The sequence below is a fragment of the Melozone crissalis genome, unplaced genomic scaffold (assembly GCF_028551555.1).
Source record: "Melozone crissalis strain CALT ecotype California unplaced genomic scaffold, PUWL_Pcris_2 ptg000027l_1, whole genome shotgun sequence".
NCBI classification, from domain to species: domain Eukaryota; kingdom Metazoa; phylum Chordata; class Aves; order Passeriformes; family Passerellidae; genus Melozone; species Melozone crissalis.
The window spans coordinates 83,177,977-83,250,065 of record NW_026535805.1 but is presented as its reverse complement, the minus strand read 5'-3'; the positions used below and the strand labels follow the sequence as shown (position 1 = coordinate 83,250,065).

Here is a 72,089-nt window from a genome sequence, read left to right as displayed (position 1 = left end):
GATGCTGACTTCTTCAGAATGGCAGAAAAATTAGTAGCTCACAAATTTTCCCAAGGAAAATTGTTGCTGATTCTCTACCTGATCTAATAGACTATTCTGTGTGAAGATTCTATACCCAAACACAGATAAAAACAGGAATCAAAATAGAGAACTGGCCAAGATGACATAATTTATTCATAAATTAAAAGATTATTCATAAATCATAGATTAGATTACATATGATATGATGAGTTAATCTGACTTTCCCCCACAGAACTTTAGCAGCAGATTCCTATATCAAGTCTATAATGTCTCTGTGAGCTATAGCCTGTATCTGAGAATCAGATTTCAAAGACTCAGGCAGCTGAAAAGATCATATTCCAAGTTAAGTCGATTTATGGACTAATTATCCTCAAAACTTAAACAACACATCATATTTGTTAGTCTTATCTTCTGACTGTTGGATCCCATAATGCCTTTCCACTGCATTAAAGACCTATCTCTACAAACACCTTCCTTACATAAGTGTAAATAATAATGAATTCACTCTTAATATCCTCTTTGGAGAATCAAAATGCATGCAGTTTCTTGCACCTCTAAATTTAAGACTTGGAACTTTTTTGTTAAATCTTGGTGAAAGATTTGTGACAAGGGCCCTAAGATTTCCATGGTTTTCAGTATCCTCCTTGAAGGTATTCCAGCCTGATTTATTAGTAGTCCCATAAAGATGTCCCCAACCCTGAACAATGTGGGACACCAGTTTCCTGTTTGTGCTTGATATTTCTTCCTTTCACAACTAAATACTGTGTTTGCCCTCTGTCCTTAGCACTGCCCAGTGAATTCCCCATTCAATGTCTAAGTATACCCCTACCCTTTGTTCAGCAACACATATTTTAGGATATAACTCTTGATTTTTTTTTTTTTGAATCGCAATTGGCCCAATTTTGCTAAAACATGAGTTGTTCTGATGAAACTCTGCTATTAAAGAGGCACAACTCAAAGAGCCATATTCCAACCAGCATCAATGTACAGAGCTCCTTACCGATTTGTGGTGTGACATCAGCTGACACAAATGAAAAATCTGGCCTCCTGCATTCAACACAAGACATTCTTAAAGCCATTTCTCCCACAATCCTTCACATCATTTTCTACCAAATAGGACAGAAAGAGAGCAAGAGTTCCACTGGTTTCCCCCCAAACACCTCTGGAATGTAGGCAGATGACCTGCTTGTCATGTTGACAATAATCATGGAGACCTGACCTGCTGAAATGGAGGCTCAGTTAATTGCTAGGAAAGAAGGATACTGCAGATTTTTGTCCTTCAGTGGAGCAAAACTTATTGATTCTGCCTAGCACTTCATCCATTGTGCTGAAAAAATACTAAGAAAAAAAATCTAAACTTATGTCATACTTATATTTGTGCACCCCAGTGCACAATAACAAGGTTTTGGTTTTTTTTATCCTGACAGTTACTTTAAGTTTTAACAAAAACACAGTTTTGTAACATGCCCCTTTCTAACCTGGAAAGCTTTTCAGCTCTAGAAATCCTTTTGGTTAATAAGGGTCATCACCAGGGACTAAAAGGGACAAAGAGGGATTTTAATGTGAAATCAGAGACAGCAATGAGAAGCATGACACTTGAGAAATCCGCCAATGTTCATGCCATAGAAAATAGTGGACCTAAATTATAGGCCTATTAAAGCACAGAGATATTGCACTCAAGGTGTTAAAATAACCAATTAAACATGCAGTTTTACTCCTGCAAAAATACAGAGCATTTCTGTGGAAGAAAATACCACTGTCAAGAATTCACCATGACTGCTAGAAATCAAAATAAATAAATAGCTTTAATTGGAAAAAGAATATTTGAAACCACAGTGCAGTTTTGTGGACAAAGCAAATCTGTTAGCCAGTCTTTTAATAAGTCCACATTGTACTGGATTCAATTTAGGTTTTCTGTGAACATGGACATAACCTGTTAATAATTTAACACACCTCTGGTAAAGTAGGAATGCAGTAAATAAAAGGTAAACTAATAAAACAAAAGCAGCGCTTTGTTTTTGCAACTAGATGGTAAATTAATGGAAAATATTGCTATCACAGCACAATTCTGAAAATGTTATACACACAGAAATCATGAGATCAAAAATTTATTATTCTAAGAGAGGGATTAGCTTTATCATGTAGCATACTGCAAATGACATGCTTTTCTTCTGGAAGGGTTTTTATGTATAGTATGTCCTCTCAGTCCAGCTCAGCAGCGTTGCTGTGGGAATTTAATTTTTTTTTTAATTCTTCACTGCATTTCTCTATAATTCTTTCTCTACATTTACTTTTTTCTCCAGACAAGAGTAGTGCATACATGATACATGTTCTGAACAAATGATTAAGGAACATGAATACAAGGTCAAACCAGAGCTTTCATACACTCTAAGTACTGCATATTAGTGCAACAAAATTTAATGTATTTATTTGAACGAAGAATGAGAGATAGCTCATAATTGCATCAGAGGTGAAAAAGCACTTTGCATTAGTTAATCTACCTTGGTGTGTTACACCTGCTGATTGTTCCAAGCTTTGCACTGAGTGAAGGTGACGGAGGCTATGGAGCACCAGACCACAGAGGCATGAACAGCCAGCTGCCAGGGTCACCCACTGCTCCCCTAAATTCCTGTCTGAGCAGGCTCCTAGGGCTAGCCCAGGCCACAGCACTGGCAACCTGCACTGAATTCATTTGCTGCATGAGCAAGAGCAGCATAGCCCTGCTGGGCCAATGCCAGCTGGTGAGGGACACACAGTGTGTCTGCACACCTTCCCTTCCAAAGGCTCCTGAGGGCTCTCCCTGAAGGCAGCAGGACACCAAATCTGCTCCCTCCTGACCCCTCAGGGCACCAGGTCCCATCTGAATCAGCCCAACAAGCCTAGACACTGACTGGCCCCTTTCCTGGAGATGGGATAGCCTCCCTGGGCTTCATCTGTTCCCAGCATTCAGGGTCCAGACAGCCTGGGCACCTTTTTCACCTGAAGTTTATTCTTTATTTATTTATTTACTATTTCCATTATTTCCTTTGCCCTTCAATCTCACTCTTCTCTGCCTAGAAGCAGCTTACAGGCCCAGGGAGGTTCCAGCTGCCAGCACATTTCTGGCTGCATTTGTCACACTCACAGCACTGTGGGTCTGCAGACAGACCCCTTTTGAACAACCCTGGAGGCCAGTGCTGCTCCAGCTCAAAGGAAAGGCACTTTGAGGAGCACAGCCATCCTCTGTGGGATAATTCTCCTATTTGTCAAGCTCTCGTTACCTTCCTCCCATAAATCTTTCCAGTTTCCTTTCCACACACAGTGGAAACTTAAACTGGGCCTGCCTCCACTGTTAAATTTCCACTGAAGGCAAAACTTTGAGTTTAATATATTCTGCCACTTGGGAAAACCAAGGATTTGAATATTAAATAGAGCTCCATAATCCATAGCCATGTAATTGTATGTTACGCCAGGAACTTCTGCTAACAACGGAATTCAGGCAGAGGCACCAAGCTGACATGGAGACAGGGGCTGCTGCTGGGAAAATCCGGAGAAAGGGATGTTTAGGAGGAAAGGGGGAGGGAGGAGAGAGAAATGTCGCTGAGAAATACATGAGTGCTGGAAAAGCAGTAACAGAGAGCTGCTGGGAATGTAAGTGGCGAAGACAGACTGGTCAAGGAGGCTTTGTGGCAATATTGTTATGGGAATCCTGGAAGAGCATGCTGGAGTAGGTGGCTGATGGCACCCAAAGGGACCTCAGGAGGGAAACACAGACTGGAGCACTGTTTAGGTAGTGTATTCCCCTGAAAGTCTTACCTACCCTCAGAGGGAATCGGGAAGTTGAAAAAAATCACTCAAGTGTATCATATCTTTTTTGTGTAATGCACATCTCTAACAAATGTGGAAGAGTTTTAGACAAGTGGTAGTGCAGGGGCACATGGCAGGAGAAAGGCAGATGAAGCCTTCCATGAGGAACTTGAACAGAGGCAGAAATAAGCTTGAGAGCTGCTGCCCTCTAATCTGTCCAGCATGGAGTACCCACACAGGGCTGTGATATGTTCCCTTACACCAGGAGGATGCAGGTGCTGTGGGAAGATGGTGGGGCCAGATGTGGCCAGACCCAGCAGAAAAGGCAGGATTTTCTTGCAGAGCCTTGCCAGGCATTTGGGCTGAGCTTTGCTAGAGGGTTGCAGATTCTGTATTTTCCATATGGTGATAAGCTCACACAAACTGCAGTGAAGACACTGGAACATGTCTGCTTTTCTTATTTCCCTTATACTATATGTCCCTTCTCATTAGACATGAGAGGATCACATTTCCAGTTTAGGATGCATGAGTGAGAACAAGGACAGAAAGATAAGAGAATTGTGCAAAGCCTCATCCCTCTGCTTTTTATTACCCTTGTCATCTATCAAGAGACTGACTGCTTCTCTTGCTTTTTATTTTTTTTCTTTTTTTTTCCTCCAGCATATTTGTAAATGTTATTTACTTATTGTCACTAGCTCCTCCAGGCTGTCTACTTTAATTTTATATCACAAATTGTGACCGGCAGCATTTTGTTGCTGCTGCTTTCTTTATTAATTTGTATCTTACTACTCCAGCAACAATAAACAGTCTTCAGCCCTCACATAATTTGTGCTCCATTTTGGATCCAAATGTCACAGGAATAGTGATAGAATTCCAAGCCTAGCAGGGATGGGATGGTACTGTAGGCATTGCTATGGCATAGCCATACCTTTGATTCAAGTTCTGGGCCCTTTAACACAGAGGAAAAGGTTATCATTACCAGCAACAGTATCATTACCAGCACTATCACATTTCTCTTCACATCACTAAGCATCATCATCAGCAAAAAAAAAATTTTGAAAATTTTTTCTAGCATTTAGAGTTTCCATAGTTCAAGTTATATAGACCTAAAAATAATGCCTTACCCTTTAAGCACTTTGGACAGAAAATTTTTTCTGAGTCTTGAGCAGCTCAGAAAATCTTCCTTGAGCCAATTCACCATGCAGGGTTTATGCCATTAGAATTATTCTACTCGTGTGATTGGCCTTGCCAAGTTTCTCTAGAGTCAACATGTCTATGTTTGTGTACCACTGAATTGACTACTTTTTATCTGGAAATACGGTAATGGGATTAGAAGCTTGACTCTTTCCCTATTTATTACTGTGTTTCTGACAGTTCTCATTCCTAATTCTCTTAATTTGGACCATCACATTATCTACAACCAGCCTGTAAACCTGAATGCAATGGTCTGATTATTAAAAATTACTGAAATCATCTTCCCTTTCCACACTTGATCTTCTTTAAATACCCACGTCTCACCACAAATAAAATTTGTAAGAGCAATTCTTAGTCCTGTCTCTGTGCAGTAGTGCTAATAAAAGCAATAAAAACCATAGGTTTTGTCATTAAAAACTTTCTGTGTGTGCAGAGTAGGTATTTATACTATTGGATGTTTATTCATGGCTCTTACCAGCAATAATGAATAAGCTATATTCTATGAAGGGAAGTTCTCCAGACACATTTGCTACAGGGATCCCCAGAAGGCACACAGTAGTGCAACAGCTCTGGATTTCTATTCTTTCTCACTACCATGAATTGAAACTACAGTCTCTACTGTACAATATATTAAATTAAAACATAAAACAGATATAGCTTAGGGGAATAAGAGGAAGGAAGAAAGGCCAGAAATCTGTGATATTAACCCAAAAGAATTAACTTGTTTTCAAATGTGTTTAATTCCTATAGGCTTGAGTTACCATGTTTTAAAGAACCACTCTTTTTCTCAAAGGTATTAGTCAGGGTACAAGAGCTGCAAGATAAAAATAAGATTGGATAAATGTGCCTGTGGCTCAGATCAACACCCGATAAGCAAAAATCTGCCTGTCATTATGGCTGCTTTGTATGCCATCATTGCTGATCCCTGAGTGCAAGGATTCATGGCATTATCACAGCTTCTTTCTCTAGACCTAAATGCTGGCTTCACCACCATTTGTTTTTTTATTATTATACAGCAGGAAAATTGAAAGGCTCACACTGCCCACACACACTGGCTGATGCATTTGTACTCAGCAGTCAGAGCCAAAGGTTGTCTAAATGATACACAGAGTGATGCTTTGAAAATTCATGGCAAAATGAGATCTCCCTCTCATTTCTAAATTACTGTTCTTCCTACTTGCAAATGTTTAAGAGGCATCCACACTAGGAAACAATCTTTTTTGCTATTCAAGGCTGACCATTCAAATTAGGACTTTTTTTTCCCATCACATCATCAATTCAAAAAGAAAAAAACCCTCTCTATAGGATTTGTTGTACTAGAAATATATAGTGAAAATATCATAAAAAGGCCATCAATGACTATTAATTCTTTGGGGTTTTAAAGTAATTTCTGTAAAACACTATTATATTTTTACTGAACTTGTTCAGGTTTTTTAATAGGCTTTAAGGCTAGAAGGGGACTACCAAATCATTTATTCTGACCTCCTGTATTCCTGATGAAAGAGCATCCAGTTAGTCCTGTCTTGAGCCCATTGCATTTGTGTAAGTCACACACACCTCCCAGCTTCAGCTCATTAATTCTGAGGGATCCCTGGGTAGAATTGCTTTTTCAAAATATGGATGGAAGTTACATTTGAATTGGAAAGAAAGGAATCCTGTCACTGCTTTTTTCTAGAGAAAAAAAGGACAGAAATTATGAGAAATACAATTCCTGTAAAGCATTTGAAAACATGGAAGTATTGATTACCAGGATTCCTCTTAACAAGTAAAGCTATAAATTGTTATCTGTTGTTCCCTAAGCCTCAACAGTCTGTCCCATGGCCTGAACTAATTATAGTGATCTAATTAGGTCACAATTTTTGAAATTAGCAAGTCATAAGACCTCTTGTATTTTTTGAGGTGTCTCCTCTGATATGAAACAAATTGCATCCCAGAAGTGCCTAGTTTTCTTCAGTAATTAATAAAGAAAGACAATTAGCTCAGTTACAGACAGCTGTGCTCGGGCAGATGAGTTTTATTCACAATGACTCGGTATTTAGCTGTCAAAAGGAACAAAAAGTTAGAAGACCATTACGTAGCATTTCTCTGCTTCACATAAAGCTCAGGGGATCCTCAATACAGTGCATATGAGAACCTGGGATGAACTGCAAATTTAGCCTCTTAAAAGATCTGGCAGGTATTGCTGTCCTGCCTAGAAGAAAAAGTCATGAGGAACAGGCTAAAACGTTGTCTATTCAGGGTTAGAATCACCTAACAAGTACCAATGAGGAAAATGCTTACCCTTCAAAGGAATTCTTAAAAGACAGGGCTCTGCAGGAAATAATTCTCTCTCAAGACTTTGTGAGCATCTTTGTGCACCCATGAAATGGCTGGACCAGACAATACAGGCAATAATCGAGCAGTGACACGCAGCACAGTGCAGCCCTCACTATCCACCACTCTTGCTCAAATCATGGCTGCACCTCTGTGGTGGCTGCGCCCACTGACAGCAACCCCAAACTGCTAATGGACCACACACCACTGAAAAGGGGAAAAGGTGCCACAAGTGGCCATACCTCTACTATTGTTGTGGGAAATGCTGGGGAATGGGAGAAGGCAAATATAGGGGCCTTTCAACCCCAGAAGACAAAAATAGCTTGTGTTTGAAAAGTGACTGGACAACCTGAAGCCTGTGAGATACAGAGGATTATGTTGGAGGCTCTGCAGCAGACTTCAAAAAGTTTTAGTTACAATGCAATAACCTTCTTTTGACACTGCATGCCCACAGTATTTCATTTAGGTTTGGATTTCTCACTCACACCAAGCTCCCAAGGAGCCATATCCATCAATAATGCTTTCTTTTATCTCTGATTGGTTTAAAAACTCCATCCTAAGCAAGTTCAGATTAGTTATATATGCCATCATCAACTCCCATCTGGATTGTACCAGTGCATTTTATTTGAACATGAAGTAATCAGACCTTCAGAGATACCTACTAGCTGATTACAGTGAACAAATTATATTACTTTCTCCACTGACTCCACAAAATATTGAATTAAGCTCAAGATTGCAGTGTTTATATTCAAAGTACTCCCAGGGCCTTACAAAGTTCCGTCACAATGAGGCCTTATGGAGTAAGAAGAAAAAGTTATTTGCCTGAAAAAGAACTGCTTTGTGGTCTAATTTGCAGCTCCTGAATTTCACCAAGCATCCCACAACTTCCTCCAAAGCGTGTTTTATACTTACCTAAAAAAATTAAGATTCTACAAAAAACAAAGCTCATGAACATTAACCCCTTCTCCCCAGGGGTGAACTGGGAGAACAAATGTTATTTGTGGCAGCAAATACGTCAGGATTTTAATGACAGTAAAACTGCTACCACAGTGAACACGTTCTAGATGTTGCCATCTCTGACAAAAATTGTCATCTTCAGATGGATTAATAATCATAGAAATTACTCTAATTCTTCTTCCTTTGCTACTTATTATTCAGCTACTCTTTTCCTGGCTTATTGCAGTTAGAGTTCTGGAATGGACCATAGAAAGTACATGCAAATAATCTCTTGCATTTACAATGAAATAAAATAGCAATATATACTGTGAATAACTTGCTTCTATCAGAAGTTACAATTTCTCAGGCAGACACACGAAGGACAGATTTTCCCCAGTTTACTTCTGCTTAGGAAAGACTCACTTGTCCCCCTTCTCCACCAGACCACTCCTGAGGTTTATTACTAGCTGAAAGATTGTATCTGTAATAATATTATTTTCCTACAAGGTAGTGCCCACCAGGAATAACAGATTAAATCGTGTTTGAGCTTAGACAACTGTTAGCACACACCACAAGAATTCGTTCCTGCCAGTTTTAATGATTCTGTCTGAGTGTTTACAGAGCCTGTTTCACAAAAGTGCTAACTTGCTTTGCAAACCTTTCACACATAAGAAACTGGGGAAGGAGGGAAAGAGAGAGAAAGAGAAAAAAACAATTTTCCACACAGAGAACAAAGATGCAAAAATTTTGCTGTCAGTAAGGGAAATACTGGAACTAGTTGCCCACGGGGATTTGGGAAATTTTCAAGGATCATCTCCCCCAAAACAGACTCCACGCTTTCCTCTTGTTGTTCAATCACCTTTAGGAGATTGTTAGTTCCAAAGGCTGGATTTCAAATTGTCCAGTGATGAGGGGCAAGGCAGAGTGACTCTCTGGTGGGGAGGGCTGTAAGAGGGGACCTGGCAGCCATCAGAGCACAACAGCCACTAACAGCTCTTCCTGAAGAGCCAAGGCAGGGGAACAGCAAGCATTGCTCCTGAAAACAAATTCATCAATGTCACTGTCGTCCTTGCTAGCTCAGATGCACAGCTTTCAGCTGGCATATTTATTATTAATTATTATTAAATTTATTTATTTAAGTGTGCTTTGCATAGATAGACACATTGTCAGTCACCAAGGACTTAATATCTAAATTAGTTAGGACAAACAAACACGAGATGAAACAACACTGTAACAAAGAGCATGTGAGGGGATTACTAATGAAGAGAGAAAGAGAAAACTGAAGTGGTGAGTTGAGTCTTTAAAGAAGAATCCACAGATTTTAAAACCAGTGATTATGATCATTAGAATAATCTAGGACAACCATTTTATATGATGCTGAAAACAGTCTGTAATGTCAAAATGGACATTCACTGAAATATTTCAACGTAGGTCTTGAACCCACCTCACAGGAGCAATTCAATTCCATGTCTATTCACCTCTTTCTGGGATTATTGTGCTTCCTGAAGAATAGGAAAAATACTCAGAAGCTGAGGACAAAAATATTTTCCTCATATTGGAAAAAGGATCCAAATTCTAAAGAGCAACAAGAACAAAAAAGGCAAGGAAATAAATGGAGCAAGTGGATTTAGAGGGAACCAGAGGATGCCTGCTCAGGTGAGAAACACACAGAGTGATCATAGGATAATTGGCCTTATAGGGTTTTAAAGAGCTAACTGTTAAAAGGGCTGGAGGTAGAAAGACAGTGCAGAATTAATATTATATGTTTAGAGTAGCTGAGAGAGAAGCATAATAACTGTATCAGCAAAGCACCACTAGATAAAACAACGAGGAATGACTAGGGCATGAAGGCCAAATGAGATCTAAAGTGTCTCTGGCTCCTTAATAAAGAAAGGCTTTTATCTGAGGTCTTTTCCATTTCCAGATAGACCAGGCCAGCAATTTTTATCATTTATTAGATAAACCAGAATCCATTCTTCAGTGGTTGACTAGATAAATGTTTGAATTCTTCCAAAAATGATAAAAGCAGAAGAGGAAAGTACAAGGACTCCCAAGCTTTGAAGGCCAGCTACTTCACCCTGGAGCATCCTGTAGAGTTGGAGAATAAGAGACTTTTGAAAGGTCATTTTATTGGATCTATTCCCTCTTAAGTACATTATTAAAAGATTTCTTCTCATCTGGATCCTGTTGTCCCCTTCATGGTCATCTCCAATTGGCAACCTTTCAATTTCTTTCCATAATATGAAAGCTGTGCTTTAGTAGAGGTTCTCTAAAGCCAAAATGGCTCATAAAACATGGGGTTTCTGGTTGCTTTACATCAGTCTGCAGATGTTTCAGAGTGCATGTGAGTTGAGTCCGGCTTGTGCAGGTGTGAGTCCAGCTTAATAGTTTTCTTAGGCTTCAGAAACGGACCATTTAGGAATAGAAACCAAAACTGGAAGCCAGAGGGCAAATATTTTCAACATCTGCTACTCTTTGTGTGATATTCCTCTGCTTTCAGAAGTAGGATTCTTAGAATTGTTTTGTATGGCTTTGATTCAATCTCTGAAGTGCATTTCTGTAACAAAGAAATACTGTTACTGGGATCTAGTGTCATGGGAAACAAGATTCTCAGATTATAGGGCATAGCACGCCTCCCTTTCCTGCTCCTAGCTATGTAGCTCACTTTTCCCCCTGCAAAGATGACTTGTGGCACTGACAGCAAATTCTGACATAGAAAAATGATGTCGGAGAAGCATTTAATCTCTTTTCACCTGTTCTTTATGAACTCTAAGTCCTGGAAACAAGAACCATACCCATGTTATTAAATATCCCTACCAGCAATCCTGTCTATGTACTACTGGCGAACCACTTCAGTGCGATTCCTTCAAGCGTATTTTTCCCATCCTGCAGTCTCAAGAGCCTGGCTGAGACACATGCTTATTCTTGTTAGATCTCATTCAAGCACATTTGAGACATTGCTACCAGGTCCAGAACACTTTTCCCAGGGCACTGGATATATTTTTCTCTCCATCAAGAAAAAAAAATGAAAATCTAAAAAAAGCCCATAGAAAGTGTAATTTTAAGCATTCACATTTGCAGGAAAGTCCCAGAATTCAGGGAACTTCTTTGTGATAAGGGAAAATAGTAGGAAGAAAGAAGCCTTTATCAACAATAATACATGGAGATTGTTCAAAAGCAGAGCCAAAAGCTGAAAATGCTGATAGGTCATTTTTCAAGTAGGGTGTGCAGACATTTAATAGACCATAACTTCATGCTTTGAGAAGATATAATCATAGAGAAATTCTTTGCTTGGGATCTGATGCCTAAAGAAAGGGTGCCAATTTGGAAATATACAGAATGTCTGAGCAGAAGTGCTTTGTGTATCTCTTCCTATCTTGCTCTCATGTTACCCCTGGCACCATAACACTACCACAATACTGGTAACAGATCCCACAGATCTGTTTTGCAAGCACTACTTGCCAGGAGACCAAGGTCCTTTCAGTTCTTTTAGCCCCTATCTTGTCTCCCCTTATCCATGTCTCCCACACCCTCATCTCAGTGTGAGAAAGCCATATATTCCAAAAAGAGGAGTATCTCCTGCTGTGTTTCCACCCTAGCAGGATCAGTTCTATCCTCTGACCTAGACGCCATGAAGGGCAAGCTGTTAACATTGACAAGTCCTGTTTGTGGATTCAAGGCATTCACTCTGTCTCCAGACAGGTAGTATTGTGACACATGTGGCACCCCCTTATTTTGGGACTTTCTTGAGGTCTCTCACTTTTCTGATCTACGTTGTCGTCCCTGGCCTTCAATGGAGCACAAGAACTTAGAGTGGGATGCAGTTTGAAAGGAAGGTTTGAAAGGTAATAGCAACACTCAGCTCTCCAATTTCTTCCACTCATGAAGAGTCTGAAACAACGTAATTTTTTTTAATGTAATAAAAGGTGAAAAAGTCTAAACAAAAATAATGGAGATTTTTCTGACAATTACAACTTGCAATAAAATTTATTTGTAATGAGAAAAAAGTTGGGAAAAAGCACATTTTAAAAAGAGTCTTAAGAACATTGTGCAATGACATTTGATTTTAACACTGAAGCTTTCTTCTTTGCAAACAAAAATCCGTCTTTAAAACGTGCAGAAAGGGGTACAAATATAAATCAACTAGAGCCAAAACAAGAGCTATATAGTCAGTACCACAGTACCACCTTGTGGGGAAATAAAAATGGCTTCAGCATTGACTTCTTCCACTGCACAGTTTCAGGAAACACTCATCATATAAACATAAAATTATAACTAAGACAAATGAAAGAGACCCAGACATCAGCAATGTATGTGATGCATGATTTCTCCCAGGGTCAAATTACTCTTTTTGAAGAATCCATGTTCCAGATGAAATCTTTCAGAAGTCTACTGTAAAAACTTCCTGGAAGAAAAATGTATCCTTTTACATTTGCCTGCATTCTTTACTTGGCTTCCATTTGTTTCAAATTTATTTCTCTAGTTACACTGAATCAAGAGAACAATTGCATCAGGCATGTCAAATTCCACCCACACAAAATGCTTCATAAAGTTAAAGGCTATGACACAAATAAACTAATGCCAGGATCTTTGAGATGACTTTTTTTATTGCTTTTCTGCAACTGATGTAGATATTAGAGACAGTAATATTCCTGACTACATCTGAAGAAATAAGGTTATCAAATCCTTAGATCCCCAAAGGGAATTTTCATCTGCCTTTCTCCATTTCTTTCACATAGTGAAAGAAATTTGTATGATTAAGTAATTGCTGGTTGTCAGAAGACGTAGTTGCCCAGCCATCATATTTTAAGAGCTGTATTAAATGCAATTTTCACCCTTTCAAATATAACTTCTTATAGGCATCTCTGAATTTAATGAATCCCTAATAAAGCAGAACAACTAGTTCTTTCTTTCTCAAGTTGTTTGAATGTTGACCAATGGGGCAGGGGGGAGATGGGGAGAAGAGTATTCTTCAGGGGATTTTGTTGGGCTACTTTATATTTTCCTCCAATATATAAACAAAGTTTCAACTTGCTTTTCTTCTTGCTGTGGAGAACATGCCATTGATGGGAATAGCGCAGAAACAAACTCACAAGAAATTAACAAAATTGTATTCAGGTTTACTCTTCACACAGAACTAGGTTGTGACATTTAGACTTCTAGAGTTTGAGGACTCATCCACAGCTATTCTACTAAGACTGATACTGGCTTTACCTGGGCTGGGGTGAGATCCCAATAGTGGGATTTCCTTCACCTTACTTTCATTAAGAAATTGGGTGAGCAGCCCAATAGCCCACACATACCTACCTAACATCATCTCAGATTCCCCAGAACATGGGCCCTGGACCTTCAGCTCATGACCTGCATCACATTTACCAGCCCCATGCAGAGGTCACAGAATCCCTGGGGATCTTTAAAGTCACCAAATGACTATTAGTAGGAAGCTGAACCAAGCCCTAGAAGTCTAACTGAAGTTTGTCACAGGGGCTTGCAGTAGAGAAAAAGACATCTCCAAAGAGTAATTTGGGAAGAAATGCCCTCTGAAGACACCTGTCTCTCCTTACTGATCAAAGAAGGAACTTTGAAACTAAGTGGAAACTAACTTTCTCGGAATCATATTTTGATGAGATTAAACCGAAAGTTAATGTATAACAGTTTATAGACTTTTTCTCTCTTTTTGCATGCTGACAATATTGACATTGTTGGTTGTTGTTTGGGTTGCATGTCGTACATAGGATTTATACAATGTGATCTGGCCTATAATACATACATTATTCTAGGATACCAGTCAGCTCAGATGCCATTAGTGGTGGCAGTATCAGCAACTGGGGTCTGATTGCCAGGGATGGTTCATGTGCATGAACAGTCCCTCTGCATCCAGCTGCTCTTCTATGATCACATGCTCTCTTCCCAGCGAAGGCAGCACCCCTCTTTTCCAAATATGCATTTAATTTGCCAGAAAGACAGAAAAAAATATGCCTCCCTCTCAACAGGTTCTCCACAAACCAACACCCTAAAATCATGGCATCACACAAATTCCCCAAGTTCAATCTCCACATTCCCAGTCTCCATCACAGTGGATCTGGCACACATCCCAGAAGCAGATGATTTTCCAGAAGATGCCACCACCAGGCACATGGAACTTGGAGGGCCTGCCATGCCACTAGCCATGTATGCCCCACAGTCTGGGAGACCCACAGACATTCTCAGATAAAAAGTATGCAAGTCCTGAAGTTAACATTTCAGAGTAGCTTTGAAGTTTTGAGTTTTCCACCACAAAACCACGAGATCTATGTACATATTTTTTTCACTAATTTTCCTTCATCTTCATGAGTAGAGACCAACAGACACAGATTGAGATTCCCAAGAGGGCACATGCTGCTGGGTCTCATCAAGGTAAATGAATTAGACAATGAAATGTTGAGATTATGCCAAAAATTAGGTCTTAGCAAGCTAACTGGCTTATCACATCTATTGCATTGATCTGTTGAAGCAACAGCTACAGTAATGGCCTGAAGAAGGCTGCATTTATGAAACAGGACTAGAAGCTTCTAGTCTAGAAGAAGTTCTTTCCTTTCTAGAGGAAACACCAAAAAAAATTTGTGATTTATCACTTCCATATTTACTGTGACTTTTGACTTTGGTCTTATTTAATTGGGAGCATCGTGTATAAAGCAGAAGAAAATGACTGTATTTCATTACAAACAAGTGATACAATGATATACACTGTTTACTTCCTTCTCCTATAATTTTATTGGCTTTATTCTTCCATTGATAGAAATGTGTTGTCTTGATTACGGATTATTTTTACTGATCATTTTTTAAAGATACCTTCTAGAAAGAAATACTGTCCTAATGATGCATGGTAAAGCATGTTAACAAGTACCTCTTTAAAAGATCTTTTTGATTTTATTTTACATTACAGGACACTGACTTAGAGCACACATAACATGTGACTCACATATCAAGTAGAAATATGATTAGTGCCATCTTTCGGTCCTCCATGTGCATTCATAGGCTGCTTTCCAAACACATCCACAAGCAACAAGAAAGTAGAGCCACACAGAGGACAAGCCTGTGCACCCAACCAGGCTGGAGCTGCAGGTCCGTGTTCCACACTCGTTCCATTGGTTATTGCAAACCACACAAGAATCAGGGAGCCTTCTGTGAGATGTTTGCAGCCTGCTAGCATATCCTTAGGAACATAGTACAGCCAAGGTTGGAAGGAACCTTGAAAGATTATCTGGTCAAACCTTGTGCAGGAAAGGGAGGCTAGATGAGATTATCCAGCACCTTGTCCATTTGTGTCTTGAAAACATCCAGTGAAGGCAACTTCACCATGAACCTGGATACTGTTCTAGGCAATGGTTATTCTCACTGTAAAAAAACTCCCTTGTGCATCACTACTAAGCCTGTTCTTCTATCTGCGCCTCGCATACTGCACAGCCATCGCACTTCCCCCACACACTACAAACCACATAAAACAATGACGCACTTACAAGCCAACCAACATCACAATCGCTATCTTACTACAACTAGCACCCATTGTACCTTTTCTTCCCTATGAAGAGAGGGACTCCATCCTCTCTGGAGAAGCCCTTTAAGTACTAGAATACTTGTGATGACATCCTCTCTTGAGCCTCTTCTTCTCAGGGAGAAAAGGACTAACTGCTTCAGACTTTCCTCACACAAGTTCTCCATTTGACGAAAAGCTCTCTATGTTCTGTGTTTCTGCCAGCTCTAGCTGGTATGAAACCAGAAAGTAAGAGCATCTATTCCTGTTTCTTATTTAAATAGAAGAACAGATCTTCTAGAAGAAAAACTTTGAAGGTAAATTCCTCATACACAGGAGCCTTAGTGTATGAGCTCAGACTACATGTCTTACCCCATTTTGTGATGAAGATCATGAACAGCTTGCCCTCTTATTTCCCGTCTACTGCTCCCATGTTTTGTGATACTCCACCCACTTTCGTGTCTTGTATAAAACACGCAAGGCTGTAAACTCCCTTCCCCAATATTGTGTTAAAAATCACACCTGCACCAATTCCTTTCACATGCTCTGATTCATGAATTAGAAGCTTTAAAATGAAAAATAATGATATTACTTCCCCAAGAAATAAAATACCAAAAATTTCTCCTACTTCCAATTTCACTTTCTTCTTTAGAATACCACCTTACTCACACAATTCAATGCAATACTTCCTTAATCTTACGAACATGCAGTTCATTCCAATCTATATTCAGGTAAAGAAATACCACAGTAAGAATTTTTTACATCATTTACACTTTTAATAGCATGTTTTTATTCAACATATGATTAGAAGATGCCTCCTTAGGAAATTAATACAATACTTTGCTTTCACAGATAGTTATGACAAATAAATTATTTCATTAGTCAGGACCATCCAGTGAAGTGACTTGCCCTAGTTGCAAGGAATATTTATAGGTCTCCAATCTGCATGCATTAACAGGGTTCTTGTGCAAAAAGGAGTTTCCTTTTACTTGAATATCACTTTCCATCAGTACTGTTTACCTTCACAATATCTTTATCTTTCCAATCTCTTTAAACAGAGCCAAATATATCCTCTCTGTCTTTGCTTCGCAAGATTAAACATGCCAAGTTGTTTTATATTCCCTTCTGTGGTAAGCCCTCTCTTATCTTGACCATCTTTGTAGCTTTTTTCTGCAACTAGTTAGGTCTCAATTCATTTTTCTTGGAAAGCAGGTACCAACACAGTAGAGCCTTTCAGATGAGGTCTGCATAAACTTTTATAGCTTTATTGGATATGTCAAACGGGATATATAAGCTTTGCACATTTTCTAGATGCATTACCTACAACACTCACAGTCCTCCTAAAACCAGTTGTAAGCATGCAAGTTGTAATCTTCCTCACCTCGTCTTCGTAAACCTTTCACAGGATAACAAGATGTCATGAGTTCTCAAATTAATTTATGAACGTGCATTCTAATATTTTAAATACTAGCCACTTTATTTCTCTTATCCTTGGAGTCATCTAATTTCTCCCATTTGATATTCTTATCCTTCTCTCCATTAACTATGCTGTCTAAACTTGTGTCTTCAGAATCACTGTCATACTCCTAATTCTTTTATCAACACTGTTAATGAAATTACTAAGAAGCTTTCTCTCAAAATTCAATCCTGAAAAGAAGATTTTATTAGTAACTTCATTCCAATACTTCCCTTTTGATAGTCTCTACTGTCTCTTAACCACTCCCCTACTTTCTTTACCCATTTTCAGTTCTTCTAATGATTCTTATCATGTCCAGCTTAATTAACAATTTCCCACAAGACAATATATCAAATACATTCAAGATAGAATAGTTCTACCCATTCTCCTTGCCTAAAAATATCAGTGAATATATAAAAAATGATCTTTTGTTAATCCGAGATAATTGACCTTTGATTAAAAGGATGTGACATTTCATTCCATTTACCTCCATGCTCTTTATTATTCTCTCCATTACATTTTATTTTAAAGCCTACTGAGAGCAGAGCAAAAGACACTTAGATGTCTGGATCTGTTCTTGCATCTTTCTAAAATACCTTTGCTACTTTATAGCTGCCTACATTTACACCTCTGCCTAACACATCTTCTATCAGCAATTTCATGTACTATATCTTTCAGACCTCTCAGTTCAAGATCAGCCAGTCTACAGCCATCTGTCTCCTCCTTCTCCATGCTAAATTTGTTACTATCTTTCTCCCCCTGGCCACTTAGCCAAGCCCGGCTGCTGATAGCTGCACCAGAGAAAATGTGTTTGTTTGGTTATGGAACTGAATCTAGGTAGGCTCTCACCTTTGCTGAGCCCTTACTGCACAGTTGCTTCATTATTTGACTTTCCTAGCTCTCTTGGTGGTTTAGACTGCTGGAAAACTCTGGGAGATCTAACATGTCCCAGACTAGGAGGCAGAATAAAGTGCAGAAACAAATGGGATCATTTGAGTTTCTGTAATACTCATACAACAGAACTTTTCCTTTTACTAAAGTGAATACAATTCCTTGCATACAACTGAGTTTGCTATTTAGCAAAGCAGCTCATGCATTTATTTTGCAAGGCTTTTTTAGTTTGTTTTTTTAAATAGATGTATTTTATCACAAATAATAGGGAACGCCCCCACTGAAGGAATTAATAGCTATTTAGAAGATTTTACATACTATGGGGAAGTCTTGCCAGACTGCAAAAGAAGCAATAAAAATACATGAAGCATGCTGGGGGTGCTATCTCAGTGTATTTGGCAGAACACACACAAGGGTGTTCCCATCAAGGTTCCCAAGACTGCAACCATTAATGCAGGACATAATTGAAGAAATCATTGAGATTCAAAGTAGAATCTGACACACACACAATATTGCAACCTGCTCTTGGGAAATATTAATGTACAAGCCAAAGGAGTTGCATGAGAAGACTGAATTAGGCAACAGCTTGGCCATGCAGAGAAACAGAAGTCTCTCAATATCATCACAGTGATTTGTCCTCATGAGATATTTCCACTGTTCCTGCACTGGAAGGAGTGTTAGCGTTCAAAAACACATAATCACGGGGGATTATATGCGGTGCTTTTTATTAAGAGCTCTGGGAATCGGGGTATATTCAACCCAAATCTGATTCCGACCATACATCCGAAATGATCATGTTTTATACTCTAACTTTCACGTTAATTATTGAACTTATATTGTTCTATTGTATACATAAATTTAGCCCCTCTCAGAATTTCCAACATCGTTTCTCATTATTCTTCTTATGGTTATATAATAATTACATTTAATAACTAAACAATCATCACGTCTAACAATTATATAATTTATCATACTGCTTACGCAGGTGCAGTTGATCTAGGAAAGCACAAAGCCTAACATTTTAGATTCTATCTTAAACTTTTTCCAGGGTTCCACTATCAGGAGCAGTGGGCTCCTCTGGGGAACCTCCCAGCTGGGACATGACTTTGTGGGGCACATGTGTGTTTCATAGTGTTCTCCATACTACAGTCACCAGGAACCTGCTCTTTAATCACAGAGGGTTCCCACAAACTGAAATAACATAACTTCATATTTACAGGACAATATTTAACAGGGACAAAATAGAGTCAGATGTGGCAGAAACATATTCCTGCGCTTAATCTAGAAGGGAACCTTTTTTGTTGTAGGCATTCCAGTTATAGATACCATTCAATATGTTCCACCACTGTTTTCTAGTTTCAATCCTCAATCACCTAAAGTGAGACATTTAACCATTTTTTTAAATGCATATACTGAAAAAACAACACAAGTTAAAGTCTTTTGAAAGAAGAAATCGCTTAGTTTTTTTTCTAAATTAAGTCAGTGGAAAATAATTCAACCCTCTTTAAAAATTGTCAGAGTAATTTTAAGGCAAATGGATGAAGGGTAGTCAGGATAATGTATCTGTGCCTTTGTCTGTATTCATGAAAATGTGTCCAAATTCTAAGCTGTACAATTCCATATTATATTGGATAAATTTTCATTAGCATATGCAGACATTAGGGCTAAACCTCAGGTCTGTTAAGCTGTCCAGGTGGACTTTGTTTATATTTTGCATCAGACTTACTGCTCTCTCTTTTGTAAAAAAACACAGCCCTACACTCTAAGACAGGTGTGACAAAAAGCTCCACAGCAGCTACCTCAGATTGGAATATTTGTGCACACTCTGGCCATGGTACCCAGACCTTTCCAACAGTCTTTAAGCAACCTCCCAGGCAAGGCAACCACTTTTCAGTGTTAGAGAGAGGCTGAGACCCAGAATGTGAACTTCCCAGATTCTAGGTTTTTCTTCTAAACACAAGAACCATTTTTCTCCAAGACAAGCACAGCAGGTGCAGCTTTTCTTTTCCTTTTTCTCCTGTATCTGTTGAATAAATATTTTGGGACTGTACAAGCAATACCCAGTCCACAAAACAGCTAATCTTAACTAATTAAGACTGTGTCAGTCAGGAAAAAAGAAAAAAAAATATCAATATTACTACATACTTAAAACCCCTCTTGATCTTCACACCAGTGACATTTTGATAATGATGATGACTCTGCCTTCACAAAGAAAGAGCTCATTATTTTTGAGATACATATTTCCACATCAATTTCTGAGAGGAAATGAACCTTACAAGCAGCTATAATTGGAATGCTCTCTTCTGCTGTCTTAATACCCATCAACAAAATGTAACAAAGGTAACAGAAAAATCTCTCCACTGAAAAACAGAAGACTGCAACTGCCATCTGCCTGATACATACCCTCAAGAGAGGCCTGTGAAACATAACAAAAAGCCAAATATTCAGTTACATTTACCAGAGATCACCAACTGCCACCCCCTAAAGTACAACCACGCACTTGGCCACCTTTCTAAAAAAACTACTGATGTAGTTCACCTTTCCCAATGCATATGTACCCAAAAAAGAAATAAAATGTTAAGCTTTTGGCCTGAGATCGTGCTCATGATTGCAACTAAGTATCAGGATGATGGATTTCAAGTATCCAGTGATAGATTTTCACACCTCCCTTTCTTTTCATTCCCACTTTATCCTTGGCTTCAGTTGACTTCAGGTGTTTCCTGCCTTGATCTACAAGTTTTTAGAGAACTGAAGCATTTCATGCAGCAGTATGAAGCCAGTATGAACCAGACTGAAAGGAGTCTGGCTTTCATTGGACTTGCAGTTTGCTCAATACCTCAGAAATCCATTTTCCTAATCTTCCAATAATCAATATATTGCACACTCCAGCAGCTGAGACAGCAGCAGCTGCTTACACAAGTGATACACTTTCCTGTGACAAGTTGTGAGGTCCAGGTATAAACACGGTTCCTTATGACTGTGTCACAGCATGACTAAGATGAGCACTAAGTGGCTTTTGAGAAAATGAAAATCAAATGCTTCAGTCGGTATAAGGGAGTGCCAGGGTCAGTATGAACATCCAAACCTATAAACAAGCTGAGAAAGTAGGGGCTCTGGATAACGTCACTGCCGGATGAAGCAGGTATTAGCCAGATTTTGTGGCGCTTGGACTAACAGAAGATTCTTTAGATCTTTCTACACCAAACCATATCAGAAAATCAAAAAGCAACAGCACAAACAGCACATTCAGCATATGAGTCTGCTCCCCACGCACACACAGATTGCTTGGGCAATGTAATTGCACCAACCCCACCAGCCCTGCATACGAGTTTCATCTTGCATGCAACAGAGTCAACACATACTGTGACTGCTTGGCTGGGATCTCTGGATTGGTGTACATCTGAGAATCCTGGACAAATTACAAAAGCTGACAGAAAAATACAGGAGGGGAGCAAACAATCCTTAATAGCAACCTGTCACAAAGTGCAGTAGCTCAGATAGAGGTACTTTCACTTTGGATTTTCTGACAATAGCTGAGCCACCGTAAGATTAGGTCACTTCCCATATTCATCCTTGATCTTTTTTTCCTAGTTAACTGCTTAAGCAGCTTTCTCAGGCTAGCTCTGTGAACCAGATCTCTCTACATTTATGAGACTTCCTTGTGAGGCACAGACATTCACTAGCACGCTAGCAGAGGAGGATCTAGGAAAGCTTACTAGATCTACTAAAATTACATACTATTAATAGTATTGTACAATAACATAACTTTTTATATATAGCCCGAAGGCTAAACATATCAAAATGAAGCACAGCTGTTTCAGGGGAACACAGCAGCTCTATTCACTCATCTCAGCAGTGATTTCACACCATGGACTGCCCTGAAGCATCAGTCTGTCACATTTACCACCGAAGCACTAATGGGGTGGGTGCTGCAGCCAAAAGCAGAAGCAGGAGCAGCAGACAGCCCTGGCAAAGAGTGGGTCAAGACTCCCTTGGAGAGGGAGTGGTTAAGGTATACGTTCATTCCCTATCCCTTTATTACTATGTGCTTACATCAACCGCTCCATTCCCCTCCACTCCACAGCCACCCTCCTACACACAGGTTTCCCCTGAGAAAGCACCGCTGTGCTGAGAAAGCACAAGGCCTGCCCTCGTCCCAAGACCCTGTACAACACCTCCTGCCCTGAAGAAATACAAGCACATACACAGGGGAAGGGCCTGCGCCCGGCACTCGCATGGCGGTGACACGCAGCCCCGGGATGGGGCCGTGCCCGGCACTCGCACGGCGGTGACACGCAGCCCCGGGATGGGGCCGTGCCTAGCAGCGGCCCGGAGCGCGGGGAGCCCCGCCGGACTGAGCCCCGCAACCCCGTCTGGGACGGGCGGCCGGGACGCGCGGCCCCAGCGCTGCCCGCGGCTCCGGCTGGCGGCAGGAACAGGAAGTGGGGCCGGGCAGGGGCCGCGGCTGCTCCCCCTGGCGGCAGCGGGCGGCGTGGGGCGGGGCGGGGCGGGGGCGGTGTCGCCGCCAGGCCGTGGCCCCACCGCGGCCGCCCGAGAGGCCGCTGCTGCCGGCGCTTCCCCGCCCGCCCCCGCCTGGCGCTCCCTCCCTCCCTTCCTTACTCTCTCACTCTGTCCCTCCCTCCTCGGCCGAGGCAGCAGGAAGCGGCTCTGATGTCAGCGGCGGCGGCCGCGGCGCGGCTCTGAGCGGCTCCCCCACCCCCGCCGCGGCCCCCTCTCCCGCTGCCGCCGCTGGGGCTGGCGGCGGAGCCCGGCTGCGGCCCCGGGGGCGCCGCCTTCTCTCGCCCGGGGACGCGCGGCCGAGGCGGTCCCGAGCTGCGCAGAGGCCGCGGCCTAGGGCAGTCGGCGCGGCGCCCCGCGGGGGTGCGGGAGGGCGCGGGATGCGCTGCGGCGGCGCCGGGGCCTGTGCCCGCCGCCAGTGAGGCCCGAGGCCGCCGCGGATGCGGCCCCGGCGGCGCCTCGGCCAGGCCCGCCCCGACCTGCGCCCGGAACCGCCGCCGAGCCCCGCGTAGCCCCGGCTCCGGCCCTCGGCTGTCCGGTGCCGGACCCTCGCGTAGCCCCGGCCCCCTCTCCTCCCTGCGGTGAAAGAGGAGGCATGTCCGCTGCCGCCTCCGCTGAAATGATTGAAACCCCCCCGGTCCTCAACTTCGAAGAAATCGACTACAAAGAGATCGAGGTGGAAGAGGTGAGTGAGGGTCCGGCCGTCCCCCTGGCTCCCCGGGCGCGGCCAGCCTGGCCCCGCCGCGCAGAGCCCGCGGTTCTCCTGCCCGGCGCCGGCCCCGCGCTGCGGACGGGCCCGCGGGGGCTCCGCGGGGGCTCCGGGATGCCGCGGCCCCCGGTGTACCTGAGCGGGGGTTCTGTGCTCCCGCGGATGCTACGGCGGCTGGCACCAGCGAACAAAGGCGGTCTGGCTGGGAGCGGAGGTGCCAGCTTACTCCTGCCGGCCCTGCTGCTGGATGCCTTACTGTGGAGTTTTATTTAAATGGGATAGATTTGTTCAGGACTTCAAAAGTTTCGCCGCCCATTTTGCCTCTCACTTTAGTACGGGTGGCAAGCATAGTTTTCAAGAGAGAACTGTTAATTCTAAACTTTCTTTTAGATCTCTGTGCCCCTGCTTTCACCTTTTGCCACCAAACTGAGCCATTGTATATATGATGATCATACCACTCTTAATGATTTGCTAAATTTACAGCTCTGTGAGCTGTAAGGATAAACAGGGGTTTTTTTCTTAACATAGGCTATTGCTGTTGCACTCATCGATGTTTAACATTTCATTTGTGACCTGTGCCTGTTATGTAGAAAGTGACATTCAGTTATTGTATAATAAAATTGGAAGGAAGCTTTTCTTCTGTGAAATTCACATAGTGAAATTATTTCAGGTGTATCTTTCATCTGTCAGAGGTTCCTGTAAAAGTGAGGTGGGTGTCATCTAGGGTAGCTTGTGTGCGTTAATAACGGGCTCAGTAGTCTCTATATACTACAGTGTTGTTTGACTCTCAGAATTACACAAAAATATTGCTGCTGTTTTTTCCTGCTAAATTCTCTACAAGAATTAAGTTTCTTCATATAAATCCATAACAAATTTGATGAGGCCAGCCTGTAGAGTCTGGACCTAACAGGCATCCAAGACTGCTGAAACAGTCCCTGTGCTTTTATTTGTAGATTAACATCTTTCTTTTAGAGTAATAATTATCCTGTTTTCCTTAAAAAGTTTATGTGGAAGTGAAGTTTTATGTAGTAGCTTTTATAGGTAAAACCTATAAAAACCTGCATCGCACATTTTTACAGTACTTTGCTAGATACTGGTTTGTTCATAATTATCCTACTGGGCTTGGGTCACCTGGGGTTAATTCAGGGACCTTAAAATCTGCCATGGAGCACCAGGGCACCTTCTGCTGTATTCAGGTAGTATTCTGGTGACTTTGGTTTTCACCATAGCAAGCACTGGGCACTGGAAATTTTCAGAAGACAATATATTTCAAAAGATTGCCTCTATCTCTTTTTGTGAATTTGGCAACCATAAAGATTTTTGTTTCTGCAAGTCTAGTTGATCTGCCATCCTTTATGCACTTAACTCTTCTGAAGTGAAGGTATTTTTTGTTGTTTTTGCAACACTTACTAATAGCTGGGCATCAAATCACATGTTTTGGGAGAAATATAATTTCTCACCCAATGAAGAAAGTTTAAGTGGGTTGTCCATTGTAAAAAGGTGCCCAGTGATGCCTCATTGAAGTGAGTACCACATCTGCTATGTTAGACATAGACCTTTGAATTAATACAGTGCTATACAAATCTTTAATCCTCACAACACCCTCGGGGAGGTGTTAGCAAGGATTGTATTGCTGCTTTACATATGGGAGATGTGGAGCTGCATAGTGTGTAATTGGTGTAACTAGAGTCTGCCATTCTAAGGTTTGGTGCTCAGAGCTTGATTGTGTCCCACACATGTGCCTGGGGCTCACAGAAACAGAACTGTCAGTACAAAAATGTATCTCGAGACAAAGCTTAAGTAGAAATCTGTTTAATGCAGTTGTTGTTATTCTAAACACAATATCTTCGTAGAGATACAAAACTCACGTGATGTAAGCAAGACAACTTTGATAGTGTTGTCTCAATGAAAAAATCTGGTCACAGCTGGCATAGCATTTTGAGTGTACCTGTCTTCCCAGAAGTTCTTATAGGCAAAGGGAATACCCTAGTGTTGAACAAAGTCTAAATGTCATTGCACAGAGGAAGAAATAAGACCTACTTTACAAGAAAACAGATGGATTGGAGATCCTACTTAGGCCTTGCTTTTCTAAGCTGTGGGTGTTGACCTCTTACTCACGATGCAGTTTCAGCACAAATAGTCAACTTTGTAGTCATAACAAAACACACATCCTTACTGAGGATTTTCTGTGCTCTCACTTTAGGCTCAGAGATTTTCAAGGATTTTAAGTGGCTGTAATATCTCAAAATGGTCATATTTATGCTTGGCAAACTTCAAATGTTTCAAAATGGAGTGTTAAGAGATCTACATTGGAAACTCAACTGCTTTTATAATCATAGCTTTGCTGTTGTATTGTCAAGGCTGTCTTGTCAGCAGATAGCAGTCCCACTCTGCCACTGGTTTATTAATAGATATTGAAGTTCTGGAATACTTGCAGGCCCAGAGAACTTGCTAATAAATGTGAGATCTTTAAGTGCACTTTCGTCGGGTTTGTCTGAACTCTACTGAGATAAAAACAAGAATATACCATATTTTGGTTTAGCTACCATGCACATGACTAACTGTAGTGTTACTTCCCACCAGTCAAACACATCTTCAGTTTCAGAATGCCTTTTTGTTATTTCAAGTGCTTAAAATGAAGTAAACCATAGAGACAATTATTATGAAAGAGTTGGAGTCAAATCAAAATTGATGTGACACAGCAGGAGCATCTTCAAAACTAGAAGGGGAAAAACAACACAAAACTTTTGTTCAACAGAAGTGCTCTCTATTTCACTATGCAAGTTTTTGATTGTGAAAATGGCAATTTAGTTTTTAGTATTGTATAGAAAAATCATTAGAAACTGAAAAAATAAAATCTAATGTAGCTGAAATCAAGTCAACAATAAAAAGCCTAATAGCCTTGTTTTAAAATCTCATATTTGAATCTAGAACAACACTCTGGTTGTTGAAAACTCCTCTTCCCAGGGGAGTTTCCACATCTAAGCTAAAACAGTCTTTGGTTTTTAATTGTTCTGGCCGCCTACTCCCTGCCACTCTTTCCTGAAAATTCCACAGGCTTTCCTCCACCAGGTAACTGGGTAACAGTCCCATACATGACCAAAGCAGAGACCTCTCAGACCTCTCCATCACATGATGTGTGTGTGCTTGGATTGCACAGCCAAAGGTACATGTCTGGTCATGTATACTGCAGCCCTGCCCAGTCACTGCCTGATGCAGACAAGTTAAAGAACTAATGCCATATTTGCATAGGTGCAAGTTACTTTTGGATGGTCTGAAATGTAAATTATTTGAAAACTGTTGTTTAATGCTCTACTGGTATATTGCAGTTTACAATGAAGTTTCTTTTCAACAATCTATTTGAGCAGTAGTTAATTCTAAGAGAGTTAGGGTCATGTTTTCTTTGAGATGAAGAGGTAAGCTTTATAAATATCTATTTTAGAAAATTTACTTAAGGTCCCAGCAACTAAAGAGATGGAATTTATAGTATATCCACCTATCTTAGATATTTTTTAAATAGTTGATTAATTTCATTAACTGAGTAGTGTGCTGGAACTACATGTGTTCCTTCCAGTTCTGGAGCAAAGCAGTTCAGAAGCAAGAGAATGAGCAGTACAGCTCATTCAAGGCAACTGGGTTTTGCTCCCTTTTATATAGTTAACTTTTAAAAAATTAGTGAGATGCAGTGTCTGATTATGTTCATTACAATGTAAAGCAGATTTGTGTGAGCTGCTGTTGAACATGGAGCTGTTACTGCCTCCGTTGTTTCTGTGTCCTGGGGGATCGTCCCCACTTGTAGAATACCAGTCTGAAAACTTGGAAGAAATTTGGAGAAGAACCAGATGTGATTTGAGATCTGAACAGCATTATTGGATATCTGACATGAGTACAGAAGGATTGGTTCTCAAGAACCAAGGGTGATAGTTAGAAATCCATTTGAACTCAGTCAAATTTCTCAGCCTTTTTCAGTAAGACTTCAAGGTGCAAAGCTGGGTATTCAAAAAACAGGCAAAAATAAGTACATGGTGAAAACATATGCCAGTATTTTCTCCGATTTTAGTCTAAATACATTTCTGGATTAATTCAAATTACTACTTACATGTAGTTTAGTTGCACCAATAGAACGTTCTCTTCATTCATTTATATAAGAAAATAGCTGGAATGTCAGCTGGGGTGTGAATTTATAGCAAAAGTGATGCAACACCTATTCCATGTGGATGAAATTTACTAGTGAGTTAGCAGATAGCTAATAAGCTAGTTAAACTCTTAATGTGACACTTAACACTCATTTCTACAAATGCAGATACTTTGAGTGAATCAGTTTGTATCCTGTAAAAGAGACTCATACTTCACTTCATAAAGAACACATGGGAAAGAAACCTCACAGATCTTCCTGTTCCAGTGATGAAACAAGATCCATATTTATGAGATAATAAGAAAAAAAGAAAAAAAACTGAAACAACAGAGCAAGTTTCACATGTCCCTTATTTGTTCCACCCAGTGGATTGTTACCAGTATTTTACTAGTTGCAGAATACTTGTTTGTTTTCAGGTTTGTTTTTTTCCAAAGACCAGTAATTTTAGACAGCACCAGCCCAGAGAGCTCATGTTAGAGTCCTGTACCCTGAGTGCCTCATTATCCAACATCTTGTTTCTAAAACAATAATTCACTCTCTGGGCTGCTCTAACAGAATAAATTGATTCATACTAGAGCATCAGAAAGTAGTTTTGTTAATGTTTTTAAATTGCCACTAATTAAAATGAGTTCAGTTCTCGAGACAGATGTATAAAATCCTATCAGTGCATAAAAGCTTTTCAATATGTGATAAACCAGAATGAAAGTATAACCTGATAAACTGTTATCTTTGAGATGCATGCATTTCTTGGAATGGCTTGAGCTATCAAAATGCAGGGAGGGGTTGGTTGCATGTTCAGAGCCAAGGAAGAATTTGCAGAAACATAATTTTCGAGAGCAGGCTGGATGGAGTTCTGAGTAACCTGGTCTAGTGGAAGGTGTCCCTGCCCACGATGAGGGATTGGAACTAGAAGATGTTTGAGGCCCCTTCGAATCCTAACCATTCTGTGATTCTGTAGTTTCAGGAACATGTATGATGATACTTTGATTCTTCATAATTGTGTTCTAAAGAAGCTGAAAAGATAATTAGTTCTTTAAACAGAACTAAATTCAGATAGACCAGCCACTTAATGAAAACTGTACAGTGTTGTACAGCTCTAACAGATGAAACCCTAGATAGGGACCAACTGTATGAGTTTCTCAAGCAGAACTTTCCTATATTAAGAATCTAAGTTGATTTTTAATAACCACTTTCTCTCAGGAAGAAATATTTTTTCTACAGTGTTTTGCATAACTTCTAAGTTCATGCCTGGAAACTAAATCTAAACTAAATTACTTAGTTTACTTCAAATTAGTAGGATTGCTTCCAGGGGTTTTGGGGGTAGGGGAGTAGAGAGGATTTGGAGGTTCTTCGTTGCTGTATGAATCCCAGAAAGGAAAAGCAACATTTAGAGTTGTGCTGACACTAGTACAAATAAACTTAACCAGTCAAAGAACATAGCTGTAAGAATTGGCAGATAGATCTGAGCTCCTTCCTAAAAGTGCTGCTAGGGTATTGGCCACAGTCATTTGTGGCACAGGGCCGATTTGCTTCAACCTACTTAATAAAGCATAGCACACACAGAGGAACCGAAGCTGGAATTTGACGCTGGTTGAATGAATGACGGAAAGTGTAGGAATATAATTTTAGAAGCTCTAAACTGTTGTTCATGGCTTCTTTTAGCACTTTTTTAAAATTTAAGCTACATCTGCCATGCATTTCACATATGTGAAAAACTGAAAATATTAGTATACTTTATTGGTACTGCTGGAGCTCTGGTAGACAGAGAGAGTAGAAGCAACTGAATTTTAAAATGTGAATCTTTTTTGTGTTTTTTAGAACACATAATAGAACATTTTTTTCCACTGTCTCTCATGTAGTATCTGGAGTTTGAGAGATCCAAACATTCAGTTTGCATACATCCCATTTCATTAGCAAATATACCAGTAAACAAAGCAATATTAACTTAAAACCTGTTGTCATTTTGGAAGCACAGGTTTTGTTGGGTTTCTGGTTTTGGATTTTTGTAACTGCTGGTTCTGCTTTCCAAAATCGTAAATGAGCAGTCATACAGTAGATACAGCAAATTATGAAGTCAGTTCTCTAAAGAATACTACATCTGCTAACCAGGGAGCTATTATATTTTATTGCTGTCTTATATATCCAGCAAGGTTTTTTTTAGAAATAAAAGCACTAAGTATCCAGCATGCAGAACTACCTTATATGGAAACTTTATGGATAAAGAGAAAAACTTTGCATTTTTATGTTTTTGAGTTAATAGAAAGCTTGTGGAGTTAATGCAAAGTTGAAATTAATTTTTCCACAAAGTTTTAACATTTGTTAGGGAATTATAGTGCATCTGAATAAATAGAGATGCATTTTTCTTGTTTTACTGGGGGAGGGGAAATTTTTGGTCACATCCCTTAGGACAAAATACATCCTTAAGCTCTTAACATATCTGCAGTCTCTATTTCCTGCATGATTTCTAGTCTACATAACTTACCAGTCAGTATAGTCTACATACTTACAAGTCAGTATCATGTATCTTTGTTTATGTACAGCATTTGATACTATTTGTACACAGAGACAGAGGTAATGCTTGTTCCAGGGTTCTTGTATGGTTCATATTCTTTAAATAAGACTCTAAATACATTATCTGGAAAACATGCAAGTGGCACTGTCCTTCACCATGTCACTTGGTCACACAGTAAAATGTAACTTTTTACTGGTATATATTTTACAAGTAGAAGAATAAATTTTAATACACTTCTCAATCTTTGAACCTCTTTAAGTATTACTTCCAGTTTAAAATGGTTTTGTGTCATGTACCAAGTGGTTTTTGACAAAGTTAATTCTCTTCTGTGATAAAGGTAGAAGCAGACTTGTTCTTACTCCATTTCTAAATGTCTCATCTACCCTATATCTTCCTTTTTTCTCCTAGAAGATATTTAAAGAAACAGAATCTTTTACTAAAAGAATGTGTTTATTTTTAGATCATTTTCCAAATAAACACAGTGCTACAGATCAGCTGCTGTTTATTGATTTGTTGTGTCAATAATTCCATTAACTGTGCTTCGTATAATTCCGAATATGTGCTGTTGCCCAAGCATATGGTGTGGCACCAGCAGCAGGGGACAAGAAGGAATGAGCATGAAGAAACTAAAGTTCAGGCACTGCCTCCCTCCTGTGATATTAAGTTACCTAGTTCCAGCACGAGGTGCTGAAGGAAACTATATAGTGTTTAAACTGTTCTGATAATATCTAAGACTTACTCCTTTAAAGAATAAATTTAAGGGAAGAAAATTATATGTAAATGGACTCCACCACAAGCTGCATTCTGTCGATTATAAAGGGGTTTTTGCTATGAGTAATATACTTTTTCCAGATTAAGTAGGAAAAGCACACTGAATTTTCACATATGGGAAACCAATTTGTATTGGATCTGTCATTGTTTCTGATGGTTGCTCCTTTCATGTGCCATCCAAGAGCCTGAGCTGCTTTAATGGAGGATCAGCTCTTCTGTTTTCCCTGTATCCTAGGTAAATATTCACTGCATCCATGTCCTCTTCTCAAGTTTAACCTTCTGCCTAAGCAGGCAACAAGTCACTGATAAATTGTTATGAAACCTTGACTGCATAATCATCTATCAAACTATTTTCACCAGTAATAAAATTTACATACTTGGTGGTCTCACAGCTTTCCATTACATAATTGAGGTTTAAATTGCCTGGTAAACTCTTCCTCTTGGTGCACAACACTGATTTTATTTTTTTTTTTTATTTTTTTTTCCAGTCATCAGTGGGACTTCTTAAAGAACATCTAATTCTTGGAATTTATTCCACTTTTCAGCTAAAACCCAAATATTGTGACATTCATGGCTCAATATAAAACACTACACAGGGCAGTATACTTGTTTCTGTGAGTTTCTTCATTTATTAGAAATATTGTTTAAAAATACAACAACATTAAAAAATAATGATTTCTTTAGTGTATTAATTGGAAGTACATGTACCAGTTCTCAGGATGAAACATGCAAATAGTCATGAATTTTTCTGCAGGGGAGCAGTATGCGTTTATATTGACTTATGAGCTGAATTTACCATGTGGAATCAAATGGAAGAGATACATGGACTTTCTTTTTTTTTGTTATACATCTCAAAAATAAATATAAATAAAATGTATAAAAATATATGTAGTATATATTGCATATTGATGATATTAAAATAATATACATAATGTATATAGTGTATTTGTTTATATGGACATACACAAGGCTTTTCAACAGGGAAAGATACAACTAGCCAGAAAAAAAGTAAGCCTGACCCATCACAAACTGTTGTAGGTAATTCAGGCTAAGTGGAAAAAAAAGTCAAATTACTTCATTAAATTTTTAGACCAGTCTTTTAACTGACATATATGCACTGCTTTCAAATCACTCTTTTTGTTTCTGTCATTGGATTAAATGTAGCAGAGTTATAGTTGAAAATTCTGAAAGCATGTGAGAAAAGGTATATTAAGAAAAGAAACCTTCTAAAAGGTGTCTCACAGAGACTTGAACCATAAGGCCAATTGTATCCACCTAGGATAATTCATTTTATGCCCATCTCCTTTTCCCTAAGTGAAAGGGAGTGTTCTTCCCACTCACTTGGGTAACCCTGTTTGGATTTCTTCAGTGTAGGGGAGCAGCAGATGTGGAACTAACTGTATTGCTTCTGCCAATACATTTCATCCTTCACAAGCTGCTCTGTGGCATCCTTCTCTCATTAACTCTTCTTACTATTTCCCTGGTGCTTGCACTTATGTGCTCACTAATCACCATTTCTGTGAAATGCAGTCTTACAGCACACACACTGACTGATGAGATTTTCCTTATTCTGTAGGTCTGATCATGTGCTGTACAAGATGGGTAGGGGCTTTGTAATGGACAATTTTTGTGAAGGTGGGGCGCCTGCCAGCCCCTAGAAAGTGAGCAATTTTATTCAAAACATGGTCTGAGAGAAAAAGAAATAACAAGGAAGAGCATTCGGGACTTTTATGTCTTCCAGTGACTCATTGTTTCCAATTTGTTTATATGTACTATTTTTGTAGGCTGCTCATCTATCATTCATGGCTTGGTGTTTCCAACCTCACGTGTGGAATGCAAGAAAATAGTTAGTGTGTGTTACATCAGGACAAGATGTAAGAAGGCAACACAAAGTGCAAGGCACTTTGGCTGGGGGATGAGGTTACAATCAACAGGTTCTGTTCTTGAACAGAGCAGAATTGGGCATGTTCCGTGCATCTCCTGGGCATGTCTTACCGCAGACTCTGAACCACTGCTGTGGAAAGTAAACGAGAGATGGCAGCAACTCCTGGAAGGCAAAGTGCATGCTGTAATGTAAAAGAGAAAAATATTTCTTACAGTAATAAGGAAACCAGAAAAAGAAAGTGCCTTTGATCACCATGGCTGTCGGGGGCAGCTGTACCTTATATCCACATGAAATTTTTAAGAAATATTAAGCATAATTTCCCTCTTTCTATCTTTCTTAATGTAAGATCTTGATGGGGTTTTTTAATTTATATTTTTCATCTCTTCACATTGGGGCCTTGATTGCAGACTTTCTCATATCCATCATGACAGTTTAGCAGGTCTTGAGTTATGCATCTACAGCCCTTACCATCCCATTCCCAGGGGAAATCAGTTTCACTGTTTATTTATTTGGGAAGCACATAGTAAGAACCTAACCCAAGGATTACATAAATGGTAGTCAGCCCCTTGTTTCTCCTCCTCTCTCCTACTTCTCATCTTGCCTGCCCTGCATGTTTTGGATTTGGAGGAGCTCCTTTTCCTTCTGTGCCTATGAAGAGGTTTCCTCCTCTTCATCATTTTCTTTTGTTCATATGAGTAACAACGTACTTGTCTGTGCTTTCCTGTAGTGGCTGCAGTCACTGCTTTGGCAACACCTTCATTTCAATTTTACATCTCACATACATGTTTTGTCATTATTCCTGTATGTTGCCATTTTTCCTTTGAGGAACAATTAAAAGAAGTGGATTTTCAATTAAACATTATGTGTAATTCACCAGTAACTGAAAGTGACCTTCTTTCTATCCTGCTTTTTTTATTTCTATGCTTGGTTTCAAAGAGCTGCTCTAAATAATGGTGGTGTTGGAGCTTCTTCACAGCAAAGGTTAAGGATTACTTGAACACTATAATATGCAGTAGCAGCTACTACTGCTTTTGCAACTTTATAGTGAAGAGTTATGACTCTTGTCTGGGATTGTTTTTTTTCCATAATTTTAGGCAATGTTATTTCCAAATAAGCTAGAAAGCAGACTTCAACAGAAATAGGGATAACTTAGTTCATAGACACTTTTTTGGAGGACTTGCAGGATAATTTACTGCTATCACACTCTTGAGTCATCTATGAGAAAATGAACTGATAACTTAGCACATGGAACATCTTGTCCCAGTTTCATTATGGTCCTGTGCAGTTGTGTATACATTTAAATTTCAGAAGTCTTAATTCCTGTTTTTTTTAGCAAGAATGAACAAATACAGCAGATAGGTGTCATTTCAGGGGTGAAACCTGAAGAGAAAAAAAATAAGGTCTCATTCCTCTAATTTTCTTCTGAGCAAATCTTGTTCTAAATAATTGAGATTATACTTTTCTGAGACACTGTCACTGCACATTAGTAATAAAATTTTTTTGTATGTGTGTTTTCCAATTCTTGCCTAAATGATCTCTTGGGCAAGCTTAGCTAAGTCTAGTTATGCTTTAATGGCATAGTATTCAATTCCTACTGCAAAACTCCAGCCTGTGCATCTTCAGTTTTCTAAATTAAGTTTTTTTTTCTGTTTGTGAAGTCCTGCGCAGCGAATGAAACTGTTTCAAATTTTAACTCCAGTGTTTTATATTTTGTTCTAGGTTGTTGGAAGAGGAGCCTTTGGTGTAGTCTGCAAGGCAAAATGGCGAGCTAAAGATGTAGCCATTAAACAGATAGAAAGTGAATCTGAAAGAAAAGCCTTCATTGTAGAGGTACAGTATGTGTGATGGAAAATATAAGGTTTGGTAGAGCTTGTCTCCTGAAATTCGCGGGTGCACTCAGTGTACTAAAAGCTATGTCTTTATCACAAGAGAAATGCTGCCTGCAGTACCCAGTTCAGGCCTGGACCCTTGTCTTGCAGAGCAGGAGACCTGCCAAAGCACATTGCAGCTTCTTTAGTTTGCTTCTCATAAAAGCTGAAAAGCAAGAGTGTGGGAGAGACAGGGTACACAAGTAACACAAGTAGGGAAATAACAGTTTTTAGATTCTGTCCCAGTGTGAAGTCAGGGTGCAGCTGGAATACCCACCAAAGCCTTGAAGCTGATTAACACTTCCAGAGGCCACAGCATAGGTTCTCCAGTACAATCAGGTTGATATTTGAAACTGTTTCTGAGGTTTTTCAACAGTTCTAATAATTTGATAAATTTTTTTTCTTCTATGCAAGTACATTGCTACCTTAAAGGCAATTACTGTTTTCATTCAATGTCTGCTTATTAAAAACATCTTAAGTAGTTCAGATACACTGATAAACTTCCCAAGATACATAATATTTTCTAGAATCAAAAGCTTAGTTAAAATGACATATATTGTGACATGCTGCTTAGTATTTATTCAGTTATAGCTTAGAATGTTCAGGATACACAAGATATATTAAAAACAAAACTCTTAAATTTCGAACTAACTTTTACAAAATGTGACACTAAAAGGGCTGAAAAAAACATGTTTGTGGTAGGCCTTTCTGTAAATATTTATATGTTGTTCATCATGATGGAAAGTTTTTAAGGTTATTAATTTGAGTCTGGTTTAACGCTGAGTAAATCCAATCAGTCTTCTGGGATTTTTGTGTTCAAAAGAGATCTGAGTAGATAATCCCAGAAATGCTTCAGTAATTACTGCTATTTGCGAAACCCTGCTCAGTGCAAGCATCGGTTGAAATATTTCATTCTGATTTTTTGGATCTTCTGAAAGTGTGTAGAAAAAATAGCATTTACTCCGAAGACAGTGTAAAGTACTTCAGCAGTCTGTGTACAGGGAAAAAATTCCTTTTTGCTTGCTTCTACTGTGTACTAGTAAAAAGATCCAAATGCAAAATAATGCAGTTGTCAGTACAAACAGTAATAGGTTCTTGGAACTGTGTCATTTTAATATTAAATTATTTTATGGGGTTGTGGGCTTGGGGACTTTAGAACTTTTGTCCTCTATATTGTCAAAACAGACAATATGATTCTGATTTTTTTAATTTAATCAGACAATTTTTATGTAGTCCCAGAATTGAAGGCTTCAGGAAGAGCACCAAATCTATAGACATCATAGTTGCACAGTGCTTGTGTCCTGAGTGACTTTAGCCTGTATTTTAGACAAAAATACTTTCGTTAAACATAATTTCATAAAACTTTTGTTTAAAATACATGTCCGCTTTGACACAAACCTGACTACATAAATTAAATGCAAAGAGTGACATAAATCTTGTAATTTGTGAAATCACCATCTGGAGTTATGCAGACATAGAAGACTGTACTTGCTGTTGTATTATTTATATCTATGAAAATAAAGCATTATCCTTTTTTTCCTGTGGTTTGAAACTCTGATTTGTATTGCAGCTTCGACAACTGTCACGGGTAAACCATCCCAATATTGTCAAGTTATATGGAGCCTGCCTAAACCCAGTAAGTTATAGCTTATGTCAGTATGACAAAAGGTAACTAGCTTAACATATGCAAGCATCAATGCACAGAACATGTATGTTATATTAAAAATGCATCTTTTGTATATTTTTCATGTTTTAGCCATAATAAGTAAATACACAGATATGTAGGGTGGTTGATATTTTCAGATATTTGTTTTTCCTTTCTAATGCTATAAAAAATAAATTCTTTCAAGAACACCTCAAATCTGTTTCTCATCACCAGTTATAGTTCAGTTTGAAAAACTGGTATCTAGTCTATTACATAATGTAATTACATTCATATCTACAATCCTATTAATTGCAAATCAATACAAAAAGAAATGCAGTATCAAGACAAGACTGTGTCTTGTAAATCAACTCCTATTTTCATACATGTAATTTTCAGGATTTACTTGCCTTCTGCCACAGCTGCGAACAGTCTCACAAATTCTCTAAGCAGAAAAGAGGGTACTGTGACAGGACAGATGTATCCTTAGATAATTCTTGTTTGGACTATTTAATTGCTTAAAATAATGCTGCATCCCTTTTCTTTCTTTGTACTAGTGAAATTCTTCTGGCATAGTATTTCACAAATTTTTTTTTGTAAGCCACTAAAGGTATAAAGGACAATGAATTGCAGTTGGAAAACAGTATTTGCTTTTTAAGTCTGAGGAGGAGGGAGGTCATTCTTTTATTTTCTAACTTCCAGTGAGAACTAAGTGTAAAACTGATTTTTCTTACACGTGAATACATACACTTCAAACTGACTGATGTATTTTCCATTAGCTTAGGTATGGGGGCTTTGCAATTGCTCTCAAAGAACTTCCCTTTCAGTTTACAAAAGCTATTTTCTGCCTCTGCGTTGAAAATATGCCCATTTTTTGTCCCCTTCCCCCCAAAGGTGTGTCTTGTTATGGAGTATGCTGAAGGAGGTTCTCTATACAATGGTGAGTATCATTTCAGCTTCCTGGAGTTAAAGTGCTAGTATTAGGGCAAGCATGTAAACTACAAGTTGTTTCATAAATATGAAATTCAGTAGACACCATTCTTGGAGCTATTCAGAAGCCACCTGAACACAGTCCAGGGCAACTGGCTGGAGGTGGCCTGCTTTACCTGCTTGGTGGACTTCCAGAGATCTCTTCCAACTATTATATGGTTCTTTGAAATTCTTAAAATAATGTAAGGAGAAAGGAGTTTGCATTTTAAAGCATCTTTTCAGTTCACTGGTTTGTTCTTGATAGCGGTTTCTTATATTTTATACAATTAATGTAAGGTTTTCCAGTGGAACATCTGAAAAAATTGTTCCCTAATTTGTAAATTCCCTGGGCATTTGTTTAACATAGACTCTACCAGGGATAGCTGAGAATAAGCAACACTTTTCATATTGAATTTTAACATAAATTATTATGGAAAATGTACTAAAAAAGATGGGAATTATTTTGACATTTCTGTTATTTTAACAGTCTGCAGAAAGGTATTTTTAGTTCAGTAATGAGGTGTTGATGATTACTTAGATTCCATAGAGCTTTCTGACTGGTATTTTGTTAACTCCATTGTATCTGTTGTAATATGCAATAAAGTTCTTTTTAGTTTGTGCCTTTGTTTTGCAGTGCTGCATGGTGCTGAACCTCTGCCTCATTATACTGCTGCACATGCCATGAGTTGGTGTTTACAATGTTCCCAAGGAGTGGCATATCTCCACAGTATGAAGCCAAAGGCTCTAATTCACAGAGACCTGAAACCACCAAAGTAGGTTTAGAGCTCTTTTTTCATTTTTTCTTGCAATTGGATTTAAGATCATTTAGAATAGCTTTATTGCATTTAAAAGAAATACCTTTAATTGGTACTAACCTTTAGATTAACTGTATTCCAAATGAAAGCTGTGCATATGAAACTTCAGTTGCAGAATGATGATTTATGATACAGAAAACTAACTGTATTCAGTTGCTTTCTGTTCAACTGGAAAAATACCCTACTCTTGCAGGGTATGTGTTGTCATCTTTTTGCAGGGGTTCCGTACTATTGTCTTCTTATCACAAAAGTTTCATACCTTCTTGGTGTTTCTCACGGGCATCTCCTCGGAGCACTGACTCTTTCTTCTTCACAAAGTAGCCACCTGACTCCAGTTCCCTTCTCAACAACCCAACCCACTCTTCTATAGCACTCTTCTTCTCATTGGTTACAGCTGTGGGCTGTTAAAGTCAGGCCTGTTCCTAATCTTTGATAATGGGCCCAGCTGCAACTCCTTAGGGGCAAGATTACTTTCTACACTGTCTTTATTTTCTTATATTCTCTCCCCCTACCGATATCCATCATGGAAGAGGATTTTATTAGGAATAGGGCTTCTAATCAGAGGCATTTAAAATCTTCCAGTTTTGGAATGGTTGTGGTATTCAATAAGAGATCATTGTGGGGCGGGTTGATTTGTTCTAATGTCATATTTAATCTGTTGCATTAGAGCTCTTTTGCCACATGGCCATCCTCCTTTATCCCCTTCTTCTGCTTTTTCCACTACCCCTGCCAGAAGCTCCCATCACTTTCCACCAAAACAAAATTTAATAGTTTCCTACCCAGTCAGTTTGTTATCCAGCTCATTTCACAGCTTCAGATCTGGCTCCACAGATTAGATAGAAACAGATATTTGAGGATCAGCAGAATCATCCCTTTTTGGTGGTAATTTGCAGTTATTACCAGATAAAATTATAACATAAAGCCACAATTTAAGTCTTTAGTCCTTTCTTGTATTCCTCAGTTTTGATTTAGAGAGTTCCATGTAACTTCAAGTGCTTCAATTTAAATAAATAGCTACATTGATTGACATTGGTGGGAGTCTTGATTGTTCTTCTTTTGGTAAAATTGTTACAGCATTTGTTGGTTTTCAGCCCCTGGTATCTGAAAGTCTACTTTTGTCAGTATATGCTTAGTGGTTTACTATGGCTAAAGATATTTATTTAAGATCTAGCATATAGAAATATTAATAAATTACATCATATATTGGGTTACTTTAAAATATGTAATATGTTCACATTAGACACAAACGACCTTCTTTATTTCCCAGATTATAAAACAAAGCCCTGAGATACAAAGCCTAAGATATTCACCTATATTAGAATGATATTAATGTCCTTTTTTTTCTTTGACAGTTTGCTCTTGGTAGCTGGGGGGACTGTTCTAAAAATCTGTGACTTTGGTACAGCCTGTGATATTCAAACACACATGACCAACAACAAAGGAAGTGCTGCTTGGATGGCACCTGAAGTTTTTGAAGGTAATAAAAATTCAGTGTCAATATTACATTTTCTTTATGGGGATGCAACTGTGAATTAATGTGGTGTAAGAATAAGACCGTCATGTAGTCCTTAAAATAAAGTTTACTAAAAACTGAAAGAGTTTTGGCAGAAGTCTAACATTTTTTTAAAAATCTCTACAAGTATATATTGTCAAATAATTGTGCAGAGGTTTGAAGAACAGCACTGAACCAAATCTCTCATGTTATTATTAGATATTTATTTACGTGAAGATATAGAACCTTTATTCATCATTGCTGAGATTTACATAAGGAATACATTTAGACAGCAGCAGTTCCTTATTTTGTAAGTCAGTAAAATACAGCCAGAGGGCTCTTTCCCCACAGTTTTGCTGTTTCTAAGATTCTTAAATCATTTCAAACTCTTCTGTCATTTAAATACACTGTCATTACTTTCACTCCCTACTCTGATTAGCTTTTAACTTTAGAATTTCCCTGTTAGAGTCTAAATTGAACATAATTGCTTTCTTTTTTCATCCCCCACTTTCTTGTAACTCCCATCTTCACCTGCTTTTTGTGTAATCTAGAGATTTGATGTACTTCCTCTTTCCTACATACTGAGGAACTTGTTAATACCAGTTAATTTGGTTATGTAGAAAAACAAGCTATTTCTTTGAGTGTAATTGGGGAAGACTGATGATACTTAATAATTAGATACCTACAATTGCTGCATGATTATCAAAGAAATAAACCCATAGATATTAAATTGCAGACTAAACACCCGATAATCTGTCTGTACCTCAATTATCAATGCAATTTAGCAGTGGTCTGGAAGAGTCACCCTCCTGCTTTAGGAAGCAGGTGTCCTTGATTTGATATATTTGGCAAGTGCCGATGTGCAGCAGTGGTTTCCCAGATTCTGGATCCAGGTGACGTCTTTTCTTTTTACTGTCCTTATTCTAGAGACTGTCCATATACAGTTTTAGTATTCCTCTCAAACATCACCTTTGGAACTTTTGTTCTGAAGGTACCATTTTCTTCCACATATTGCTTAGAGTACCAACTGGAGGATTATTTATTTCACTCAGATGCCTGAAAATTTTCCATTATGTCATTTTATATTCAGGCACTTCCTCTATTTTTTTAGCCAGGACTGCTTCTTTTCTTAACACTTGTTTTCTATTAGATTAAATTGTATAAATAGGAGATTTTTTTTCTTTTAGAAACAAGCAATTGAACAATCAATGTTAACAATAGATTTTTTTTTGTGAAAAATCTTAATATAAAATGGATATAAATAAGTGTATTGTAGTAGGGATTTACAGTTCTTATCCTAGTTCCTCTAGTGTATGAATCCAGCAAGGCAGAAAGAAGCCTTGTATTGCAGTTATTGTTGGACAGCCCAAGAAGCCTTCAGTTTACAGTTGTTTTTATGTGCTTTTAACTGAAAGCATTTACTCATAAATAGACAAATCATTATAAAAACACAAATATCAAGGAGAGGAAAGAATCTAGTATGATGCATCCTCTACAATGCAGCATATCAAATTACACCTAGAACAGTCATTAAACTACTAAAAATAAGCACTTTAAATGGCAAAATTATTAAAAATTCCTTTGCTTGTGTTACTCCAGCAGAATTCAACAATGGAATGAAGGCTAATATTAATTTGATGCTGTTCTAGTACAACATTTCTAGGTGAGAACAATAAAGGCATGAAAAGCATCTGTTGCAGAACATGTTGCTTAGTGAACTGGTTACTGTAATATTAAGAAATTTTCCCCCATTTTAAACCTAAGGCTTTAGGGCACCTAAAGCCTTGTACAGATAAAATAATCTAAGTAGAAACAATATGCTGTACATCAGGATGAAATAAAAGAGAACAAATCTGTTATAAGAACTCCCATTAGAAGAAACTGTTTTTTAAAAAAATTAAATTGCTTTAGGATAATAAGGAAACAATACAGAATACTTTCTCACTTTTTTTGGACTCTCACTTTTCAGAATTAGTCCAAGACTTCTCATCCATAAAGTAAAATTCCGTTGCTCAAATAGGGGAATAGTACTACTCTGGTTTTATAGGCTGTGTGCTACAGAAGTTCTGTGAATGCATAGATGAGACTGTTTTGCTTTCCTTGGTGATCTGCCATTGTTTACATGACTTTTTTTCCCCCAACATTTTTGAAAATAAGCTGACTGATAAAGCTGACTTTTTCTTCTTCGTACCTTTTGAACTCATTAGCCACATTCAGCTACTTTGATACAGATGTAAAGAGTTTTTGAGATCCACATTCTTAAAGAGTTTTGTGAAGTCCAAATTAGTGCCTTCACTTAAAGAGGGCTTGAGGTTCATGCTGCGGCCTGTTTCTTGTGTTTGCTTTGCAAACTGGCTGGACTGGAAGAATTGACCAGAGAACAGGCTGTCGGCCTTGCAGTTTGTCAGAGGTAGGGGGACAGAGGAAGTTGGCTCACAGGTAGTGGATGGAGCCTGTTCAGCTGTTGCTATATGGTGGGTATTCACAGTGGGAACTCCACTGTTACTGCATTATTAGTCTGAATAATACTTTCTGATTAGGGATAAACAAAAGAAAATCTTTTGGCCTCTATGTGCCAGTTTTAATCCTTGTTTGAAGATAGGTGAGCAAATTTCCTATAATTCATATTCACACATATATATTCTCATATAATTAGCCATTCACATTTCTTATTAGCATTTGCATGAGTTATGGTTGCAAAGCATACATTCTTTCTTTGTAGCCTCTGAACATTTTTATTTATTATTCTATATCTGCAACCTGTCTTCAGCACCTTAGGAGTCTTAGAAATATTGAATTTATGGTCAAAGAATTTTGATTAAGTAATGACATTACAAAAAGAATAAGAATAATAAACAAGGAGGAAATAAGATGGCGAGGAATTAAGGACTCTCCTGTTTTGTCCATGTGGTAACTTAGTTGTTCTTCTGAAGACCTGTAATTAATTAAGAGTAATGGATATAACAGATGTTATCGGCTGGCATATTGTGACTAAGGTTGGAAGAAGTGAATTGAAGACTATTTAGAGGAAGCAAACATAATCAATTAAACCCTGAATGCAAGAGATTTTTAAAACCTAATAAATTGCCATTCATATCATAAAGAAAAGTGATACATTTTATCATTTCAAGATGACTCCAAATGAAAAGGATTGATTCCCAGAGAGGGGCATTCTTAACAGTCATACTGTCAAGTGATTTCAGATTTAAGTTAGCATGAATCAGTCAGCTTTAGAAAACTGTTTTTTCTCAGCAAAATAAATGTGAAGTGAAAGTAAGTATGTAAAGATATTTATTTATTTATTTATTTATTGGAGCAAGCTGCCCAGGGGAGTGGTGGAGTCAGCATCCCTGGAAGCATTGAAGAAGTTACTCAGCATGACACTTAGTGCTGTGGTTTAGTTGACATTATGGTGTTTAGTGAAAGGTTGGATTCAGTCATCTTGGAGCTCTTTTCCAGCCTGATTCTATGATCTGCTCAAACTATTTCTTTTTGACATGTTACATAGAAAAGAGTCAAATTATATTGATGGCTTTCTTCCAGGTAGCAATTACAGTGAAAAATGTGACGTTTTCAGCTGGGGTATTATTCTCTGGGAGGTAATCACCCGTAGGAAACCTTTTGATGAGATTGGTGGTCCAGCTTTCCGGATAATGTGGGCAGTTCACAATGGTGAGTTGAAAATACTTTATTGCATTTGAAGTTGTGTATATGACCTATACATTTTCTAAGCATTCTTAACTGTACAGCTTTAAATTACTAGTGTTTCCATTTTGTGCTTCATTGGATATGCATTTTTGTCACAAAGACTAAATAGATACTGCCACTTTGTGTCATTGTGGCTTTTGATTTACTTGGCTGCTACCGTGTTTGCTACAGTGTAACTGGTGTATGAACAAAGGATAAAGAGTAATGTCCTCGTTATTACAACACTCCGTTTTAAAGTGATCTGAGAAAAACCTCTTACCTGGCTGAATGATGGTTTTATTAGCTACATTGTCTTTCTTTTACCTTTTTTTTTAATTGGATGTTTACAAGAAATGTGTAACTTCAAGTAACTTAACTTGTGTTGATAAATCAGAAACTATGAAACTATGAAACCTCCTCCAGGAACATTAGGCATTAAAAATGTTATTTTTGTTTTTCATCTGTCATGTTTTGGGGTTTGGTTTTTTTTTTATTCTGTTGTTTGAATGGTTTTACCTCTATGCCTAGGTACCTGCACTCATGGAGCAGCACTCTACTGTGCTAAGTGCTATGCAGAACAGGTTTTCAGGAGCTTAGACTATGAACAGGACACAGTGGTTGTGTTCAAATGGACTGCTTTCTCTAAAGCAGTAGTGTAACACTGGTCAGTGTAGTAGAGTAAGCTGTAGTATCTTCATGCTAGAGTTGTAATTTTTTTACTGCTGTGTTTTTAGGTACTGTGGCAAAACAATTTCTTGAGTAATAAAGTATTGATAGTGAAGTAGTTCACTGAATGTCTGCAAAGAGTTTCTGCCATTTGTGAGAGACAACATCAAGGCAAGCGCCAACTTTTTGGAAGAAAAAATTAGCAAAGAAGCAATGAAGGCTGGTACTCTGCCTGAGTGTCATTGCTTCAGTAATAAATGATAGAAGCATATGGTGGGCACAGGTATATCCTATTCAAAGAACAGAATGGGGCAGACAGAGACAGAATCAATTAATATTGTAATCTTAATAATGCATATAGAGAGATGTTTGCAAATGCCATTTTTGAGTGAAGAATGAGATTCTCCAGTTTTTCAAGGACATTGGGTGTTGAGATTATGAGTGATGTGTGCCTTGCATAAAAGCATTTACTGTAAAACTAAGTGTAAATCTAGTACTAAATTTGGAGGCCTCAGTAAGGTGTGGGAGTATACCTTAAAATTCACTGTCTCTACCTACTTTTGCTTTAAAATTTTATCTTCTTTATCTTTTTCCATTTCCTTTTTCTTAAGAAGGAAAGTTAGTTAGTGCACTTCATCTCACTTAAAACTATTGTGGCATTCTTACTTCATGTATTACTTGTTCTGTTTAATATATTCTTGAATACTTACTGCTTTCTTTGCAAACCATCACTATATCTCATCTATCCAGCACAACTGGTTGTCCATTAATTGTTCTCATAGAAATTGTAATAAGAGGAGGAACTTGAAGCAAAAAACAGCTGAATATTTATACAATAGTTGAAGTAAAATGTTATTAAAAATGAGTATAAACCATGAAAAAGTCACACAAAATTGGGAGTTCCAGGGCCTGATAATTATTCAGGATGTTCTTAGGAGCAGCTTTCAAAATCAGCTTTCAAAAATACTTTAAGTCTTTTGGGTTTTTCTGTTTGTTTGGGGTTTTTTTGTTTTGTTTTGTTTTGTTGTGGTTTTTTTTTGTTTTTTTGGGGGGTTTTTTTTTAATTTTGTTTTTTGTTTGTTTGGGGGTTTTTTTGTTTTGGCTTTTTTTTTTTTTCTTGTGAATGCAGCATTAGGAACCAAAGACTGCTATTACTTGCTTTCTAATTTGGCCTAGAACTTTATTCTTCAGAAAGAAGTAACATTTCATTAGCCTTTGTGGTATGCTGTATTTGGTCAGTCAGTGAATGTATTCAAACCTGTACTAAAGGAAAAGTTTAATTTTTTTCTACTGCTGCTGTGTAGTGCAAAGGAACTTTTCTTGTCAGTTTTTTGTTTGTAAGAGAGCAAATTAAGTACAAGCCTGTTCATCCAGATTACTATTAGTTCTGCATTTTCTTTTGTTTATATAGCAAAATACTGGAGCAAGATCAGACACTTTCAGTTGTTTTAGAGTCTGTTTAAAAGTGTTTTCTAATATCAATTGCAGGTACTCGGCCACCACTGATCAAAAATTTACCTAAACCAATTGAGAGTTTGATGACCCGTTGTTGGTCCAAGGATCCCTCACAACGGCCATCCATGGAGGAAATTGTTAAAATAATGACACACTTGATGCGGGTATAAAAATTTATTTAAGTATTTTAAGCATTTCTTAAACTATTAAGATGGAAAATTGATGTACAAAAAGTATGCTTTTCATCCCACTCCAAAGGTGGGCTTGCGTGTTTTCTTTTGCCTCTCTGCTTTTGACAAATATTACCAAATTATTGAAGGGAAATAATTAATCTTATATATATATATGTTTATATTTCCCCTTTGAAGGAGTATAATAATTCATAATAGATTTGAGAAAATAAACAAAGTCATAGGTGTATCTAATGTATTACATTATTAAAAATAATTGCATTCATTTATCTTTTCAATAAATTATTATAAATGTAATATATAATTTACACTTATAAATTATGAGGTACTATTTAAATAGTTTTAAAACAATTGTAATTAGTTTTTAATTAAATAATTACTGTTTTTTCACAGTACTTTCCAGGAGCTGATGAACCTCTTCAATATCCTTGCCAGTATTCAGATGAAGGCCAAAGCAACTCTGCCACTAGCACAGGTACATTTGTATAAGTTAGAGAAAAAGAACAGCAACATGAAATGATGCAGATAGATTGTAAAGCATGTTCTTACATTGATTTTGAACTCAAAATGGAAAATACTTCCAAAATCTTAAACATCAGCAGACTCCATTTATTTTGTTAATACCTCATACTTAGTGTTCTCAGTCAAATGGTTTTGCTGAAGTGAACTTGTAATGAAGAAAAAGCTTATAATAAAAGCTGTCTCCAAATGCCGGGTTTAATGTCTCCATTTTTTCGCCATGAATGTTGCTAGCAATTAACACTCTTTTACTCATATGTAATGTTTAGTAGTTGTCAATTTAAAATGTTTCACTATTTTTGAAAGCTGCATCTGATTTAAGTTGTAATCTCCACAATTTAAACTTGCATTTGTTTTGTGATAAGTTGCAGTAAATACAGTAATTTAAAATAAGTGCAAGAAAGATCACTAGAAATTTTGGTGGATGGAACAAAGTGTGGGCTAGAATTTCAGGTAGTTTTGCCCTCAAAGAAATCCTTTTTTTAATTAATAGTAAAAAATCATTTAGTTTTCTCATTGTTTAGAGTACATTTTTTTCCACTTAAGTAGTTTTTCATTTTACATGTCTTCAGCTTCCTCTGCTTGGTTAAATTATTTTCTATCACCAGAGAAATTGCTGCTATTTTGGATAAAGCTTCACTGACTACTTTGCAGATTAGTGATCTTTATATTAAAAAAATCTTTGCAGCTTTAGCATTTCACTAAATTAAGTAGTTTTTCTCCACCTCTCAGCACATGATTTTAAGTGAATTTATCACATCAAACCATGAATAGATATTGGCTGATATTTTTCAGGTGTTTGTGCTGCTCTGTTGTTAATGATGGTCTTTGTCATTAATTGTGAATGAGGTTGCTTTGTGTTGTTAATATAACAGCTACCCTAAAAATTTCAAAGAAAGGTAAAGATTGACTTCAGAATGTTATCATAGTATTTAGATACATATTCTTTTTTCACTCCTCTTGCTTCTTATACTAATTGATCTGTAGCAGTCCTGCTACTTGTCTTTCATTAAAAGTTTTTTGAAGTCTTGCTTTAAAGGCAAGTTAGGCATCTGAGAGCTTTGCTGTGAAGAGATGCACTTCAGTATTTTAAATGGACATTCTCAAATGCTTTTCCTTGTTTCTACTTTCTAGGTTCATTCATGGACATCACTTCTACAAACACAAGTAACAAGAGCGATGCTAACATGGAGCCAAGTGACTTCCAAGGAGCTTCTACCAATGACACTATTAAACGTTTAGAATCAAAATTGGCACAGCAAATCAAAAATACAGCCAAGCAGCCGGTAAGCCAACGGGTGCAATTTTGAACCGTAGTAAAAAAATGGACGTGGATAGACCTAAGTGTTGTGTCTGTTTTGAAACATGTGTCCTCATTCAAAATAGTTCAAAATTGGATCCAGTTAGTTACAGGAGAAGAATGTAGAAGAAAAGGGACAGAAAAATGTTGTATAGTGCCAAAAAGATAAACTGGAAGGCTCTAATTTTAATCTAATAAATCCCTTTAAATACATCTCCAATGTATTTAAAGGGATTTGTTAGATTTAAAAAGTATGTTTGAAAATTGTTGCCTTAATTTATAATCAAAATACTAGTATGACATGAAGGGATTAAACATTTTAGGTGAATTTTGAAGTAGAATTCAAGCAGAATGCACAAATACAAAGATTCTCTTATGACAATATTGGCCTAATTCTGCTGATTTTTTTATCTGTGTGAAGTTAGATTGTTTTCAAAGCTGCCAATATTTAATTTGTTTATACCAATTATTGCCATTTATAGTGTTATGAATTTTAAATCTTGTCCCTTTGAAAATGCATACTGTAGAAACATACTGTAGGTGTATAGTATGGAGGGGCTTGTGCAGAATTTTCTTTTCACAAGGTGTGACTGTTGGACAGGGTGACCCTGGCCGTTTGAGTTTGCCCCCATCCCGTGGCAGCAGCGTTGAGAGCTTGTCAGATGTTCGTGCACGACCACCGTCCGCCCTTGTTTCCGGAGAAGCCAAAAGGATGAGCGCTGACATGTCTGAAATAGAAGCAAGAATAGCTTCCATTACAGGTAAAATTTTATGATGTTTGGGGAGTAGACTAAAGAACTGGAAAGAAATAAAGGAGGAAGGAAAATGTAAAACATGCATAGTCTTACACAAAGTTGACAACAGTAGCTATATGAAAATACTTAAAGTTTTCCTGTAGTCTTGATTGTCCTTTATTAATTGTGGGGGGAAAATGCCTTTATTTATGGTTATACACTCTTTATAAAAGACTGAGTGTTTTAACTGAGTATTTAAAAAGTTTTAGAGATTTTGTTGAATTAGATTTTTACCTTTTTTAAAAAAGCGTTATGAGACTTCTAAATACCAGTCCTATTCCAAATGCACAACTTTCTCCTTTTTATCTGAAATAGTGTTATTTCATCTCTGCTAGCATAATTATTTATATAATAACATATTCTTCAAGGTTGTCTCTATAATACTTTTGAAATTAAAAGGTAGGTTTAAAGTTCATGTTCCCAAATAAGTGTAAAAATCCACTGTGACAGATTTCAAAGTGGGAAACATAATTAGATTTTATTCACCAGGTTAAGAAAGCATTGTTGTCTTTTGTTAAAAATAAGCTACAGGTGTTTTGCCAGGTTTCCTTCAGATATAAACTGTCATCTCTAAACCTTAAAACATTGAGAGAATTAGAATTTATCTGTAAGTATAAATACATAATTTTATGGTTAAAGCAATCTTGATTCATCCCAGAAGAGTGAATTAATAAAAATGTGTACACTTGGCAAACACTTTCTTGTCTCCTTTCTTCATCAGAGATACTGTTTGTTAATATATGTAAACTTCAGGTTTTAAGTTCCATATGTGAAAGTTTTTTGTGTTACGATATATAAGCACAGATTTAAATTATTAAACAAAATTACCTTGGTTAGTTCAGGGTTATTTAGCTGTCTGAGTACTTTTATACCAATATTAAAATTAGGGTAGTTGAGTAGCTGCAATTAGTAAGAAATTACACATCCAAATTCTGGCTTTCTTGTGCACCATGGCTATTTCATTTTTGTTCTTCATTGTGTTATGGTTACTCCAGGATCTTGTTTTATTAAATACTGAGGTACTGAAATAATATTTATCTTGCCCTATTTTTTTTTTTTACTTTAATGTTTTTATTTTAAAGCCTTATTCCAAAATCTGTCTATTGTATTGTCAGTCTTTGACTGGATGACTGTGTAGCACATCTCACCCTGAATATCTATAAAGGTTTCTTAACACAGAAGGCAGCTGTGTACTTACCTGGTAATAACACTGTGCTGGTTTTATTTTAAAACATGTCAGGACTCACTTTGGTCACTGACATTCTTAATGTAACTTATTGACATTATCAGAGATAGCCTGACCCTCCTTTGTAAGAGTTTTTAATTTTCCTAGTTTGTCTTCTTTAAGAACATTGCTCTGAAATAATAATTACTATTCGGAATAATCTAAGGGCTTTTTGGTGGTTTTTTGTTATGACTGAAGGGTTTCTTTTTCTTGAAACAAAAGTTCATATTGAACATACAATTTTTGGTTTGGGGTTCTTTGGATAATTTTTGGGAAATCACTTCGTGCAGTACTGGACTCTGAGAAATGAGGTCAAGCACATCTGACCATAACTTTCAAAAAGAGGTGAAACAGCACTGTATTGGTTTCTTTTTTTAATCTTGTTAACCATGTGACAGAAATAATACGCCGTGAACCTGAAAAAAAGTGCATGGCTGGGTGAGGATTGGGCTGTTGTTAAATCAAGTTATAAATGATTTTATCTTGTTCCATTGTCCTGTGGATTAATTGTAAGAGTAAATCATGTAATGCACATCACCATCACTTACTGAGACAGGTATGCTACAATGTTCTACCCTCTGGAGATGCATTCAGATTTTTCTCTAAATAGGAACTATTTATCTTAAACTACAGAAGTGGTAAAATAAAAAAAAAATACAATTAGATTTTATTTCAAGGTGTATAATGTTTCTTGAACATTATTAAAAAATTTAAAAGCTGGTAGGTATATCCAGTTTTCAAAACAAAAAATCTGCACTGGAAGGACAAAAGAGTAACTGACAGGAGTGATTGTCAAATGTAGTAAAAGTAAATATTTTTTCAGAGATAGATGAGATTTCCTTTGAAAGGAGGTGATTTAAAGAAGCAGAAGTGCCTAGCTATTAGACTTTTTAATAAAATAGTTTGTGCCTAACACTAAAGAGAAAATGTTAGTTATGTTCAGGCAGTCAAGTTTGGTTTTTTTTTTTTCTGAATGTATAGGTGAATTGAAATAATTTAATTTGTTTTGTGTTTGGATAATTACATTTGGTTTTCCCTTCTGTGTTGCCATGCTGCTTTCTGTGTTTGACTTTTGTGTTGCTAACTATAACTAATTACACTGTGTTGTAATGATGGCTAGTTCTGCATTTTTTGCTTTTTAACAGTTGCTTTACTATGTGTAAGCATGAGTGGAAGGCAATGCAGTTTATTCTGCATGACACATTTTTGCATGAACTCTAGTTTAACCAAATATATGAAAAATGCAGTATTAGGAATTTAATAATTTTGCTCTTGCCGTTTTAGTGTTTTGCATGTGTATTGTATATGTGTATTTTTTCAGCCTATTCCAAGCCTAAACGAGGCCATCGTAAAACTGCTTCATTTGGCAACATTCTGGATGTCCCTGAGATCATCATACCAGGTATCGCAGACCAGGTGAACGGGTCAGTTGGTTAAGATGCCGGAATAATGATCAGACTGCTGAAATACTTCTTGCTCCAGTTGCTTTAGGGCAGGCCCAGAAATTATCCCACTAAATTTTTCATAATTCTTCAGTAAAGAGGAGCATGATATTTTATTACAAACTTACTTTTATCAGTAAATTGTTCCGTCTTCAAATTTACTTCTACTGATAAAAGACATTTTCCCTTAAGATCTTGATGTTCAGAGTCTTCTTATAGAGGAAAACTATATATGCAGTCTTGTATTACAGTACCTCATTTGGTGAAAATGGAACTAAGTTGAAAAATTCCTGTCTAGGTAATTGTTTTGCCCTGATCTTTGTTGTGTTTAGGCTCCCATTTTTAATCAGATCATAGTGGAAAGAAAACCTAAGATAAATGATGTACAGAACTTTAAATCCATGTGATATTTGTGATTAAAACATTAACACTTAGTCTGTGTAATTCTTATATTTGAGTACACTTTTCTAGGGCTAAAATGTGTGTGCATGAGGTTTTACTATTGCGCTTAAGTTAATGCCAACTAAAATTACTAGGAGAGGCTTTTGATAGGAAAAAAATTAATATAATCAGGCAGCATGGATGGGAATATCATTTGGGAATTTAATGAATAATTCTCATGTATTCCAAGTCTTTTTTTAGTTAGTAGAATGACATTTTTCTTTCTTTCATTTCATACTTCTCAAAGCCTAAAAATAAGTATAATCAATCCCAAACTGTGATAGGCATACCATTAACAGTATGCAAGTCACCTCAGAGTGATACGTCAGGAGCTGAAAAGGAGGAAATGTGAGTGAAAGTATCTAGGAATCCACTTAAAACCATGGCCCTCCTCTTCTAAATTTCTGTCATCTGAGGAAGTTTCCTTGTAAATCTTGATATTGTTAGGTATTAAAAAGTTGAATGCAAAAGATAATTTTGTACAAAGGTTTCTTTCAAATAACTTTATTGAAGGTTATAGTAAAAATACAGAATATGAGAAAGTAGATTCCAAAGAGCAATAACACCCATGAAAAAGCAAACCTCTTTGGCGCTGAGGCTAACAAATTGGCAAGAAAGTTTACTAGAGTAGCTTTCCACTGTAACTCTCAAGCAGTCCTGGCCTGCACTGACATAAACAAAATCCTGAGAAAGAAGAAAAGTGAAAGTAAAGACATCTGTCCAGTTTCAGTGTTAACTCATGATGAGAGCCTGGTAAATAAGCTCTAGAAGCCAATGAGTGCCTCTTGTCTCCATACACTCACTCTGTCCATAAAAACATGAGGCTTCCAAGAAGCTTTGAAACTTTTAAGCAATAATGAAGAAGTCAGTGAAATAAAATACAATGTTGTTTTCACAAAACAGATTGTATTGTACCAGTCTATTGGTTTCTTAGGCAGAGGCAGACATTAAAAATTCTTCACCTGGTCTATTTTAATTGAACTTGACAGGATGGGAATTTCAAGAATTTGGAATACATGTGAAAGAAATAGAAACCTGTCAAAATAAAAAAAGGTATAGGGTTGGAGCAAGCATATTAAGGAGTTTTCTCAAAATTTATTCCTAAAGTATTTAAGTGAAATGAGTTTGAGTTAATGCTTTATCAGGAGCAACTATTCATTAAGAGGAGGATTAGAATATCACATAGGGAGAATTGTGCTGTGACTGAATAGAAATAGGGTAAAATCCAGGGTCATGCACTAACAACAATTTCTATTGATAAGATGACATGAGATCATAGCACATGCATGCAGATTAATTCTAGGTAGTATGAGCCACGAATTCAATGTAGTTGTGAAAAACTGTGAAATCTTAAGGTGCTATTCTAGGAAAAATAAAGAAGCACTGACACAACTGGCCCTTGTTGAGTTTGAATCAGGAATTGAACATACTCTTCTGGTCAGCCATATAAAAGAAACATACATGCACTCAGATAATATGAAGAAGAGTTACTAGGATATAAGGGGTATAGAAAGTATAAAAACAAATCTGAAAGCATGACTTTTTTTAGCTCACAAAGTGAAAGCTGAGAATGAATAATTATTTTCTATAGATGAATCTGCAGCTAAAAACTAGGAAGAGATGACTACTTAAGCTAAAAGACAGTATTGGCACTACAGAAAAAATATGTAAATTGTCTGCAAATAAATCTGGGCTTTATATTGAAAATTTTCCGGTTGTCAGAACAGCTTTCCAGTAATAATCCCAAAGCCAGAAAAAAATGAGATTAATCATTACATGACAGAACATGATCATCTGCCCAGTAAACTAATTATATTCATCTGTATAGTTCTCACTTCTTTCCTTTCTTTACTCTTTCAGCACAAAGCTCTCTGTTCTGGCCTCTGAACACACTTTTCACTTTCTAGCCCCCTAAGCTTCCAAGACCCCCAAACTGTTACCACCATCTCAATCCCACCCAGTTACGTTCCATGCTGCTTCTGCCACAGACCCAGCTCCTGCGGACTTCCCCGGGCACGTCCCTCGGTGGGGCGAGCAGCTCGTCCCTGTCCTTGGAGCCGCACAAGCGCCGGTCTGTGCTGCTGCCTGGAGTTGTGCTGAGCACATGGCACAGCAGCTGCTGCCCGGAGAGGGGAAGCACCAGGCAGGCATGTTACCGTGAGTCAGCTGCTTTGGGCAGGGCTATTTTGGAAGTATGAGTGCTACATCTGCTATCATTGGGGGTTTTCGTAATGCGTTGCCTCAACTGCATTTCGTCCATGAACTGATTATGCTTCCAAGGTCGTAAAATACAAACTTTATCAATTAAAGGTAAAATATTGTCAGAAGGGGAAGTTTTTAGAATATATTTGCTCTTCTTTCTAAGTAGGTGCTGTAAGAGTGAACAGAGCTATTTGTTCATTTAAGGTGGTATTTTGTGTTACTAGCTTACAAAACTTAAAATCTGAAAGATGGGTCAAAAAAATTCCTCCTTTGTGTAACAGCTTAGCAAATGAGTTTGTGGTGGTGGTATCCTGTAACCAGATAGCCTAGTGATGTATCAGTTCTTTTTTTTTCATTTACAGTATGTATAGTACAGGTTATAAGCACCAACTTTATTTTTACATACATATTCATATATAAAAAATGAAAACCCTAGTAAGTACAAAAGGTTTAAGTATCCTTATGTTTAAAGAAACAAAATCTAAATTCTAGTTTGTGTACTTTTTTGGTAGAAACCATTCAAGCAGCATCTAGCAAATATACCTACAAGTACAGCTTTCTCTTCACTGGCAATGTTAGACATCTCGTGCATTTGGCATGTGTGCATTTGGCTTTGTAATTTTGTCATCTGAAACTGTGCCACAGCGTTACAATTTTTATAGCATTGACACTGCATAAATGATTACTCAAGATAGACACATTTTGTAGAGGGTCTTTGGAAGGTGGATAGGAATTATGGGTGCTGTAGGTCTGTAGTTTTTCTATCTACTTTTAAAATCAATGTATGCCAGAAATCCCACTCTTGTCCTCCCAGATCACTTAATTCATCTGGAATTCAGATCAATGTTTTAACTTCTTCAGAATGTCTTATAGCAGTGTTGCAGTCACTTAATCATCCTGCACTGTGAGAGAGGCTTGAGCCCTGTAGGTGTGTAAGGAAGAGAGAGGACTGTGAGTAAATAAGAAAGTGTAAAAGGAGATGCAAGTATCTGCTAAAGGGCAGGGAGAAGAGGTCATAGCTGGTCTGGATATTTGGCGGCTGGGTGGGGGCAGTGATCAAAAGCTTAGTAAGTTGTACAATTTATTTTTGCCTAGAGTATGTGGGGCAGGACGTGATGGAAGTTTCCTGTTCCTTTAGAATTTAATTTTAGAAAATAAACAACACTATGTGAAATGGGTTGTTCTGAGGCCATGAAGTATATTTGTGACTTTTGCTTTTTAATCTTAAAATCCTGGAAACCACCAAAAACCTGACACTGTGTATCAAGTTACTGTGGATTAACTTCTGTCCATTTACAAATCTCTTAGTATTATAATGAAGATAAAATATTTTTAAATGGACATAGAGGTAAGAACAAGATCAAAACTAGGAGAGGAAAGCATAAAGAAGTACCCATGAGCTTTTCAAATAAATATTTTTGTTGTGTTGTACAGCGTATTTTTCAATTGAAATTTGTCTTGAATCTGGAGCAATAAGTATTTGTTGATTCGTAGTCTGTTTCTGCCTTGTTGACGCTATTTGCCAGATGTCTGCAGTATTATACTAATTAAAATGGCATTGCCTAGTTGAGCTTGCTCTTCCCTCATGCTACTAACTTGAAGGTAATTCATTTAAAGGTGTTCATTTTTTACAACAGTAGTTTTGGCCCCTCTTTCCCCTCCACCCCTTCACTTCCCGCAAGGCATTTTCTTTTCTTTCTTGCACCCCACCCTGATTATTTTAACATTTTGGCAGCCATGTTCTAATATTTCAGCAACACATGCGCTGGGTTCTTTAAATTCACAAATGTTGCTAATCTGAAATGAGAATTTCAGATATTTTTGCAAGCCTATTTCAGCTGAGCTAATTTTATAACAATGTTGTTGAATGAAATGTGCACATAATTTTGTATCAGTTGTGGGTGGATTTCACATATGTTGCATATTGAGATGAGCTGTGGCAGCCAGATGAAGTATCCACAGCACAGAATTCTATCAAATGTATAATCTTGTTTGTTAAACAATTGCATAGAGGAAAAGTTCACTGCAAATGAACAAGTTCAGACATTTTGACATAGATTTGTAATTCACAAGATCCCCATATGAAAGCATTAAACAAACTTAGCTGTTGTTGCTTAGGTAAGTATATACTTTCCCTGAATTTCAGAAGCAAAATACCAAGACCACAGAACAGTTGCAATTCAAATCCGTTTGTAGTCAGAGCAAAAAGTATATTCCTGTTTTAGAATCCTGCTTGACTTTCTTATATGGTTGTTTCTTAAAGTACCTTCTATAAATTTTAAAATAACATGACAAATTGATAAAATGACACTAAGCATTTTGTATTGCTGTTTTGTGGTAGTGTGCTCCTATGTGTAATAATACATATATTTAAAAACTTAAAGGCTTATTAAATATATCAGTTAATATTAAATAGTCTTGCATTTTTGTAGTAACTGTTGCAATTCAAAACGTCTCAGGATAGGCTTGGAGTTGTGGGAATTATGCTGAATGAGAAGTATCTAAAAGGTCAGCAATGTGATGCCTTTTGCAGGGCTTTGAGTGAGCTGTGTTGGTGGCTGAGTGTGGGGCTGCTGGGCGAGGGGCTGCCATGGCTGCAGTACATGTTTCAGATGCTCCCCTCCAGTAGCAGAGTTACGTAATGCAGAGTTAAGAGCAAGAATTTTGAGCATTGTCAGCTGTTACTGGGGACATTTTGGTGTTTCCTTTTGGACAGCTGACTTGCTCTCAAGAGATAATATAAACAATCACTGTAATAAAAATCAAAGTAGTCAGGGAGATTCTGTTGCATAATCTCCTTTTATTTTTAAGGAGATTTTGTTTCCTGAAAATGCCTTTGATTGCTTGTCAGTGCTAAAATTTAAACTGTTTTATGTAGCTGTCACTGGTGGATAATTGCGAACAGGTGGAAGGAGAAGAGGAAAAGATTACAGCATTGTGCTTCGTAGGTTGATGGTGAGATGTGATTTAGCTGAACGGTCCCCTTTTCACACTTCTCAGAGCATGAGAACAGGACATAGTTTCGTTCCCCTGAAGGAGACAGGAGAGCAGAAGGAAGCGCTTTCACTTCTTACTTTTCTTGAGGGGAGCGTCACGCAGGCAGGAGTCCTTGCTGTGTTCCTTGAGCAAGCCAAAGAGCAACAGGTTAAAGCTGGCAGCCTGTTATCTTTGTGGTTTAGCTTTTAGAAATCCCCATAACGTAACGCACTTGAAATAGATGTCGTCATCAGCTCCTGCCCCAAGTACTAAGCCTGACCAAATACATGTGACAGAAGATGGTGGAGTAGAGTGCAGCAGCTATTCATGTGGTAGGAGTGGTTATTGTATTAGGGTATACTTTTTGTTGACAGGCCAGCATGTTTTGAGTTAAAATTCTGCAGCTGTCTCTCCCCCTCTCTCACTTTGTCTCTGTGGATTTGTACAAATTCCAAGCTCCTCTGCAACAGTCGCACCCTTCTTATTTTGTTCTGAATATATTTCACTGGTTTGTTTTTGTTTTGTTTTTTTCCCAGCAGGAAACGGACAGCAGAGGCGCAGATCCATTCAAGATCTTAGTGTTGCTGGAACAGAGTCCAGTCAGGTAATGTCCTTCTCATCTCTTCTTTGCCTTTCAGTAAAGTCAGCACCAAATCTGTACAACTGATCTGGAAATCTTCACCTTTGATGCTTTCATAGAAATGATGTGGAAGCTTGGCAGACTGTAGTGTTGTTTATATTGCATTGAAATGAGATTCCATGAGAGTAGCTGTGAATGAGCTCTAGATGAGAAGCATTTTCTGTACAGCTTATACAGTATTTATCACTTTTATGTACACATGTTTTTTTGTGTACTTTTAATTTGGCTGAGGGCACATGTTTCACAGAAAAGCCTTTTCATCTTTCTGTATGTAGGAAATAATTGTAATTACTACTTATTGTGTAAAACAGTTATATATAGACTCACTTTCTGCATGAAAATAAAAAGCATGTGCATCAGTATAATAAATGTTACTTATTATCAATTTCTGAATTCTGAATAGTAAATTACAGAGATATCTCTCTATTTCTTGTGAAAGATTTACAGCAGGGTGTTGTGAAAAAGTTTTGTTTTAAAAGAATACTATTTCAAAAAGATATTTTATAATAACATCGCTATTTGACTGGTATTGTAAATGCCATGGAAACAGAGACAGTGGTATGCTACATAACATGCTCCTAGTTTCATTTCAGTTTTAAATGAGAAAAGTATAGCTAATGTGTTTTTTTCAGATGTGGTTATTTTGTGTTTTTAATTGCTATAACAATTCACAGAGGCTATTTGGTCCTTAGCGTGAATTGGCAATTTTGAGATTCCTGCTATTATTTGAGTGTGGGATACTGGTGCTTAGCATATTGATCAGGTTAATCAGGTTTCTTTATTAGGGAGCCTACTACAATAATATAAAATGGGTGGTAATTCTTGGGAATTGTCAGGAAAATAACCTTTGATTTTTCTTTAATCCCATGGAGTATGAAAGCCACAGAAACCTCATCAAGCCTGTAGGTATTAGTAAATTTACTGTGTACATTTACCAGAAGATAACAAGTCTACATAATATATTTTAATATCTTCAGAAAAGACAGGTTTGTTAGAAAGAAATTAATCTGCAAAATTTAGGAACTAATTTAGCCTATTCATTTAATTGTAGAATTAAAATTATGCAAGACTTGAGGGAAAAAATTAAGTGACAATACATCAGTTATACCAAATTGTACTGATTGATGTATGAATATATTTAATTAGAGCTTTTTTATTTAAAAGTTTTCATTCTGTTCATTTTAATGAATGGTTGATATTTCAAATTTTCATTGTTTCTTTCATATCTTAATAACTATTATTATAATCTTTATTTGAAAGCTGTTCTACTGCCTGTATGGGTGTTCTAGCTAAATTGTCATTGTGAACAGAATTATATAGAAATTTTGTTTTATGTTTACCTCACCAATATCTCCTGTGGGTCTATAGAAGTACCAGAGTGATATTTTACTTTCTTACTTTTGATAGTGTACATATTGGAAATGTAAGTGGAAGAATTACAATTGTCTGTTGCTATCCTGCAGTTTCTTTGGAAACATGGTAAAATCTGGAAAACATAATATTTTAACGCACATGAAAAATGCAGTTTCAAAGATATTTTTGCACTGTCCATATAAACAAATAATGAATTTTTATCCCCTTTTTGATGTGAAGAGAGATAGAGGAGTCTGCTGAAACTAATGCTAACTTTTGATGTACACATGCTTGTATATTAAAAAAAATTGGAAAACAATGAAGAAACAGAGCACAATGTAATTATGGCTAAAGACTTAAGATTAATCTTTATGGGTTTCTATACATCTGGACCTCAGTGCCTTGATTTTTTTATTAAAAATTTTGAGCTGCTATCCATATGAGCAATCTATGAGCCAAAGCAGAAAAAACATCTGAGTGATATAGCTCTGGTGAGTTTATCCAATCTCCCCATATGCACTATACCATATCTAGGGTATCCTTTCTAATGTGAAAATCCCCTTCCCCTCCGTCCCTTCATTGCAAACATCTTCTTCCCCGCATTCCATTCTCCCTTACACCCACTCTGAGGCACAGCCTTCTTCACCAAGTAGCCATGGCCCCTCTGCTCCCTCACCCAGGCCATGAAAGGCCCTGTCCCACTCAAAATTGAAGGATTGCCACGATGCTTCTTCTCTGGCTTTTAACTATTTGACACAGTAAAACTGATCAGAAATATTTTTACTGAATGTATTTTTCCTGAAAATTGCTGCTGTATCTATAGAAAATGGTTTCTGTTGCTACTATGGGTTTTTAATTAGAAAGGTTTTTCCAATTCAGAATGGAGTTTTTCTTAAGGTGAAGGAAAACACCAGGCTTGTATATAAATAAATATATGTATATATATTATTAATTAATATTTTTATATATGGGTGCTTACCTGAAAGGGGTAGTCCAAGACTCTTGGTCCTGTTACCTGTTTGTCTGTTTTCATTTGACCACCTTGTATGTTTTATGATTGTATGTCTATTTTATGTCTGTGTGCTCTTTGTGTGGCTTGTATGGCTGACAATTACTATGTTTATGTTGTTGAGACACTTAAGGTGCTTAACAGCATTGCTCTTACTGGTGTTCTCAACAGCAGACAGTAATAGTGCTTTGCAGAGAGTTTTACTACTCAGCATCAACAGTTTAGATAGGAAATTTGCTAGGTCAAGGGTTTTCCATCTTTGGATCAGCTGTTAGAGTGATTTGGTGTTGAGAACACATGTTCAGGTGTGAATTTTCACAGATTTTAGCACTTGGTGACCTTAGACTGGTCCTTACTCCAAGTGACATAAGCATCACTGATGCAACTGTCCCTTCTAAAATCAAATGCTACATTTTCATTTGTTTCTGTCTATATACTGTGATTCTCTGTCAATTTCTTTTTTTTTGGAATGGAATTGTTTCTTCTGCCTATTTCTCTGTACATGCACTTTAAAACATTTTAGTGTGTCCTCTGTCTGGTGCTATTGCTCTTGCCTAAACACCTTTCCAACATAGAAACATGTGCAGTCTCTTAACTGCAACGACTAATATTTTGGGGGATTTCAAGTAACACAGCAAATTGCCATTAATACTGCATGCAGTGTTTACAAAATTTCATGTTTTATATGGATACTGAGAAACGTATCTGGCATAGTGACCCAAGATCTGCAGGTTGTGATCTGATGCTCAGTGTGGTATCCATCTCCTTGCCTGTGTGTCTTTTATTGTTTTGGATATTTTGTACTCATCTTTCACAGTGCTGCCATAAACACCAAAACTACCTGCTTCCTCTTTTAAACACTGTTTTGTTTTGTTTTGGGACTGTTGGTTTTTGGGGGAGAGGGGGTGTTGTAACTGTTGCAGAGCCTCCATAACTTTTACAGTTTACTTTGAAGTGAAAAAAATTACTATATTAAAGAAAGCCATGTACTGATGTGAGGAGTTAAGAAGCAAGGTCATAATGTACATGCCCACATGCATGCAAACTAAGTGGGATAATTTGGGGATCTGATATTGCACAGATGAATCATTCTGTCCATGAGATTGTGAAATTTGTCACAGATGCACATTTGGGTTTTTTTCTCCCCTTTCACAGCAAGATAAAATTCACAGCTGAGATGAAGAAACAGGACTAGTAATGATGATTTCTTTAAATCATGTTGCCTGTTTAAATTAAGCTTCAGGGAAGATTATTACTCAGAATATGCCTGCTTTTCAAGACTGTAAGTCTTTGAGAAATGGCAGCTAAGAATGCCATGAGAGTTTGACCACCTGGCAAAGATGATTTGAGAGTAACCTGCTAGCAAGTCTGGAGGAAGCAAGGATGAAGGGGTACAGAAACTGATTGCCAAAGTCCAGACAATGGACTTTACTTGTCAGAGGGGCTGCTGCCATGCAGGTGGCCTAAAGCATCTCACTCAACAAACTCTCAAAACACTGTAATCTAACCAGTGTTCAGTTTGGGAAACTTCCCTTCAGCTTCATAGTGCTTTTTAGATATGCTTCAGATGTGATTCCTTCATTTCTACATCTACTGAATTTCATGTAAATAAAGATATCAAAGAAATGTGGTTTTGATTGGTGGACCAAAACAATCTGGTAAAGCACTGAGAAGTTACTGTAACTAGAGTATTTCTCAGGTGCCTTTCACTATCCACTATCATACACAACAAATCTCTTTTTGCTTAAAGGTCTTTTATGCTGTTACAAGTGCTTTCTCTATCTTCTGATCTTTTACATCAGCAGGGTGTGTTTATAATTCATGTTTGAGGACGCTAACAGTAAGCTCAGCAACTTAAATCTTACTTAATGTCAACAAAAACTCCAACACAAAAGATTTTTCAAAATGTCTGATGCCATCATCTTGATAATATCCATCAAATTATTTCTACAGTTTATTGTCTTGTTTCTAGATATTACCATAAAACACAAAATGCTTAATAAACATCACAGAAGAAAGAGTATGCATTTGAAATAATGGATGTTTCAGTGTGTATAATCTTGTTATTCTTTGGATCATTACTGGGCCAGAATCCTGAATTTTAAAGCTTAAATTAAAATAGTATATTTGGAAATAAAGTCATAAAGAAATATAGTTTCTAGTTAATGTATATTTGAGTGCTTATTTTGAAAAATGGAGTCATTTAATGAATCATTTCATGATAAATACACCATCCTGAAAATAGTTGTATTTTAATAGCATCTTTCCTTTTACTTCATTTTTTTCTGAGAAACTTGCTGGGGCTTATAGTCTTAAATCCATTCATGTGTTAATTTAATGTCACTGAGGGGGTATGTGAAATAGAAACATATATATTGTAAATAACATTTCTGAAAAAGCAGCTTAGGAGAATAATGAAATCTGTATTATGTTTTTGTGCTTTGGTAAACAAAAACATTGGAGGAATCAAACAGTACATGAAAAAGCAACCTTCAGAATTTTGGTTTAGTTCTTAAACTGCTTCATGAGTGAGCATGTACTCATTTTCTGATTGATGTGCTTCAATTGACTGATCCTTTTTGATTAGGCTCTTTTTTCACGTTTTCTGAAGATTAATCAAATAACCTCTGAGTTAACAAAAGAACCAGAAGAAAACTGTAGATTAACACATGGTAGTCTAGTGCAGCTACTAAGCTGTATTCCTTTTATTGAATGTAGTTCCATTCATTAATTAAATGTTGGAAACAAACTTTATGTCCTCTTTATGTTACAGAGCTGCTAGATTTCACTGAACAATGGTGCCAAAATCACTAGACATGTTGTCATGATTTTCTGTAAAGATCTTGAACACACTGTTCAGCATTGCTTTTTGTTATGCTGAATAGGAAAATTGTATCACTTTCTTTTACACAGTAGAGAAGAAATGGGGATGAAATTATTCCTGCAATGCATGTAAATGCTCTGCCTCAGGAGATCATTCAGGGTAAAAGCTTGGGGAGGGAAAGTATTTTTGAGGAGGATTGTAGGTTCAAATGTCTTCAATTTTTTTTTCTTTTTAATGAACTTCTCAAGAAATCTTCTATTAATTTGTCATTTTGTTTTATTTTGTCATTTCAGGAGAGTAGAAACAGCAGTAGATCATCTAGTCCTAGTGTGAGAATGATCACTACCTCGGGACCAACCTCTGAAAAGCCAACACGTAATCCATGGACACCAGATGATGCAGGTAATCCTTTGTTTATTCTGTAAATTTTTTGCCTGTAAAAAAATTTAAATATTTATTTCATTGTGGTATGGGGTGTATGCTCAGACATTAATAAAAGTAAGCAATGAAGATCATGATTTTTTTAAGTTCTGCTTAAATGAAATCATTACATTACTGCCTTGTTTTTCACATACACTGTAAGAATACTTATTTATAAATTGGTAAATAACATAAACTTGTAAATATTTTGCTTGTAAGAAGGCACTGTAAATTGCAGTAATAATAATACTTAATGAACATCTTGTTAGCCGTTGTTTTTTAGTGTGGTTTTGGAGAATTAGGGGAATAGGCATCTTAGAACATTTTAGTCTTGTCCAGTTGTATTTTCAATGCACATTTAAAGATTTCATTGCCCTGACATCTGGAATTAAATGTTATGTAGGTGAGTATTGTCTGGGGTAGGTTACTCCTGTTTACCACCTCTTGTAATTTTGCTTATGCAGGATGTAGATGTGCACACAAAATTGCTGGTTTTGAATGCACTAACACGTGTCTGTAGAAACATTGTAAATACTTCTACCGTAGCATCACTGTTCTTTTGTTATGAAATAGGATAAAGAATGAAGATAATTGAATAGTTCAGTTTGATTTTAAAAGTCATAATGTATTCTGTTATGAAAAGAACCAGTACTGTAATGCAGGAAAAATGGATCCCCACAAATTCAGTTTTAGAGTATAAATAAAAATTACATTTTTGATACCAAAATGTACATGTTGAATCTTAAATTAAGTCTCAAGATGGTACTTCAGAGTGCCTCAAATGCTGTAATCTTTTTCTTGTGATCTTTTCATCTTGATGATCAGATTCTTTTCCTCTAACTAACTGCAAAATGGAAACTCATGTGGTGACTGACTCTTGCACAAACCTATGTATATATACATAAATATGTATGTATATTTGCACACTTGCATTTTACTGAATATGAGGTGATTATGTAAGATGTACTTTTCTTTTTTACCCATGTTAGTGGGAGGACAACACACTCTTGTGTTTTGCTTCCTTATTTTATTCTTTCTGTCCTTTGTTGCTTTGCCTGACCGCAAGTCAGTGGCTTGTCACTCATAACTTTCCCAAGCCCTTTCCCACTGCTGCAGCCCACCCTGGGCCCTCTTGTGCAGCATGGAACCTGAGTTGCTTTAGGCAGTGAGCACTAATGGGAATTGCTGCCTTGCATTGGAAGCAAGCTCTTACCCAGTCAAGAGTTCATTGGAAACCAAAAGCTGCAAATCATAAACCAGTGCAACAAAAGTTTGTGCCAAGTTTTTGGTCTTAAATGCAGCACAGCACTGGAGCTAAAAGTCAAGTTTGTTTTCTAGCCCACAGAAATTGGTCACCTCATACTCAGGTAAATACAGAATGTGCCATATGTATATTTTTTCTTGTTAGGTTTATGTAGGCCATGCACAAAGAATTGTTCAAATTTCTGAGGAGAGAAATAATACTGGTTTTCTGTAAAAGATGCTATGTTTTTAATTTAATGAAGCAAAGTGATAAAACAAGGATGCAGCCGTATCTGGTCGATCAGGGAGAATTTGCAGTTCTGTGATGTAGTGCTGAAACACTTGGGAATGTCGCCTGAAGCATTGACATGTAGTGATGTATTTTTGAAGCATTGCGATTCATTGTTGCAATATCCGTATATGGCAGTAGTCTAATGTAGGGAAGGACTTCTCATGTTGATTGCATTTAAGATACCACGGTGATTAAGTCTCTGGTTTTAGGGTTGTTTCCTTTTTCTTTTTCCTTTTTGTTTTTACCACCTTCCAGTTTCCTTACAAGCATACACTTAACCACTTTTTCTCCATTCCCACCCTCTTATTTCTGTTTCCTTTTGAAGCTGCTCTTGGAAATAGCATAGTCTTTGAGGGCAACACCTTAGTTTCTCTACCACGACTACTCTGTGGCAGGTGCTTTTGGGGTATGGGTAAGCAGCCCCTTTTTTTTCCCACCTACCCTCCTCCATATAATCCTCTAGTAGCAATTATGCAGCTGTAAAATCAGTAGTTTCTCCATGTGTCTTTACTCCTGTGTCTCTTAAAGCTTAACAGTAACCTTGTGATCCCCAGATTGTGGGCTACTGAAAGATAAGAATGCAGAAACATACTAAATCTGGAATGAAAGCTCTAGAGAAATCCAGAGCAGTGTAAGAAGAGAGCAGCCATGCCCAGGAGACAGACCAATTATTGGGTTCTTTGCTAACCACAAAGTATATGTATGGAGCAGAGAAGATGCCCTAGAGCATGTTGTGAGGAAGATACTTAGAGACCTCACTGGGAGCAGGTTTCAAAACTGAGCAGGAGGTTGTGCTTATTTTATTTTGGCAGAGCTGATTTGCACAGCTTCTAATTTTAAAATCATTAGATGCATGGGCTGGCTGGCTGATCCTTCATAAACAAGAATGAAATGGCAAATTTTTTATAAACAGAACTGTACAAAAATGGTATTTTTAAAATCTGTGTTCTGTTACATGGCTTCTAGAAGTGTAGGTTGGTAACCATAATTTTTTTTTTTCTTGATGTGATAGACCATACTTTTGATGTTCTTAACTATCAGAAAAACAAAATGATTCATCTGCCTTGGGATTGGAACGCTGCTATTTCCATCTGCTTATCCACATTCAGATTGTGTATTGTGTAATTACTTAGATTTCTTGGTTTTGTTCTGTAAGAATAGAATTCACTCTTTTTAAATACATTAAAGTTTTCTTGGTGTTTTTACAGAGACCAATGGGTCAGATAACTCCATCCCAATGGCATATCTCACATTAGATCATCAGTTACAGGTAATAAATATACAGTTTAATAGATTCTCAAGTTTGCATTTCATTCTAACATGTGACTTCAGAGCTGCAAAATATAGTGCCACATATTTACCTGGGTTTATGTTCTGTCTAATTTTTGACCAAGGCTAAAAAAATATATTATGTAATCTGAGATTGGTTGACTCAGGTTTGATCAAGCTATTAAAAACAAGCCCTGGGAAACATGATCACTAAAACCAAATATAAGCTGAGTTTGACTGTCAAAATAAGACATTATTTGCTTGAGTGTTACTGAATCAAATTGTTGTATACACTTTATTTTTTGTGTGTGGGATTAAATGTTGCTCTGATTTTTGTGACAAGTGTCAGATTAAAAACTTCAGATTTGAGTAAACTTTGACATCGGTGCAGTAATATTTTCCAGGGGATGGTTTAACACTTATTTTTAAATGCTTACTGGTTTTTAAAAGACTGTTATAAATACACTGCAGAGACATTCTAACACACTATTTACTAAGATATCAGTTCATTAGTCTTTTACATGTCTGATTTATTTTCAGCCTCTAGCACCATGCCCAAACTCCAAAGAATCTATGGCTGTGTTTGAGCAGCACTGCAAAATGGCACAAGAATATATGAAAGTTCAGACAGAAATCGCATTGCTGTTGCAGAGGAAGTAAGTGAAATGTGTTTAACCTTTTCTGTTCTTCTATGTCTTTCCTATCCACAAAGTCTGTGTATAATAATAAAAATACATAATAAAAAGTAAAAGATAGTCGCTGTGACTATTATTTCTGGCTTTATGAAGTAGCATTTCGTAGGGCATAATTATTTTCCAACCTTAAACTCAGGAATACTGAGCTGCTCAGTATAGATTAAATATTTAGAGCAGGTAATTGAAAGTTCTAATCAATATCAAGACTCTTCTTCTGGACAAGTCCTACATAAGTAGCAGCAAACTGGTAATGTTTGATTTTATCATCTCAAATTAAACACCTGAACTGTTAAAGAACCTTGGAATTTAATTTGCTACACTGTCCATTGAAGTATTTTCAGTTGTAATTTATAGAGAATTGTTTAGCCTAACAGATTATAGAATTTTGGGTAATATGTCAGTGTTACTCATTTTGCAGTTAGTTTTAATCATATCTCTGACTTTTGTCAAGCACTGCATTTACAAGTGTATTATCAATATTCATCTTAGATTTTTCTGCCATGGCTTCAGGACCTGATGCTTAAAAGCTGTTATGTGCCTTCTCCTTGTGTGTTGGAAATAAAGTCTTTCCTCTTGCAGTGTTTACATGTATAAGTAAAGCAGCTGCACATATTGTTGTATTAGGTCAAAAATTATTGCTGATTCAGAATTTGAGTTCATAACAAGTTCTGTTGTGTTCTGTTTCCTGATGCTGGGGATCAGTTCAGAGGTCATAGTCACACACTAGACCAAATAATCAGCTTGTGACCCACCAGTGTCCAAGCCATTGGCAGCTGTTAATGAAGATCTTGCCTTGGTATTTGTGGATTAGCTAATGAGAAAAATGTGTGTACCTTTTGTACAGTAGAAATAGCATACAGAATGGGAGGAAAATGTTACTGTAAGATTGAACTCCTGTCACATATTCACTTTGGGCTTAGTATTCTGTGAACAATTTGGTTTTTTAACATGTAACTAGGATTTTTAGATTTGATGAGGAGATAATGATGCTAGAGTTAATATCTTAATTTTGATTCTATTTATGTTGTCCCCAGTGATCAGTAAATCATTTAAAATGTATTTATTTCAAAACTGTTAATTTTCTGCTTTTAGATTCCTACTGGTTTTTTTTTCTAGGAAGTTTGTGTTCACATTTCTTCCAAACTGTTTTTTCTTAGAATGTAATTGTCCATAAGTGTTAAAACACAACAAGTTGTTGTGATGGATGAATTTAATTCTGGTTAAATAGTTATTAGCTCAAACCTCATATAATTACTAAATTTTCTTTAACTGTAATTAAAAACCATATGGCAACAATTAATTAACTTTCTCCTTTGCTATTTTGTTGCAAAAATATTGCTGGCAGCTTTCCTTCTTGTCACCTCATAACAAAATAGTAAAACAAACTGCTACATCAGTTTTGCAGAATAAATTATAACAAGATTATCAGTGTGTGTAGGCCTCTAAAATCTTTGCTAAAAAAACGTGTTGAACACTTACAGCATAAATAATGGGAAATGCCAGTTACAGAAGTAATTTCCTTGATTCTACTTTTCCACCGCTTTAGTAAGTTCAAGTCTAGATAGAAAATAGCACTTCACTAAAAAGTTACAAAAATTACTGCAGTTTTCTATTCGAAGTTGCCTTTTAGAGATTTAAAATGTGCATATAGATATCTAAAATTGGAGTTGAATATATTCATGAAATTTTGTGTGGCTCCTTAGGTATTTTACTGTGACCTGTAAAACTACATCTGAAAGACATTATCTGAAGGACAGGTTTAGAGACTGAGGCTCAGTCCTCAGCTGTTTTAAAGTTTAAATGTGGATTTGATTTGGAAGGGAATTTTTCCCCACACTGCATTAAAGAATAACATTCTTTTGTCAACTTCTTTTGCACAGAATATTACCAGCTGTAAGTTCAGATTGATAATCAAATACTGATTTGAAACATATGAAGTCATCTACACACAAATGAAAACAGAACATAAATGACAATGACTTTTTTTTTTTCCCATTTCAGACAAGAACTAATAGCAGAACTGGACCAGGATGAAAAAGATCAGCAAAATACATCTCGTCTGGTACAAGAACATAAAAAGCTGTTAGATGAAAACAAAAGTCTCTCAACATACTATCAGCAATGCAAAAAACAATTAGAGGTCATCAGAAATCAGCAACAGAAGCGGCCAGGCACATCATGATTTCCTGGGACCTTTCGAATGAAAAATATGCACAGAAAAGACTGATTTTTTTTTTATTGTTATTATTATCCCTTATTATGACAACTCATGAGTGTTAGCTTCTTGGTGTGATCTGTACGTGTCTGCTACACTAAACATCATTTAATTTTCTTTTTCCTATGTGAAATCCAGTTCAACAGTTTAATTGAATAGAGTGAAAAAACAGTGACTTGAATTAACCAATAGCCCTCAATTTAAAGCAAGAAGAGTGGCTGTTTGCATGCTCCTTGTGTGAAGCCTAGCCTAACAAGTGTTGAGGAGGCTGCTAAATTGTGAGAACTTATTTTTAGTTTTTGGTGTTGCCTCAGTAAGAGCAAAAAAGAAAAGACTTTCCTGTTTAAGAATGGTTTTGTTCCAGTGTCTCATCTCAAACTATTATTATGATGATTATTTTCATAATAAACTGAAACATGCAGCAAGCTGCAGAGGTGATGTTGGCTGATCAGAGTAATTCATGACGCATTAGTGGTGCCTTTTACCTGTAGACAGTGTATTTTTCCACATGCAAAAGGGTAGGCAAGCTGATGCCAGCATTCTCAGTTCAGTGCTTGATAGCCCTGCATTTTGACTAATGTATTTCTTGTAATCTTGCATTCATAAAATATTTGAAGTAAAAGGCTGTATTTTGTTTACTTTCTTGGGGTGAATGACATGCAGTTTTATTTAAATACGGGCCAAAAGTTAAGAAGGTGATCGATCACTTTACACAATACACACTTTACACTTTATACATGGGACAGAATTGGTCCCTTGTGTAAAAGAGATATCATCAAAAATATGTAAAAGTGTGTTTCAAACTTTTAAAACTTTTGTCCCTGTAGAATCTTTGAAAGAAAATTCAGAAAGAAAATGAATACACTACTTGAAATACTTGCTCCCTCTATGTTTTTGCTCCGTTCTTGATTTTGTTTCAGGAGGTTTTTTTCTTAAAGTTATTTGATGAAAAGCATTTACCATAAATGTAAATAAGTTTGTTTTAGATAGAGTGGGGAAAGAGTGTGGGGAAATTACTTTATTTTAAATAGCAAATTATAAAATGGAGTTGAGTATTCGAATAGTGGAAACTATTAAGAAAATGAGGGAAATAGCTTAGATCTCCATCAGGAATCTCAGTTATTCCACTCATTTGAACATAGTTCAGAGGAAGCTCATTACAGAATGCCTGCTGCCTTTGTGACTGAAGAATTGCATTTAATGAGGTGGAGTGGAATATGTAATGCTCAGTGTTGATATTTACCGTTATTACATAGGAGAAAATAATTACTTGTTTACATAGAAGATTGATTATTTGGATTATGAATTAACTTTTAACTGGTACAAAAATGAGACACTTCCATATACAATGCTAAATTACTACTTATATACATACATAAGTTCTTGATGTTCTCAGTTACAGGCAGGGTTTTAATAGCACTTGTTTGCAAAATTAAAATAGGAAATTGAAGTTTAGCTGCTGAGCCCTATAAATGACAGAGAAGTAATCTGAAATTCAAAGTACACTTATGTCAAATGAATAGTTACTCATACCCATGAGCAGAACTTGGAAAAACCTTAAGGGGAAAAAACCTCATACTATTTTCTCTTTCTCGTCCTGCCTACTTGATAAAAACCATTACTAAAGTTGTGCTTATCTGTGAACAGCAAAGAGGACGAACAACTTACTGGACATCCTGTCTTGAAAATAAATCTATTGTTGGCAAAGCTTTGGGAGTTAGAAACCTTTCCCTCATTTTATTTAAATAAAGGAAGGGTTCTCATTCCCAAAACCTTAACAGATAATTTGATTAGTTAGCTGAAACTGATATTGGGATCAACTTAAGGGCACACATATTTATAGCAAAATGTAATTGAGGGAGAAAATAACTCTAGTATTAGGAATAGCACAAGTTATCCAAAGCATTGCTGTTCACATACATCTGTCTATCTACCAAAATGGAGACACTCGGTGATCAGCAGCTTACTTAACATATGCTGAAGCATTAAGTAGAGCAGCATAAATACTGATGCTCAACTTCAGAGGCATTGATAGTTACATACACAAAATCATTTCTCAGGACAGTTTTTACATTTTTGCTGTGTAGTAAAAGATATATGCTTAAGGTCAATCTGTTGTATGTGAAAAGTTACTTTATGGCAAGGTTTGAATAATCGAAGTGATTGCAGTGAAAAATTAATGGTACATAATACAAAAGTAATTTCTACAAATTGTTAATGATATTCCAGGGTTTACATCAAAAAGGGTCTCAGATTATAAAATAAGTGCTGTGCTACCATGCATTGTTGGCTTCAATCAATAGTTTGGTTTTATCACTTAATTTTCAAAAGAAATTTGGAGTTTGACTTTTTGCCTTCAAATTGTCCTTTTCTTAGTTTTACTAAAAATTTAAAAAATACTTGCCCAGATTTCTCACTGAGGTTTTCCATATGAAAAAATTTGTTTATCATAAAAAAGAACTCTAAGGGTAAAACACGGCAGCTTGGGCTAAGAAGAGTTTTAACAGCTTAACTTTCAGTGACCTTTATTGTTTTCATAAGGCTCTTGTTTTAAAGTTGTTTACAAATGTGCTTTTATTCTTCTGTTAAACTATTTGGACTGTTCAGGAACTTTTTTCGTGTACTCTTCTGTTCATTTAAAGCTGTTCCTCTAATAATGGAGGTGAAACATCTAGTTCGGGCTGGGCACTGCCTTCTCAGAAAAGGTAACAGGCTCTGCTTTTTGTTACAGTCTGTGTTCTGTAAGATATTTTGTAATTGAAGTATGCTTCTGTATACTATGCAGTTCTTCCAAAAATGCTTTTTTAGGCTTTTTGGTTTGTTATTTTTTCTGATGAGGAGTTGAAGATTGTAATTCAAAACTTGTACATAAAATGGTGAATGATTTCATATGATTCAGGAATGAGCAGTGTGGCTTTCTGTTACAGGGTTTTACTGCTTTGTCAGGAGTTTAATTAATAAAAGCTGAGAGACTTCCACAAACATGTAGTAATGCCCCAACACTCGCCAGAGCATCCGTGATCTCTCATGGAATCCCACACTGGGTGGAAGATAATCATCTTGCAGTTGTTCCCACTGCTGAAAAAAATTCTTTTGCTGTGAGCTTGTTCCTTCCTGTATGCAGAACTAGGGTGTAGGATGAATAGTCTTACTCATAACTGAGTATAAAGATATTTTAAGAATGCCACATTTACCTTGTGGATGTAGTGCAAAGAGATAAGTGCTTGTCTTCTGTTGTTAAGGTCAGAAAAATTCCATTCCCTGTAACTTACTTGTTTTGTTCATAATGGATGTTACAGCTTAAGAGGTTCCATTGCCATACCAGAGACAGAGATGACCCCCAAAAGTGTCTCATTGCCTGTGAAGATCACAAAATTGTGCTTCAGATCTGTTCTGAAGTGTTCTGAACAGCTTGATTTCAGGTGCCCTGCTGTAACTTGCCAGGAAAGTTTGAAAAAACAAGGGGAAAGAAAAAAGGTGTGGCACACCCAACCCCTCAGAATAAAGATATCCCTGGTGAGCTGGTTGGCAAGGACGATGTTAGAAAAGCAAACCTGTGTAGGTATATATTCAAATATAAACACGGGGTTACCTGTTTGTGTGTTCTTACCTACCTGAGAGGGGATGCAGCCAGATGGGGGTCAGCCTCTGCTCACAGGCAACCACCAACAGGAGAGGACACAGCCTTAAGATATGCCAGGGGAGATTGAGGTTGGACATTAGGAGGAACTTTTTCACAGAAGGGGTGATTAGACTTTGGAATGGGCTGCCCAGGGAGGTGGCAGAGTCACTGTCCCTGAAGATGC

General features: G+C 37.2%; 1 protein-coding gene across 7 annotated transcripts; it reads left to right on the top strand.

The window, feature by feature from the left end:
• The first annotated feature begins 23,092 nt into the window (after positions 1-23,092).
• On the top strand, positions 23,093-71,177 carry MAP3K7 (mitogen-activated protein kinase kinase kinase 7). 7 transcript variants are annotated; one of them, XM_054279232.1, is made up of 18 exons: positions 23,093-23,313; positions 34,360-34,470; positions 36,079-36,144; positions 37,045-37,090; positions 37,754-37,892; positions 39,287-39,411; positions 42,970-43,098; positions 45,268-45,398; positions 45,819-45,900; positions 47,079-47,230; positions 47,846-48,005; positions 50,585-50,665; positions 56,864-56,928; positions 62,444-62,552; positions 64,430-64,516; positions 65,313-65,374; positions 65,914-66,029; positions 68,070-71,177. In XM_054279232.1, the coding sequence occupies exons 1-18, from the start codon at positions 23,224-23,226 to the stop codon at positions 68,248-68,250; spliced, it is 1,932 nt and encodes a 643-aa protein (XP_054135207.1). In that variant the 5' UTR covers positions 23,093-23,223; the 3' UTR covers positions 68,251-71,177. The 7 variants fall into 7 exon arrangements, with proteins under 7 accessions (XP_054135207.1, XP_054135209.1, XP_054135208.1 ...); XM_054279230.1 differs by having other exon boundaries at positions 23,095-23,313; positions 56,861-56,928; XM_054279234.1 differs by lacking the exon at positions 50,585-50,665.
• Positions 71,178-72,089: the final 912 nt, after the last annotated feature.

Bases quoted from the DNA above. Each gene is read 5' to 3' on its own strand.
- MAP3K7 (XM_054279230.1), top strand. From the start codon at position 23,224: ATGTCCGCTGCCGCCTCCGCTGAAATGATTGAAACCCCCCCGGTCCTC. The intron at 43,099-45,267 runs GTGAGTTGAAAA...TATCAATTGCAG, and splicing joins AATGTGGGCAGTTCACAATG to GTACTCGGCCACCACTGATC. The intron at 56,929-62,443 runs GTAATGTCCTTC...TTGTCATTTCAG, and splicing joins CTGGAACAGAGTCCAGTCAG to GAGAGTAGAAACAGCAGTAG.